This window comes from Theobroma cacao, chromosome 5 (genome assembly GCF_053813885.1).
Source record: "Theobroma cacao isolate CCN51 chromosome 5, ASM5381388v1, whole genome shotgun sequence".
Classification (NCBI taxonomy): Eukaryota; Viridiplantae; Streptophyta; class Magnoliopsida; order Malvales; family Malvaceae; genus Theobroma; species Theobroma cacao.
In genome coordinates this window covers 44,481,785-44,552,836 of record NC_142643.1, presented here as the reverse complement: position 1 = coordinate 44,552,836, position 71,052 = coordinate 44,481,785, and the positions used below count along the sequence as shown (strand labels likewise).

Sequence of the window (71,052 nt, the reverse complement as noted above, 5' to 3'; positions counted from 1 at the left end):
GGCAGGAGACTTGTTCCAGCAGATTACAATCTATCAGCATTTCCATCACTAATTGTGCTCGGTTCATCGAAATTTGAAAATAATCAAAATCCTTATTAAACTCCCAAGCTAAATTCCAAACAGTAAGCAACCCCCCCCCCCCCCCCCCCCCCCCCCCCCCCCCCCCCCTTTTTTTTTTTTTTTTGTCAATCGTGAGCACAAATAGCAAATAAAGCCCAATTTCCATGGAGGTAGAGTGAAGGACTAGGCACCAATAATCAACAATCAATTCCCAAAAAGTGTTCCTTAACACCAAACAAACCATAATAGAAAAGGCAGGCAGGAAAAGAATTCTAGTAGTTGATTGATCAGTTTGGAATAATTTTTGAGCTTTGGGCCTTCTCTATGGTTGGGGCAAGCTTGAAGCAAATAGAGTACAGTCAAAACAAAATCAACTCATTGAGAGATGCAGAACCAAAAGAAATCATCTGTATTTTCATCAGATACAGATAGAAAGAGAGAGAGAGACACTTTAATTACCCATAGATTACAGCTGACAAAGATTAATCACTTACTTGATCGATTGTTACAAGAAAAGATCGAGATCGACCATGAAGCACTATGATGAGAGCTAACCATTTCTGGTGCCGGTCCAAGGATAGCATATCTTTAAATTATTTTATCTTCTACTTAAACATACACTATAGCACTTCAGACATATAGGAAGCTCGCTCCTCTCCTAGCAAACAAACACATGTTTACCATATTTTATAGCATCAATTTAGAATAAGATACAGCAAGCTGAAGATGGAGATAACATGGGCGGTGGATGGCGGAGGAGCTGGAGCCTAGCTATTCGATCCCTTACATATCTTCGAGGAAAAAACCCTGACCCACTTGAGCTATAGGTTTACACATTTTCTGAAAAAGACCGCCTTCTTCTCCACAGGCATCAGAAGCAGCTGCGGCAGTGAGCAGTAGAAGGCCAAGCATCAAGATCAAAATTAGAAAAAAAAGCTTGGCAGACATTGCCGGTGAATACTAGAGTTATGCAATCTAGCTGTGAATTCTTTTTCGCAAAGTAAACAACCTAGCCACCTACTAGATATAGTCGTCTATATAAATTAAAGTCAAGGTCTTTTAAAAAGCCGACGAAAACCAATTAATAACCCTAAGCTTACACGAGGATGAGATTATATTTCCAGAGCCATAATCCACCACGAGGTCAATTTCAAGCTCTCATGTGGAGACTATTTAAGATATATAATTGGATTAGGTGATAAATTATGCTAAAAGTTTTTTTTTTTTATGAATTATGTTAAAAGTTTTAGTCAATGGTAAAAACTAGATTATTGTGGTAAAAGCACGAAAGCCCTCAGAGATTTTATTGAAAATGTACCTACCTAATGATCAAAGAGAAAGAAATACACCTACCCTTCCATGAATTATAAAGCTAACTTTCAATCAAAAGATAAAAGCATAAAATACCTAAAAAAGTTCTTAAATTATTTTTAAAAAAATTTAAATAAATTTTATTTTTTTAATATATTCAATCAAATCTTAATACTTTTTTTTAAATGTTGTATTTCAATAATTTCATTCATCAAGTATACAAAATATGAGGCTAACCAACCTCAAAAGAAATTGTAGAAATATGAAAAGGACAATCTTCAGAGATGATGTCCTAGATTTCCCAACTATACCCTCATATAAACCCTAGGTTTTTATTTTGAGCTAAATAAATTTTTATAACTAATGATTGTCCTTAATAATCATAACATCACTTGTCATTTTATACCACTTGGTATGATATGGTAACAGGTCATCATAATGATCATGTGGCATGCTAATGTGATATAATAATATGATCATGTGGTATTTTTTACCTTCCATGTCAATGTCACACCAACGCCACATGGATATAAAATGACGCATGGCATCGTGACTGTTGATAATTAATTAAACATTTGTCGTATGCTAATTGTTTTTTGAGCAGTACTGTATTTTGTAATTGTACAATTTTTTATGCTCGAACCAAACACTATGCCATAGAAAGTCTTTTAACAAATAAGCAAGAGACTTAGAATGGCATACAAGTAGCTGAGGCTAATAAAATCACTTTTCAAAAAAAAATTAAACATTAATCATAAGAATTTCTATAACTTAAAATAAAATTATAAAAACTTGATTAAAGGGCAATAGAAGAACAAAAGTGTATTTGAATTTTCTTAAAATAGTTTGAGAGCTTTTTCAAGTACTATGCCAAAGATAAAATATTTTTTATCATTTACTTTTTCACTTATTTTTTGTTTCTTTTTTGTTTTTTTTTATCTATTTTCTTATTTCTTTTGCCCAAAGGTTTGCTTAATTATAAAAAATATGAGATTTGGTTAGTTATAAATTAGGGTATGATACTTAATTAGTTTAAAAATCATCTTTATTGTCTACCAAATCAAATATTACTTAAGCTATGGTATAATTTAATTATGTATTATATTATCTTTAATTCAATTCTATATTATATTATTTTTAATTAAATAAATTATATCAAATTGAAAAAAAAAAGTGGATGATAAAGAAACTTATTAAGACAAAAAAAAGAATGAAATAGTGGAGAACAAAGGGGAAAAATAACAAAATAACGATGTTTATCAAACTAATGGAGCGTAAGTATATTTCTAATAAATCTCAAGGATGATAATTATTTTCCCCTAATGATTATATTGTTTAAACTAGTTTTGACCATGTATGCATAGGATAGTATTTATGAATAAATTTGTCAAATAAACCATAGTTAACTATTTTTTTATTTTTCTTCTCTAGTAAAAAATAGTAAATTAATTATAATAATAAGTTTTAACACTTATAACATATTTTTGTATTTCAAATATGTTTGCTTCTCCTTTTATCTTGGCTTTTTTTGTTTTTATTTCTACCTTGGATCTTAAACAATGCTTGCAAAGACAATCTATTGTGAGGATGAGGAATCCATCAAGTATAAACCTAAATGTATGCCTTACTTAGAAACATATTTGAATTCAAAATTTTAAGTTATCAAGTTATGGATCTATCACCATATATAAGTACATTTACTTTAGTGGTTTCATCTCAATATTGTGAGATTTGGAAACATAATAGGCTACTATGCTTCCAAGACCGACGTCCTTGACAGCTTCTATAGGTAACCATTTCCTATGACGATGGAGCTCTTACTATGGTGATAGGTAGCCCTCTTCACCTCTTCTCTATGACTCTCACTCTATTCCAAGTAGCCTTTTCCCACAACTAGAATTTATGGTATGAAACTTGTTCTGATATCAATTGTTACGAGTTTGATATGCAATGAGGAATATCCATCAAACAAACACCCAAATATATGACTTATAATCGTATTTGAACTTAAAATTTAAGCTATCAAGTCATGAAACCATGATTAAATATGATGTATGGTTACAAAAATACACTAAAAGAAAATCTCAAATTTAATTATCCCAAACTAAAACTCATGTGTCATTATCTTTTTCACAACATGATGTATAGCTACACACTAAAAAATAACTCTTTTTCGTTCCATAATTTCGTTGTCTATTTGTATAATCCGAATACAAATCTTTCAAATTAAAATTTCATATTCTTAATAACCCAACAAAAACAGTAATTAGATTATTGGGCAATTACCCAACGAAAAATTGGGATCCTACCCATGAAAGATAGTGGAGAACAAGTAGCAACTCAGTCATTTTCAAGAGGTTTAATTGATTAAAGACAAGTCATTAATTATGGACTTTTAAAGGCCCACCAGAAAAAAGGTACGGGCTGCGCATAAGCCCAAACTCAATTAATTAGAGCGGCCCCTCTCTAGTGGTCTGCCACGTCTTTTTCCTTCAAATTTCAAATTTGTACCCACTCTTCTCTCCTCTCCTTTTAGAGTTCAATTATTTTATGTATTTAGCAAAATCAATAAGCAAAGGTCAACTTTTGCAATTTTTTTTGTTTATTATATTTAAAGATGAATTAATTGCTTTACATACCCAAAAAAAAATCATTTAATTGCTTCTTTTTAAAGCATATGATTCTTCATTAATAAGTACAAGAGCAAAACAATTACAATAAATATTTATAGACGAAAATATTTTATGTAGTATTTTTAATGTGTACAAAAATTAATGTTAATGAAAATAAAATTAATATTTTTAATTAATTTGCTAAACGGTATAAGTATTAAAATAATTTCATGTGTGATTTTTAACAAAATAAAATGTTGATGGGCCAATAATTGATTTTTAATTTTGTTTAATAAGCATAATACCTAAAGAGGTTTTTGAACTATACATGAAAATCTAAATAATTTTTTTATTATGTTTAATTAAGTATTTTTATTTTTATTTTAAATTAAATAAATTCTTTTAATTCAGGATTGATTGACTGTCATTAGTAAACCATCACTTATTATTTTATGTTATATAGCATGTCAACATATCTTATTAAATAGTGACATAGTATAATGATATAAACATTTTCACCCTCCTTAGTAGTGTCATATAAAAGTAAAATGATAAGTGACATTTTACTAATTATAATTAATAAATCATTAATTATAAAACTCTTTTCGATTTAAAATAAAATTATGAAAGTTTGATTAAATGTAATGAAATAATAAATATTATTTAAATTTTCATAAATAGTTTAAAATCTTTTTAAATAAGAGATAATCTCTATTTATCATATTCTTTAAATTTGACCTAACGGTTATTTTAAAAAAAAACTATCATTAATAATTTGAATTTTTTTAAAAAAATTTAATATATAAAAGAAGTAAATAAATAAAAAGAAACAACTTTTTTTTAATTACTAAATAAGTATCATCTCATTTTTAACACATTAAAATTTTGGCTATATTAGATTTGTGGGAAATGTACCAAACCTCAAGCGTCACTTCTTTCTTTGTTCCTTTACCATGTCTAAAGTCAGCCCATAGCCATTAGCCATTAGCCATTGGCCATTAGCCATTAGCCAGGACTCTCAAAAGGAAATTTCCCCACTTCTTTTCGCCTTTACCTCTCCAACCAAAACCCTCCACAGATAAAGAAATGACTCTACTTCTCTGAAACGGCACCGCCTCTCCTTGTCGAAACGACACCGCCCACGTTTCGTCGTCACGGACGGCATGCGCCTCTTCTTCATCTTCCCTTTTCCTCCTTCACACCCCATAGAAAAGAAGAAAAAAGACCGTTGACTTTTCTTCTCCTTGGCCGAACTCCAAGACCCCAATTTGTCAAATTTAAAAGAAAAAAAAAGGTCTGAAAAATGGAGCAAGGGATTCTTGATGATATTATAAATCGACTTTTGGAAGTTCGGGGTCGACCGGGGAAACAAGTGCAGCTATCGGAATCGGAGATCCGACAACTTTGTGTGGTGTCTAAAGATATCTTCTTACAACAACCTAATCTGTTGGAACTTGAAGCACCCATCAAGATATGTGGTATTATTTTCTGTTTTCGTTTTTAAATACCATTTTTTTATTTTTTTGGTTTTTTTGATGACTTATATGATTATTTTTATTTTGTTTGATGATTTGAAGTTTAATTTGGTAACTTTAAGAATAATTTTTTGGGAACCGCACTTTTCACTTATAGCCTAGTTACAAACTTATTACGATTTTTACCTTCCTGGATTTGCAATTTATTTGACACTGATTGATTCATGTTTTAATTATTAGCTTGGCTTTAATTGCTTTAACTTGGAATGTAGTAGCATCTTGCATGAATTCCTTTACAACATCTCGCAGAGCTGTAAAAATTTCCAACCTTTAATGTTAAACCCCGTTAATGTATGCTGTAAGTGTGGTTTACTTGTGTACTTTTGGATGGTTATTGGGTTATTAGGTAAAGCCATTTTTGCTTCCGATGGACTTATCAGTTTATGTTTTAATTTGTTGGTTTGATGGTGGCTGCGTGCCTTCATCCCTTCAGTGGAGTGTATTGTGTTCATTTCGTAAGATTGACTTTTTATTCAGATGGATGACCTGGTTTGGTTTTTGTTGCTTAATTTGGAGAAGATTCTGTTCACTTTTTAGCAAGTTAGTGGGAAATTTTGTGGTGATTAGCAACGTCGCTCATGTTTATTTGTTGCATTGAACAGATATGCAAATGAGTTTGGATCATAGTGGTTAATTTGAAATAAGACTTGTTTATGCTTTGAATTTCACTGTTGTTTTCTGTTGAATTTGTGGTCTTGGATTGATTGTATTTGGGCATGTGACCCAGTGTTTTTTGTTGTGCACCTACACATGCATCTTCTTCAATAAATGACTCTATTTTAAGCATATGACTTGAATTGCTTAATTTTTCTGCTTTTGCTAATTTGACAATGTTGAAAGTTGGTCTAGTCAGTGTTCACATTTGTGGTGTAGTAATTTCTTGCAACTGCTCTATTTGTTATTTTTCTTTCAATTACTTGTGACATTGCACATGTAGCATGCTTAGTTATTCATATGGCTTCCATGTCTATCTGTTTGCCCTGTTTCCCCTTTTGTTTTGGTGGACCTGTGGAGAAATTGGGATTTTGAGTGTCTGCAGAATTGCATTGAACTGTCTAGTTTGAAACTGTTGAAAGGGATTAGTGCATACTATCTTTTCCTCCCCATTAAGTTGGCTTCTGGCATGGGTTTATCTGACTTACGGTTTTGTGTGTGTGAGAGAGAGAGCATGCGCATAGGAGCACACATGAAAGTGAATTAGGTGGAAAATTATGGAATTTCGAGTGTGTGATTCTTTTGTAAATTCTACTGAACAGTTTGTCCCATATTGAATTTTTTGAAGAATTTGCATGAATGTTCCTTGATGATCTAATATTTAATTTATCAAGCTTGTGTTTTACTAAAAATTCATGCTGTGGGTTGGCTGACCAATCTGGAAGGACTCTATGTTCTGGTTGTCTTTTGTCTCAGAGCTTTTTTATTATCAACTAAAAGTCTAGAACGTTTGCTCTATGTTTACTTGACGAATTTGATGCATAACCAACTTAGCCAACCATTGATGTTTGATTTTTTGATCTTCTGCACTAAAAATGCTACTCATTTGGTTCTGATATGTAGTAATTTTCACTTGGTGTAGCATGAACATTTTACATGGCCACTGATTAGTGATGATGCAATGGATTAGATATCTGCATTGCACATATTTCTCTCTCACACACACATTATAAATGGATATTTTAATCTCTTTTGATATTTTAAACATGTGGAGTGCTTATATCATTTTTGATACACAAACATACATGTTCATTATAGGCAATTTTTGAAATTTTAAAAAAGGACAACATCCAATATAGAGTATTACTACATATTCATGAAATAATGAACCTTTTTAAGAAAATTATTTTAAATTGACTTGTGTGCAGCACAGTCATGCTACAAGTGTTATTAATGTAAGAGGTAGCATTTTGGGTAAAACCTTTTCATCATATTAGTGGTAATATGAGACTTTTATTTTCCAAATAATTATTTTGCTAATAGTAGGGAAGACTTCTAAATTTCTTTCCTGTCTGAAATCTATTTATGACATTCAGGTGATATCCATGGTCAATATTCTGATCTTTTAAGGCTTTTTGAGTACGGTGGGTTGCCTCCGAATGCCAACTACTTATTTTTGGGGGATTATGTTGATCGAGGCAAGCAAAGTCTGGAGGCAATATGTCTTCTTCTTGCTTACAAGATAAAATACCCTGAAAATTTTTTCCTCCTGAGGGGTAACCATGAATGTGCTTCCATAAACCGCATATATGGTTTCTATGATGAGTGTAAGAGAAGATTTAATGTTAGGCTATGGAAGACATTCACAGAATGTTTTAACTGCCTACCAGTGGCAGCACTAATTGATGAGAAGATTCTGTGCATGCATGGAGGCCTTTCTCCTGATCTGAATAATTTGGACCAGATTAGAAGTTTACAGCGCCCAACTGATGTACCAGACACTGGTTTGCTTTGTGATCTTCTCTGGTCTGATCCCAGTAAAGATGTTCAAGGTTGGGGAGTGAACGACCGGGGAGTTTCATTTACTTTTGGTTCTGACAAGGTGTCAGAGTTTCTACAGAAACATGACCTAGATCTCATTTGCCGTGCCCACCAGGTTTTACTTGCTCTAGCAGCTCACTTTATATTCCACATATCCTCTGCTGTTAGTCAGGTTGAAGAAGAATGTATCAGCAGGAGCCAATGCATATATCATTTGGTGTTGTTTATCTTCTGGGAAGTATGCCTATTTTATGCCCATGCAGTTACTTTTATTCTCAGTTTTTGAACTTCTGACATTGCCTTCTTGCAATGTCATACCTTTTCACTCTGTTACAAACAACAGCTTCATCTGTTATTGGTTTTGGCCCCCGTTGATACATTCTGCTTTCTCCTTTTTGTTAACCACAGAGGATATGATTGCCAGCTTAACTACTTGTTCCCTTATTTAGGAATTTTTAAATATACTATTTGCAGGTTGTGGAGGATGGATATGAGTTTTTTGCCAACCGACAACTTGTAACTATATTTTCAGCACCTAACTATTGTGGGGAGTTTGATAATGCTGGAGCCATGATGAGTGTGGACGAGACTTTGATGTGCTCCTTTCAAATATTGAAGCCTGTAGATAAGAAGTCAAAGTTTAACTTCGGGAGCACAACTACAGCCAAGCCTGGGAACCCTTCAACAGGAGTCTTTGGGAGCACTACCACAGCAAAGCCTGGAAACTCTCCGGCAGGAATCAAGGTAAATGCTATGTGTAGATCTTCATCTATGTAGGTTAACTAACGGAATATAGGCACTGACTACATGATGTTTTGGTATCACTTGTTATGGTTCTCACTTCTCACATTGTACCCCCAACATGTTATTAGATTAAATACAGACAATTTATGTTAGGGACTATAAGTTATTGCTTTCTTAGTCTTTTATTAGAGTTGTTGGATACATGACAAAGTCAATAGTTGGTTAAATTGGATTTAACTTAATGTCATTTTAAGTTTCTGATTTTGGTTTTTCACTTCTTCTTTTTTTTTTCAATTTTTATAGTCATTGAAGTAATTTGTTATGTCTTTGTAAAAGGGACTGAAAATGATTCAATTTCCATGAACTTAGATTTTTCAGCTAGATTTTAAAAGGTAGACCATGGCTAGTGAGATGGCAAAGGAGACTTTGATTTAAGTACTAGATTTTTTGTTTAACTTTTCTTAATAGGAATGCACCATTTGTACTCCTGTCCTTTCCTGCTACAATTTGGTTTTCATTGAACAAGTTAGACTATAATCTATGGCAGGAACTGTGTAGCCCCAACTTTTGATGTTTTGTATAGACAATTGTTATGTTTGTACAAAATGATAAAGTACTCATTTGGAAGAATGGGATAGAGGACTTGCCCCTAGGCTTAGGATAGGCCTATCCTGTGGGAATCTGTTTGATTCAACTTCAGTTCCAGTTGGGTATGGGGATCAAATTCAGAGTTCCATGCCTAGACCCCATTATGCTTATGGTTTTAGCAAGGATTCCTGATTACTTATATTAACATTGAAGCATTTCTCATAATCTTTTTAAGTGCTTATCAAGTAACAGATTAACTCATTATGTCTCTCATTCAGTCTAAAAATTTTCCTTTGACTTCTGTGTATTTGACCTCCAAACATAAAATACTTTTGGTTAATGCTGAATATAGTTATAGTCAAAGATGGCGATTATATTCTTTGTAGGAAATGCATTTGTATGTCATGTTCTAGTACTGCTTCTGGCTAAGTATGGGAGATGTAAGATACAGAGACAATGAGTTCAAGAGGAAAAATTAGGTGAAAACATTGAATGTGCAACTTTTGGAATAGGTTGATGTGATAGCTTCCGCCAAAAGAGTTTTGGTTTGCTGTATCTCTTTCTTTCTTTTTTTCTTTCTCTTTTTTTTTTATCATCTTTTTTCTTCTTCTTTTGGAACTTTAAATAGGAAACTGGAGAGAAGTATTTGTGAAATATTCTAGTTTGAATCATCTGCTGGTTTGTGTTTTATACAAAGAGGTACTGAATTAGTTAGATTTCCCAGTATTTCTACCAGTGGCCTTTACCAAGTGCATTAAATTTTTTGTCAACTCCCCTAATTGTTTTCTATTTCATTGCAGTCATTTTTTGGTACAAAGGTATGAGAGCAGCACTTCGAGGGTAGAATTGAGAGCCCAGTTACATCATGAACACACCAGAATTGCAGTAAAGAAATCTGGAAGTCCTTTTGATTTCAATATGATATGCTCAAATTGTAAAAAAATTGGAAAAGAAAAATCATTAGAAACTCTGATGCAAAAGATTGTTTCTCTGATATAAATTTGGGTTTGAAGATAAGAAGGCTGGAATTTCCCTCTCTTCCGCCTTGTACACTAATAGCTGCTACAGTTGCTGCTATAAGTTATTAGCGTGTTGAGGTTAAGGTTTCACTCATTCTGCTCTGAGACCATGAAGTGTGTCAGAACAGTTATGGCGTACTCTTGGTGATTCAGGACAGCAAAATTGATTTGGTACAAATCTCATGCTTTATTCTCTGAAAACTTTTCTGTTTCATGCAATATGGGTAATTTATATATGATGCTGATAAACTTGTTATAGCCTGCTGCAGAACTTGCAAAACTGCTAAGTAGGATTACCCGGATAGCTTTTGTTAAGAGTGTTGAATGCTACAACAGTAAAAATAGTACTAACACAGATGTTCTTGTAGTTGTAGATGAATATGATTTAAGGTCAATGATCATCGCATTTCATAGCAGAAGCCATGGATATTTTGAATCCTTGTACTTCAAAATTTTATTCTCTCTTAGACAATAATATGATATTTGAACTTAAAAGGCCTGGCCTTTTTTGAGTTTTAGGGTATAGTAATGGAGTGTCTTATCTCATTCCATTTCTCTTTAAGATCTCTAATGTTTCAAGATTGAATCATGAGAAAAGTGTGAGAAATTTCACGTCAATAAGAGATGGGTTGAGTTTTGAATTTATAAAGAGAGGATTTTTTTTACCTCACAAATATTTTTGAGTTAAAAACCTGAGTTTTGGATTTATAAATAAAGATTTTTTTTCAATTAACAAATATATTTTTTGAGTAAAAAATACGAGTTCGTGAGAAGTGTTATTAGAGCAGATTCAACCCTTTACTGATGTGGGATCCTCGTGAGACATGTTAAAATTGAGATAAATTCGTACATATATAAGAAATGGACGAGTCTTGAATTTATAAATAAAAATTTTGTTTCATTTAATAAGTATATCTTTTAAAATAAAAATACATAATTGAGAACAAAGAGAATTGCTGGCGCATCACGCATCCATAGAAATTTGGATCCTTGGCAGTGCTTAGAACTGGAGCATTTGATTTAATAGTAAAGTATTATTTGATTCGTCACAAGAAAACCCAGCTTTGTACAAAAAAAGAAGTCAAACCCAATGGGTTTTTAGGCACCATCCATGACTTTTGGGGGCATCATCATCAATGACTTAAGCCTTGAGGTGAAGTCACAAGCTCAAGTTTGGCATGGAAAATGCAAATCTTTCACATGATCGTGTAATTAATTGATGGCTCTTTGGTTTTTATTCATTAGTTGGAAATCAAATTGAATTTTAATTCTTCATTGTAGGAAATGTGGTCCAAAACTTAAAAAGAAGAATGGGACAAATACTAACCAAAAACAATAACAACAACAAAATAATCAAATCTCTTAGTTATTTCTTTCCTATATGATAAAAATTGAAGTTAATTATTTGAAGACTTTTCTACTTTAAAGCTCACATTAAATCGCATGAGGCAGCTTGAAAATTGCTGCCTCATATTTATTCATTACTTATGAGATATAAAACATATCTTACTTTAATACTTTCTACGTGATATTATATCACTGTTTAATGACATCAGTTTTGTTTTTTTGTGTACAATAATTGATGTATCTCTCAATTATTATTATTATTATTATTATTATTATTATTATTATTATTATTATTATTATTGAGCCACCACAAGTTGTTTCAAACCCTGCCTATCTATAAAATGGATAAGTTATGGCCCATTCCTTCACATCAATTCAATGTATTTTCAAATATATTACAAGTTCTTTTAGCCTAAATATAATTTTCAATAAAAAAAATCTTATTTTGAATTATGGTTTAAAAAGAAAATTTGAAAAAAAAAAGTTACATTTTTTCTCTTTAGACGCTTAATTTCCTATTTTATGCATTTATGTTGTATATTTTGAATGTATATATTCTAATCATATTGCACATTCTCATGTTTGCTAAAATAGTGTTTAAGTGTGAGATAAGTCTGGATGAGTCTAGAAGATTATACTAATTAAACTATGTATCATATGGCTACTTGCACCCAACTTTCTTGTCCTGGAACCCTTTTTTTCAATCAATTTGCTTCTTAAAATCATTAAACAAATCATATTCTAAGTAAATTAAACAATAGAAAATTGAGGAAGTGCAACCAGAGAATATTCACATCCATTATTTTAGCTGCTCCCATCTGTTGAAAAACTTTAATGTTATATATATATATATATATTGAAGTTGTCATTAATTTGTTTTTGATTCGCTGAGAAAACAAATTGTTTTTGATTAATTCTCAAATGAGGTGAATGTGAGGGATTTTAATATTCTTTTTACACGATTCTTTTGTTGATTTTCTCCTAAGTTGAAGAGAAAAAATTGCATACCAATTTATACCAATTTATCGGATCGATTAAGTGATTTCATTTATAATTTTATGAGAAGAAAATATTTGAATTTGATTCTTTAAATAAAATTATCTGAAAAATAAAAATATCAATCAGACAAAAGTTTAAAAATTATAAGTCAAATAAGGAATATTGAAATTGCACTTTGATGGTCCATGCCCAACACATAAGTTATCTGAGAAAAAAAAAAAAAGGAAATTGGAATACCAAAGACAGTCCTTTGGAGTGACAACCCAAAAAGCATGGACCTTGACTTTAATAAGATCACAATTGGAATTCCTCTATTGAAAAACAGTCCGAGTTCAATGTTACTTATAAAGTTTCCAAATATCTTAGACCAAATAATTTACTTATTAAATGAAATAGTCTATTGTTTCAACACATTTACACATAATTGTTGACTTACACCCTTTTTTTTACCGGTTCGAAATTAATATTTTTATCCAAATTCCGTTCTACACACTTGTCACACGAGTTAAACTTAATTTACTTATTTTAGTTTTCTTTTTTACATTTAATTTCATTAATAATTTCACAAGAAAACAAAATAGATTCATAGTGGTCCTAAGGCTAAAAAATGTACTTGTTTTTCTCTTCTAGAAGCTTTATGTGATGAAGCTCCTCGTCATTTAAAACATGAACCTGAATTGAGCCACATTCACAGCTACTTCGGGCAGCAATTTTCAAGCTGCCTCATGCAACACGAAGTCAAAGATGCTTCATGGCACAAAAGCATATTCCAAATGGGACCCCAAATTATTAAATGGAACAAATGACTTGACTTATACAACAGGTTTAGGTATAAGCACGATTACTTCTCTCAATTCTTTATCTTTAATGTAAAGAAAAGTTATGCACAAGTTTACGCCTAAACCCAAGGCAACTTTGTCTTTTTCTATTCTGTTTAACTTTTCTCCAGAATTGTCCCAAGAAAATTGGGTTGTAGAATCATTATATTTCTAACCCATAATCTGGGGTTGAAATCTCTACCAGATTAGAAAATTTTCTTGCTGCTTTTCTTTGGGGATACAAATCAACAGTCAAAGCTCTGAAAGAGGTTGAGCTTCGTAGTCAATAAGTTACTAGGAAAATCATGGGTGACCATCTTATCTGGCAAGGAAAAATATGCTATCTCACCAAATTTGAACCCATTAAGCTTTAACTACGATGACTTTCCTTGATCTGCAATCCCACTGATCTAAAACTCTCATCCCAACTAACCTTAATCACCCCAAAGCATGTGAGCCCCGTTGGATTTGCATATCCAGCCAAATAAAAAAAACCAATACCACGTATATGAATATTTGTGATTTTAAGGTAAAGGATATGACATTGGCATTTTAAATTCCATATATATCCTCCCAAGTTAGGTCCTCTGTCCTGTCTAATGCCCACATTGTCTCTCGTGATGGTACATCCATTATTGACATTGAAACCGGTTAAGGAAAAACATTATGAAAGGCTAAATAAAGTTGAATGGACCCTCTTGCCTAAAGGTATGGAAATATAAGGTGATACAAGCAATTCATAAACAAAATACATTTACGATTCTTAATTGTTTTAATTTAAACTTTAAAAATCTAAATTTATTACAAATCAAAACGGAAGCAAATTAAAAATTAGTAAAAACCATGATTATAATTCATTCGACAATTCACAATAAAATAATAATCTCTTAGGTATTTCTTTCCTATATGATAAAAGTTGAAGTTAATTATTTGAAGACTTTTCTTCTTTAAGCTCACATTAAATTGCATGAGGCAGCTTGAAAATTGCTGCCTCATATTTATTAATTACTTGCGAGATATAAAACATATCTTACTTTAATACTTTCTACGTAATATTATATCACTGTTTAATGACATCAGTTTTGTTTTTTTGTGTACAATAATTGATGTATCTCTCAATTATTATTATTATTATTATTGAGCCGCCACAAGTTGTTTCAAACCCTGCCTATCTATAAAATGGATTAAGTTATGGCCCATTCCTTCACATCAATTCAATATATTTTCAAATATATTACAAGTTCTTTTAGCCTAAATATAATTTTCAATAAAAAAAATCTTATTTTGAATTATGGTTTAAAAAGAAAATTTTAAAAAAAAAAGTTACATTTTTTCTCCTTAGAAGCTTAATTTCCTATTTTATGCATTTATGTTGTATATTTTGAATGTATATATTCTAATCATATTGCACATTCTCATGTTTGCTAAAATAGTGTTTAAGTGTGAGATAAGTCTGGATGAGTCCAGAAGATTATACTAATTAAACTACATATCATATGGCTACTTGCACCTAACTTTCTTGTCCTTGTGTTAAAACATAATGGAACCCTTTTTTTTTAATCAATTTGCTTCTTAAAATCATTATACAAATCAAATTCTAAGTAAATTAAACAATAGAAAATTGAGGAAGTGCAATCAGAGAATATTCACCCCCATTATTTTAGCTGCTCCCATCTGTTGAAAAACTTTAATGTTCTATATATATATATATATATTTATACACACACACATTGAAGTTGTCATTAATTTGTTTTTGATTAATTCTCAAATGAGGTGAATGTGAGGGATTTTGATATTCTTTTTACACAATTCTTTTGTTGATTTTCTCCTAAGTTGAAGAGAAACAATTGCATCTCAATTTATCGGATCAATTAAGTGATTTCATTGATAATTTTATGAGAAGAAAATATTTGAATTTGATTCTTTAAATAAAATTATCTGAAAAATAAAAATATCAATTGGACAAAACTTTAAAAATTATAAGTCAATAAGGAATATCGAAATTTCACTTTGATGGTCCATGCCCAACACATAAGTTATCTGAGAAAAAAAAAAGAAATTGGAATACCAAAGACAGTCCTTAGGAGTGACAACCCAAAAGGCATGGACCTTGACTTTAATAAGATCACAATTGGAATTCCTCTATTGAAAAACAGTCCGAGTTCAATGTTACTTATAAAGTTTCCAAATATCTTAGACCAAATAATTTACTTATTAAATGAAATAGTCTATTGTTTCAACACATTTACACATAATTGTTGACTTACACCCTTTTTTTTACTGGTTCGAAATTATTATTTTTATCCAAATTCCGTCCTACACGCTTATCACCCGAGTTAAACTTAATTTACTTATTTTAATTTTCCTTTTTACATTTAATTTCATTAATAATTTGACAAGAAAACAAAATAGAGTCATAGTGGTCCTAAGACTATGCACACTATACATTGGCTAAAAATTGTACTTAGTTTTTCCTCTTCTAGAAGCTTTATGTGATGAAGCTCCCCGTCATTTAAAACATGAACCTGAAATTGAGCCACATTCACAGCTACTTTGGGCAGCAATTTTCAAGCTGCCTCATGCGACACGAAGTCAAAGATGCTTCATGGCACAAAAGCATATTCCAAATGGGACCCCAAATTATTAAATGGAAAAAATGACCGGACTTATACAACAGGTTTAGGTATAAGCACAATTGCTTCTCTCAATTCCGTATCTCTAATGTAAAGAAAAGCTATGCACAAGTTTACGCCGAAACCCCAGGCAACTTTGTCTTTTTCTATTCTGTTTAATTTTTCTCCAGAATTTTCCCAAGAAAATTGGGTTGTAGAATCATTATATTTCTAACCCATAATCTAGGGTTGAAATCTCTACCAGATTAGAAAAATTTCTTGTTGCTTTTCTTTTGGGATACAAATCAACAGTCAAAGCTGTGAAAGAGGTTGAGCTTCGTAGTCAATAAGTTACTAGGAAAATCATGGGTTACCATCTTATCTGGCAAGGAAAAATATGGTATCTCACCAAATTTGAACCCATTAAGGTTTAATTATGATGACTTCCCTTGATCTGCTATCCCATCTAACCTTAATCACCCCAAAGCATGTGAGCCCTGTTGGATTTGCATATCCAACCAAATAAAAAACCAATACCACGTATATGAATATTTGTCTTTTTAAGGTAAAGGATATGACATTGGCATTTTAAATTCCATATATATCCTCCCAAGTTAGGTCCTCTGTCCTGTCTAATGCCCACATTGTCTCTCGTGATGGTACATCCATTATTGACATTGAAACCGGTTAAGGAAAAACATTATGAAATGCTAAATAAAGTTGAATGAACCCTCTTGCCTAAAGGTATGGAAAAATAAGGTGATGCAATCAATTCATAAACAAAATACATTTACGATTCTTAATTGTTTTAATTTAAACTTTAAAATCTAAATTTATTACAAATCAAAACGGAAGCAAATTAAAAATTATTAAAAACCATGATTATAATTCATTCGACAATTCACAATAACTTATTTTTAGTTTTTATTGTTTGGAAAAGAAATGAAATTTATACCCTACATTTATAAATTTCGATCTGTTCATTTTAATATATTTATTATTTTAAATCACAATATTTTAAAAGATAACGATAGACTCAAAAATTTATTGACATACAAGGAAAAATATGTTGATATGACCTTCAAAAATGATTCACGAAATTCACAAAGAGGATTCTAATTAAAAATTATTCACATTTCTCTTTGCATTTTTCATGCACTCCAAATTTAAAAGGAATATTGTGAATAGCATATAAATCTCCCCTTGAAAGTTTATTCTCTTAAGTTGTAGGTGGAAACATCTGACTTTATTTACTTTATTTGTTTTTTCAATCTATTCCTTCTTTTGTTCCACATTCATCTCTAACCCCACTTCGTACCAAAGGTCGGCTAACTTTAGACTAACCTATCTCTTCCGTGATCCAATCGTACAGAATTCTTTTCCATATATTCCTTCACACGTATAGCTAATTGATAACTTTGAAACTACCTTTCAAATTTACTTTATCAGAATGAAACATTATTCTAACAAGTTAGCATTCATTCATAGATTTGGGAAAGTCTTTTCGTCTCACTAATGTTAATTTTGATCATATAATGTTTGTTATGTCATATTGTGAAAAATCAAAAATTCAATCGTCACCAATTTCATTTTTAAAAGTGATTATCATCTTGAAATACTCATCAATTTATATGTTTCTTATCTTTTTCATACGAAGTTATGAATGTAAGTACTGAATTAACAGTACTATTTTTAAGCAAATATTCTAGAGCTTTAGGGTCGATGGTGTGCACTCTACCTATAAACTTTATGTTGAAATATAGAAAAAAAAAAAAATGTAAATATGTACAAAAGACAGCATCCAATGTAAAATTCTAGGGGGGACCGAATGACTGAGGATAGCTTATCGATGGTCAAAGAAAATGGCATTTTTTTATTATTTTCTGAGTTGTTGCAGAAAGAAAAGACGAGTCCAATTTCACTGTCAGATTACTTATCTGCAGCCCACAGCTATGTCCACATCTGTGAGCAAGGATCCGGCACGTAATCTCCTCCAAAACAGTGTTAGATTGACAGATCTTTACCAAATATGGCATTGGATATTTTACAATGTAATGAAATTTATAAATAATTTAATTATAAGTAATAAGATTTTTTTTTAAAAAAATTATAATATTTAATATATAAATTAAATAATATTATAATGTTTAATTTATAAATATTTTACTGAAAATGTAATATTAATTTTTAAAATTATTCTTATTTATTAAAATATAAATTTAATATATTTATATTTTTATTATTAATTTTTATATAATATCATCTCTTAAATATATTTTTAATATCATATATTTTATTTTCATTTTTTACCTATATTATATAAATTTTAATTTTTTATATTTTATTTTATTTTAATTTTTAAGTCTTATATTATATATTTTATTTTAATATTTCTTATTTTAATTATAATATTATAAAATATTTTTAACAAAGTGATAAAGTTGAAGGGTAAAAATATCTTTAATAACATTGAATAGTGCAATGTAATGTGATTGCATTGATTTTGAACTGTAATCACATTACATCACTTGATTGTAATGTGATTGTATTGCAATCTTACATTACAGCGGTCTATTGTAAAATAAATACTGTAATATAATTAAATTAGACACATTACAGGGAATGTACTCTCATTTTCCTTATACCAAATGCTACCTTAATATAGGCAGATCTTGTTTCCTATGGAGTAGAGACCTAAACCTCTTGTAACACACCACTGGCTTCATGTCTTTTTGTTGATCTTTATTTTAATTGTTTTTTGATTGATTATACCTTTATGAAAGATAATTAAATCTAACATCAAATGTATGTAGAAAGCAAGTTCACCAAAATTTTGCAGTCCTTTACATAGACAAAAATGGCACGAATTTAAGCACATGGGACTTGATTTTTTTGAGAATAGATTCCAAAGCATTGCTTAAGCATGCCAAATGCATGCCATGATTCATGAAAGACTTGCAACTCAATTTGTACAAGTAAGAGGTTGCTTCTCTAATGATCTATATATACCCATTCATTATTATTGATTATATTTACTAATTAAATTCAAAGTTCAAAGTTTTTTCTTGCTTTCTTTTTGAGATTTAATTTGAATTAAAGTATGCAGTGATTTAAGAGATTTTACTACTTCACCATAAGTCAATTAAATCCAAAAAATGTGCATAATAACACCATTTATTCAGTGAAATGTCAAAAATTTTTACTTGTTATTATATTAGAGATTTATTCTAGAGATTTATAGCATGTTTGGTAGTCATTCCTCCTTTATTCCTAAGAAACTTTTGTTTTTTTATTTAGTTGTGATATAGGTCAAAGAATAGCCATTCTTGTGGAATGGTTATTCTCCAAAATTCTCTAAAATTAAGGGATAGCTAATACCATTCACTTTCTTGATATTAGTTATTCCATAATTGAGAAATAAATCCAAAAAATAATAAAGAGCAAAATACCTCTTACAAATTTGAAAAGTTACAACTCTATTTGTATAAAATATTATTTTTCTCTCTAATCATTTTTTACCTTGGTTCCAATTTTTAATATAATATTAATATTTAAAAATATTATTATTAAATTATAAAAATATTAATATTAATATTTTAAAAATATTACTATTTAAATTATCCATTATTAATATTTAAAAAATAAAATAAAAAATTAATCATAATAATATTTAGATTAAATAAAATATTAATGATTAAATTATGAATAAAACATTAATATTTTAAATAAATAATCAATTATTAATATTTGAAAATAAAATAAAATAAAATAATTGATCATAATAATATTTACATTAAACAATATATTAATATTTTAAATAAATTTTCAATTACTAATATTTTAAAAAATAAAATAATTAATCATAATAATATTTAAATTAAATAAAATATTAATATATTAAAATAGTAATGATTAATTATAAAGAAAATATTAATATTTAATTTATTAATTATTAATATTTTAAATAAATTTTCAATTACTAATATTTTAAAAAATAAAATAATTAATCATAATAATATTTAAATTAAATTAAATATTAATATATTAAAATAGTAATGATTAATTATAAAGAAAATATTAATATTTAATTTATTAATTATTAATATTTTAAATAAATTTTCAATTACTAATATTTTAAAAAATAAAATAATTAATCATAATAATATTTAAATTAAATTAAATATTAATATATTAAAATAGTAATGATTAATTATAAAGAAAATATTAATATTTAATTTATTAATTATTAATATTTTAAATAAATGATCAAATATTAATATTTAAAAATAAAATAAAATAAAATAATTGATCATAATAATATTTACATTAAACAATATATTAATATTTTAAATAAATTTTCAATTACTAGTATTTTAAAAAATAAAATAATTAATCATAATAATATTTAAAAAAATAAAATAATTAATCATAATAATATTTAAATTAAATAAAATATTAATATATTAAAATAGTAATGATTAATTATAAAGAAAATATTAATATTTAAATTATTATTTATTAATATTTTAAATAAATGATCAAATATTAATATTTAAAAATAAAATAAAATTTAATCATAATAATATTAAAATTTAATAAAATATTAATATTTTAAAAATCAAATAAAAATAAATAATCATATATATCATGAAAAGTATTTTTTTATTTTTTATTTTTTACTTATTTTAAAATTATTGTTATTAACTAAATATTATAATAAATTATAATAATTATTCTTATTATATTTTATTTGATATATTAAATTAAATAATAATTGTTTTATTTTTATTTTATTTTATTTGTCAATCAAATGTAACCTTAGGAGTTAAGGATTGATGGTGTGCCCTCCACCTGTAAACTTTACGTTGAAATATAGAAAAAAAAAGAGATGTAAATACGTACAAAAGATAGCATCCAATGTAAAAATTCTAGGGGGACCGAATGACTGAGGATAGCTTATCGACGGTCAAAGAAAATGACATTTTTTTATTATTTTATGAGTTGTGCAGAAAGAAAAAAGCAGTCCAATTTCACTGTCAGATTACTGATCTACAGCCCCACACATATGTCCACGTCTGTAAGCAAGTTTCAGGCACGAAAGCTCCTCAAAAACAGCGCCAGATTGACAGATCCTTACCAAATATTATTAATGTAGACAGATCATGCTTCCTAAGGAATAGAAACCTAAACCCCTTGTAGCTCACCACCGGCTACATGTCTATCTGCTGATCCTTATTTTAACTGTTTTTTCAGTACATAATTTTTTGAGACTTTGTATGAAAGATAATTAAATCTAACATCAAATGTATACTGAAACCAAGTTCACCGAAAGTTTGCTGTCCTTTGAATAGACAAAAATGGCATGAATATAATAAGCACATGGGAATGGGTTTTTTTTAGTATAGATTCCAAAGCATTGCTGAAGCATGCCCAATGCATGGCATGATTCATGAAAGACTTGCAACTCAATTTGTAAAAGTAAGAGCTTGCTTTTCTCTAATGATTTATACCCATTCATTATTGTTGATTAAATTTACTAATTAAATTCAAAAGTCAAAGTTTTATCTTTCTTTCTTTTTGATATTTAATTTGAATTAAAGTATGCTATGATTTAAGGGATTTTGGTGCTTCACTTTAAGTCAATTAAACCCAAAAAATGTGTATAAGAAAATCAGCTGTCAAAGACAAAAGAAGTTTGAGATGGACTTACATTAACACAAGTGGTGTCATATGACATTAGTTATTTATTGAAGTGTTAAAAATTTTTACTTATTATATTACTTTTTTTTAATTATTTATTATATTACTTGTATTAGAGTTTTATGTAATTAATGATATTAACGAATTTATTAATTTTTTGGACAATTTTATAAGAAGTGAGGTTAAAGACTTCAAGTTGAAGTATATTCATAAAAAAGTAATTTATATATTAATATTTAAATACTACATAAGAAATAAAAAAACATTTTTTATAATTTAAATACTAATTTATTTAATTATTACTTTTTTAATTATGATACTATTCAAAAAAAATTTATAATTCGACCTTGAAAGAAGTCATGAATATTGAGGATGACCATGGTTGAACCTTTTAGCCACAAATATTTTAGTATTGATTTAATATCCATAAGGGAAAAAAAAAAAAAAAAAAAACCTTTGATAACCAAAAACTATAGCATCACATGGGTAGGACCAAAATTTTGCAGCAGGCACATGGAGTAGGTGTAAGGTTTGATGGCGTTGCTGTCTTTAAACAATAATGGGGTACTCCTCTTTTATTGAGGAAGGCATATGGATTAGATATTGAAAAGTAGGACAGACAGTTTGTTTGGTTGCCAAGAAAGTTGTTCCCCAAGAATCCTTAATTCTTATACTACACGCTTGTTAAAGTATAAGCAGACCCAAAATGTTTACAATTGAGTAGGTCTTAGCAATTATTGGACCAAAATTATTTTATAACAATCAATTAGATCTTCCATGTGAAAGCCTTATGTATGTACACAAAGCATATAGTATAACCCCAATGTTAATTGCTCTAATCAAAAAGAAGAAAACTTCCCTATTACAATAAGAGTGAGGATTGAGTTTTATGAGTCCGTAAATAGTTATTTTATACGTACGAAAGTTTGTTATATTTTAATTATATAACAAAAAATCATTTTTTTATCTTATAAAATCTCATCTATTATCTATCGTATTAGAATCTGAAATTTTTAAATAAAAATTTTTAATTTTGCTGATTTTGCAAATTAAATAAAAATTTCTCAATTATTTCAAATAGGATGAATCAAATGCTGTCTATTCCTCAAATAAAAATACCCAAAAACTTCTTGACTAAGAAAAAGAATGATAACTTATCAAAGATATTTCACATGTGAGCCTTTAAGTAAATATCAACGACCAAGTGATATGGTGCTGTACTGATCTACATACACTTTTCCTTTTGTTTTACTATAGGAAACCAGCACTGTTGCAGACCTAGAAGAACACGTAAGGTCTCGTGGGTATCGATACGACTGAATGAAACGGGTTATTGGGGACCCATGCAACAGTAAATTGAATGACAACTTTGTCGTCTATGGACAAGTTTGTAATGGATAGAATTTAACACCGCATGTTGTTGCCTTCAGATCTCACCACGTTGGCAACCTCTCCCCCTGCTTCACATGCCAGATGGTAAAGATTCCAGTGTTTGGTATCTGCTCTGGAATTTCATTTGGGACCCTGCAGAAAATAAACACACAGAGCGTTCTTAATTGGTTTTATGGTGATTGTTGACATACATGATTTAAGAGGGTTAAGTAATAAGCCACAATGAGTATTCCACTCTTTTCTTTCATTAATTTCTTGTACCTGCCATCTTAATTACACTTTAAACTTAGTGTAAAATTTACTGTTTTTTTATGCATTAATGTAGGGGACAGATGGAGTTTCAAGCTGAAAGTTTGACCATTTCTCTCATTAGTGTCACTGCAGACCTCAGTGTTAAGAATTCCTTCGAATTACAAGGTTGAAAGTAGGTGTTCCAATGTTGAAATTTGAGCATTTCTAGTTAGTGCTAAGTGCAAACCTCAATGTAAAGAATTCCTTGCAATTATCATGTGGAAATATTAGAGTTCCAACTATGTCACTGCAAACCTCACTGCAAAAGATTCTTCCTTGACTAGAAGGTAACATGCTTTGTTGATTTTGAATACAATGGCACTAAGAAGTTTTAAACTGAGTAGAAAGAAAAGGGCATAAACCAAGCATATGCCAACATGCAAAGCTTTTCCCCCAAAAAATTTTTTTGATTCTTTAGTAGGCAAAACTCCTTATGACTTTGGTGGGTGATAAAAGATATGCAATCAAAGCTTTCATTTCATAGTACTTTGACAAATGTCAATATGGAAAGAATAGCCAGCTGCTAGTTCACAATTACATGCCTGATTAGAATTCTGCAGATTCCCTTGCCAACACCCCCCCCCCCCCCCCCCCCCCCCCCAAACCCAAACCCAATTTTCTATAGCATATGCCCAAATACATGCTATTGTTATGCCTCTATCAAAAGAAGGATGAACATTTAGATTCCACCAGAGAAACTGATAAATGGGAATGGACCATCAAAAGATGCAAAATCAGATTCCACAATGAACATAAAATCCATTTTTGGGGATTGCATTTCTCTATTCAAGGATTCATATTCTCAGGAAAAAAAAAAAAGGCAGACTAGATTCCCATATATAAAAAGCAGAAAAGAAGAACAATTTGTTTGTCAGGCTTTCTCACTTCCTTTATACTCTCATTAACAAAAAAAAAGTACAGGAGGAGGATTCTCAACCTACTATTTAATATATATACACTCTCTTGCTTCTCTCTTGAACATTAACAGAAAATAAAATAAGAAAAACATATTACAAGGGGAAAAAAAAAACCAAAAAAAGGACTAGACAAGACCGGCAAGTTCTTGGTGGTTGAGCCCCATGTTAAGAAACTCTGTTCTCTACGTTACCTCCATGGCATTGGAAAACTGGATTCTGTGGGAAGCATCCATCATGGAGTTTTTGTTTGACTTTTGATGCTTTGTAGAGAAGAAAGTCTGGGGACCTCCCTTATGGGATTTGATAGGCAGGGCTACTATTTACATACTGATAAGCTATTATGCATTGCTTTTGACTGATCATTTCGAGCTCTTTTCAAAAGAAAATCAGTCCATGGAAGTTGTTTCCCCTCCATTCAAGATCCAGGGGTGCCCTGCATTTCAGAACAAAAAAGGATTAACAATTTGTTCCTTGTTTGGATGCTGATAGAATTTATTAGATGAGGAAAACTTGATCAAATCTGACCAAGAAACAAACTCCATTAAAAAGACAAAATCCTGTGAAGAGTCAACCTAGAGAACTTCCTTTCCTTTCTCCTCTGACAATCAGGAAGAGAAAGGGAAAGCTTCAAATCATTCCAATTTTTCATATCACATCAAAACCAAAACCCCAAAAAAGTGAGGAAAAAAAGGAACTTACTCAGAACTTGTTCTGCGGACAATCTCTTAGAAACATCTCTGCAGATCATCTTCCTCAACAAGTCCTTCGCCTCAGCCGAAACTGATCTGAAAATCCTTGTAGGAAACCTCAAATTCCCTCTCAAAACAGCCTCGAAAATCTCCTCGGCTGTCTCACCATAAAACGGTGGAACACCAGCTAACATAACATACAAAACGACACCAGCACTCCAAACATCGGCCTTCTCATTGTAAGCTCTGCCCATCACAACCTCCGGTGCAACATAATAAGGAGTTCCCACCAACCCATCGACCGTGCCAAGTTCCCCTAACCACGTAGCAGAACCAAAATCTCCAATCTTTAACTTACCTCTAAAGTCAAAGAAAATGTTATCAGGTTTAATATCTCTATGAACAATCCCAAACCTGTGACAATGAGCTAAGCCAGACGTAATCTGTTGCACGTAAGAAGCGGCTTTGGATTCAGACAAGCCCGGTTGCAGAATCTGGTCGTAGAGAGTGTAAGGTTGGCAAAGCTCGAGGATGAGTTGAAGGGTGTCTTCGGATTCGAACATATCGTGGATTTGTACGATGTTGGAGTGAGGAGACAAAAGGGTCATGATTTTAGGCTCGTTTTCGAGACATTCTCGGTCAGTGGGGTCTGTGAGAAGGCGTTTGTCAATGGATTTACAGGCGAATGAGGCTTGGGTGATAGGACAAAACACTCGAGATATTGTTCCAAACCGACCTCTTCCGATCTCTTCACATACTTGGTACTTGTTCTTCAATGTTTCACTCATTGTTTTTCCTTTTGGGGTTCTTGGGTTTTCTTTCTTTCCTTCTTTCTTTCTGTTTTCAATTCTTTCTGAGGGTTTTTGGGGTTTGTTTTTGGTTGGAAGAGTTTATTGTTAGGTGTGGGGTTTATAGAGAAGGAAGAAAGGCATTGTTGAGAGGAATATTCGGTGAGAGGGGAGGGATTCAGAAGAAAGCCAGTTAAGATTCAACACGTTTGTTTGTTTGTTTGTTTGTTTGTTTGGGAGAGTGGAAAAACGGAAACCCAATATGAAAGGGGAGAGTCCTTTTAGCTTTCTGGAATGTTTCTTTCTTTTGGTTTCGAATTTATTTTTCTTTTTGTTGGGAGTAATTGCCATTGACTGCCACGTCCTTTATTGCTGCTTATTTTTAGCTCTTTTGGTGTTTTCTCAATAATATATATATATATATATATATAAATAAAAGTGGGTAAATACAATTTGACTTTTGGGGAAAGAAATACAATTTTTTTTACAATAATTTCTCAAAAAAATTTTAAAAAAATGGTTTTAGCATATCATTAGCAAAAGAAAAAATAAAGGAATAATGCATAAAAGAATATATATATATATATATATATATATATTTGTTGATTAATACAAGCAATGCAAACATGGATGTTTAACTTGTAAAGCCAAATTCACGTTACTGTCAAAGACATGCAAGTAAGGAATCTTATTTTTCACTTTCCTTTTATTTTTTAAATGTAAATTCCATACTCTCCCCTTTCATATTGTCAAATTTTTCCATGGAAATCATAGTCAAAATACTTTATAAACATTGTAAATAAAAAGAATCATCAGTCATATAATGTTTAGGGTTCCAAGCATTTTCCTTCCTCATTTCATTTTATTCCTTTTTAACTTAGGACCCCATTAGGGGTGAATGGTCATATTGCATTGCTTTTTTGGCTTTTATTATTCAACCAAGCATAACTTTGATGGAGGCATAGGATCAAACCAAGTAACTGTGGGGAATTATTTATAACAAACTAGAACTTGATATCTCTAACCTCTTATTGGTTACCATGAGTGAGAGTTTGGTTATAATTAATGCACAAAACCTGCTTGCCTATATCCCCCTCCCTTGGCTAAGCTCCACAGCTATGGCACCTTTACTCTTTGCCCATCTTTGTTTAATTAAATATATTACTCCTAACACATAGTTTGGCATAGCCTTTCTTGCGCTTCAACCATATATATAGTCCTCATATAATTCAATTTCAATAGGCTTTCACATCAGAATGAATTATAAAAAAAACGTTATAATAGTATGTTTTGTTTTGTATTTACTTGGTAGGGTTTTCATGAAAAGATGAGAGAAAAGTTGAACCAAGAGTAAATATAAATATATAAATATATATATATATATAAACCGTATGGAAACTTTAATTTGCTTGATGATACTGATTTTCAGTGTCAATTTCACTCCTTCAATCAGTATTTATAAGAGAAGGAAAGAACTGATAACCAAATCCTGAAATCCATCAGTTCTTTTCCTCCATTATTGTCCCCTCCCACCATAATAAAGTGGGGCATAACTTAGTTGTTTAAATGAGATTAATCAAGTATTGATTATCCTCCTTTGTCTTCAACAAATGTTAAGAAAAATGATTTGGTATAAATCCCTGATTTGTGCTTCAGATATGATGTGATGGTGATGATTCTTATTGCATATTTAGGTGCAGTGGGAAACCTCTTGACAAATTAAACTGAGTATATTTAGAGTACTCTTTTCATCCTATATTGTTTTTATTTGATTTTCATGAAATTTTAAAAAAAATTTAAATTTTATATTAATTTTTTATAAAATTAATTTTTCATGGTTTTTTATGTCAAAATATTTTGAAAGATCATGAAAAATAGTTTTGAAATATACAAAATAAAAATATTCAATGTTAAAAAAAAGAAAGATAATATATTTTCTAGACATAAAAAAATCATGAATAAAAAAATAAAATGGAGAGAATATCTAAAAAGGAAATAGAAAAAAATAAGATTATTATTAAATAAAATTTATATTCTTCACAAGTGAGTTTAGAGAGTTGTCAAAAACTCCATTAAGGTATATTTAAATTAATTAATAAATTAATATAATAAATGAAAATCATACGATAATATTTTAATCTCACGTTTAAAATTTTAAAACTCCACTAATAACATATAGAATAATAATAATGAATATTCAATCATATAATTTATTACTAAACTTTATCATTACTTATCTTTTGTCCATAAACTCTAGCTGATCTAATTATCTAACATTGGTGCTTTTATAGCATGTCCCCATGTGTCATGTCTCCATGAAGGTGGTCCATTCATTGTTTCCAAATCATCATTGCTTATATATATATTCTAATTCACAAAACGAAGATAAAAACAAAGTCCTTTCACATCTTCATATTCAATTTATGTAGACATCCGATGGATAGAATTATCTTTTCCTCATTGCTTCACTCTTACAATAAACCTTGTGGCATTTTAATTCCTTTGATAGAGAAAGTTGGTGACACTTAAGACTAAGGAGCAGTGTGAAATTTCATCTTTATGGAACAATTGGCAAGCAAAAATTTGATTGCCCTCTTGAAGAAGGCAAAAACGAAAGAATTCTTAATTTAGATGTTGATCCTTCATGAAAGATGTAATAAGCATTAAGTCCAATCTATTCATCAAAATAGAAATGCTGAATAATCCCAAAAGTAATTGTAACTAGGTGACGAAGATATGTAAATTAATACATTTAAAGTTGATGTGAATTATCCGTGACATCATTGCATATGTTTTTTTTATCGACTTGTAATTTTTTAGATCAAAAAGCAATCTCTCAATAGAATTTTATTCAAATTTCGAAAGTGATATAATCATTTAAATAAATAAAATGATAATTATGTTATATCTTTTATTCAAATAATCGAGTTAGAATTTTTCTTCCTATAAAAAAGATATACAGTAATTATCGATAGCTTAATTAGATAGCAAGGTAGGTATATCTCCACTATCACAACTTTTCAATAAATCAGGGACTCATTTATAGTCTCTTCATTAGCTTATGGAACTAGATACCATGAAAAAAAGGGGAGGGGAAAGAAAGGATATGGACTATGGAACCAAGCTTTGCGGGATACATTAGGGAGCCTAAAGAAATTAAAAATAAGTCAGGTGGAGTTGAAAAGATTGAGATCATTTACCTTTGTGGAGGAGTGGTACTTATCAGTGCCCTGGCGGCCAGTGCAAAAAGGTCCAAAGCAAGGGCATTTGACAATCAAAGCTGAGGGCATCGAATTGAATTAAATATGGGGTATAGCATCTGGATAAGTTATTTCCTTTTATATATTTATTCACCAAGCACTTCTGCTTCTCTGTTGCTCTGATGCTCTCCGTAGTTCATCTTGCAAAAAGTTATTTTAGCAATATATTTTGGGAAATATATGAAAGTGCAAAAGCCTTGTTACACTTCTTTGGGGCCAAGCAATTAAGATTTAGACCCTCCTTATCCATCTACTACTAGGAACTAAGTAAATAAATAAATTTATATATAGAAGCCCTTTGGTATGGATAAGATCCTAGTTTTGATCTAAAAACTTTGCAGAGTAAATCAAAGTAAACCCTTTTTCTTTACAATTCCATCTTTTTAATTTTTTTTTTGATAAGTAATTTCCATTAGAGTTAAGAAATAAGTTCGAAGAAAGGGTTACACATATTATCTTACGAAGTGTTATGAAGAAGCCTAAAACCCTTGTCATCTCAATAGAAAACTCTGGAATGGGAGGAAGACTTGGATTTCAGTCTCATGTTGTTGTACGTCGGGAATCACCATGTTCAAATTCCAGACAAACTTTGCTTACAACTCAATTCTTGTCCTTTTCAAACAGTTTACAAACGCCTGTGTATATTCCAAGAATTCTCAAAAGGAAAAACCGACCAACAAAAATCACATGAACCAACTGAAAGCAAAAATGCTATGGAAACCTATTGGCTGCAATAAAGAAGCAAGAATTCCAGCAGCAGACACCCAAATTCTGTGTGCTTATTAATTTCTCCTCTTTCATGTGCAAATCATCCCCCACCACCACTCACCAGCTATTGTATGACTTTTTGAGATTCTTGCAGAAGTGGTGAAGAACAATTGGGGTAGTGATACTAATACAACATTTTCTACTGCTCTAATGAAGATCATATGCATTTGCTTTAACTCATGGCAATAAATTAAGCTTTGCCAGTGGAATGACACCAAATGTGCCATGCCACCACCACTAATCTACTTGTCATTTTCATGAGGTTCATGTGTTAAACCTAATACCACTAAACTTCCATGTATGCAGTCAGTTAGAAAGTGATTAAATACTTGCTGCTTGTCCTGGATCTAATCAAATCAAAGTATTGCCTTTGATTGATTGAAAAAGAGTTGGAGAAAATTAGAATAATGAATTGATGAATGGCTTTGCCTCTCATTGTGAGATGAAAGGGAAACGAGAAAAACAACTGAATTTTTGATTGTATAAAACAAATTGCACCCAAAAAAATTCTTATAATTGTCTCTCTCACTAATTCGAACTTCCAACATCTTAGGTTTAGAAAATTTGTCGATATTATAGTCCAATATTATTTTTATACCATCCTCGACTATGTCAGACCTTACGTTATAGCTGGCAGCATTTGTCACGGGTTATAATAAATACAAAATGTTAATAATGAATTATTTGATATTATATTATTTATATTTTAATTTATAAATAAATAATGTATGTGTATGATCAACGCAAACGCCACTTCAAAAGGTGCTCTAAACTTAGGTTTGTACCGACCTAATCATGATGTTGCCACCTTGCTTGCCAAGTGCAATCTTTCTATTAAACTAATTAAATTGTGAATAGAATCAATTTAGCTAATATGCTAGTGCATCTCTTTTGTTTGTTGTAGAGTATATACTATTGGACAATTATAATATAATATGGGAGAGAGCATGCTTAAGTTGGGTTTAGCACGTCGAAGATAATATTTTATTATCGATAATCCGAGGTTTAAAGTTAAATGAATTGTCATGCTAGATTCAATTGATTAACAGTGTGATGTCGACTACATTTCTGTTATATTGATTTCCCATTTCGTTTGATTGCAACCCAATAATGTGGTTTGGTGGCAAAAAGATCTGATTTTGATATTGAATTTCTGTTTTCTTGCAATAATAGATTTCACTCTATTGGCAATGCTTAGCTCTTTAAAAAACTATGATATATTACTATGGAATCTCATTTAATTTTAAATTATACAATAGTATTAACTTTCTCTTATTTAAAATTAAATCTCATGTTGTATTTAGTATATGACTCAATAATTAATATATGTATATTTATGTTCAAAAATTAAATTTAAATTTTTCTTTTTTTAAAAAATAATAAATGATGGTCTGGTATCACTTGAAAGTTGAAAATTTTAAACTGACTGGTTGGGTTAGACCGATTCAACCAATCTAGTTCGATTTAATTTTGCCAAACCAAAAGTTAAAAAAGTTAAAATATTTAGGTTCGAGTTATAATATTTTCTATTTTTATAAAAAAAGGTCAAAATACCCGCTAAATTCTTGTACCAATACATTTTGTTCAATTGATTCACTGTATTTAAAATCGAAGCAATTTAATCCCTTAATTTTGAAAAATACTTCAATTTAATCCCTCTCCCTAACGTTATCCAATTTTGCCATTAAAAGAAATTACGTTAGTACTGACATGGCGGTGACATGGCACATTTTGATGACATGATACCAACATGATGACGTAATAGTACCACGTAGTACTAATGGCACTGATGTAATGACATGGCAATGTCACTTTGCACTAATATGATGACATGGCAATACTGACATGACACCAACATGTTGACATGTGGATCTCATGTGGCAATTCTAATGTGGCAAATCAAGAAAAAAATTTTCAAAAAAAAATTTGTGTTACGTTATAGAGACTAAATTGAAAAAAGAATCTATAGTACAATAACTAAATTGAACAAAATTGAAGTGTTTAAAGACTAAATTGAAAAAATATTTAAAAAATATAAATCTTTAAGTAGGTGATACATATACTTATTAATAAGTCCAATGTTTAAGTGTAAAAGATTTATAGTGTTAAGAAATATATATAATATTTTCTTACTTTATCATTTGATTTCATAATAAGTATATTAATTTATTTATTTTACAAAAATCAAGTTTGAATTCCCTTTTTATAAAAAAAATAATATTTTATCTTGGATATATACTTATAGAAAGACAACATCGTCATTTACACAAATCCTAAAAACGCTTAGAATTGAAGTTTCATTTTCACAGTTATAAAAGGCAATAGTTACTCTTCTCCTTGGCCACCCTTCACTCTTCTTCTCTGTTCTTTGTGTTTTTCATTAAAAGTTTAATTTACCGATTAATTGTTACGAAATTAGGACAATGATAACAGATTTACGAAATTAGCGTCATGTCAGTGCTGACGTTATCTCTTTTAATGGCAAAATTGAATGTCATTAGGGAGAAGGATTAAATTAAAGTAATTCTCAAAATTAAGAGACTAAATTGTTTCAATTTTAAGTACCTGACTAAATTAAACAAAATGTATAAATACATGAACTTGATGGATATTTTGACAAAAAAAAATGTAGGATGATAACATATTAATTTAAGAAGTCTTTTAAAATGTTTATAATTTAATGATTTTAGTAGTACCATCAAGGAAAATTTATAAATGCACCACCGGCATGCAAATAATTCATTTTTTGTACTCTTCTAACTAACCCAACTCCATGACATATCTAAATTTGATGTTGTTTTTGTCTTTGACATCATCCATTTTCTATCCCTTTGTCCATGCAATGAACTCCCAGTCGTGATTTTGTGTTGCCATTCTAGTCTCTTTCAATTTCTCCCCAAGATTTTTTTAAAAAAAAAAAAAACCCAACATAAAAAATCACATATAAATTAGCTGAAATCAAATATGGTAGAATCAAACAGCTAGTTGCAATAAATAAGCAAGAATACCACCTTCCCCTATCAATTCTATGGGGCTATATCACTAGCATGTGCAAATGAAACTAATTATGATGAGATTCTTGCAGAATTGGTGGAAAAATATTCAGAAGGATAGTACAATAATAGCTCAATTTTTTCTAAGAAGTGGGCAAGCATCTACTTAAATTGGATGCAATAATTGAAGCTATATGTCAATGAAATGACACCAAATGTGCCATACCATGGCCACTACCTGTCAATTTCAATTCATGAATTTAATGATGACTTAGGTTATAATGTAGTTAGCGTTATCAATTACAACTGGGCATTAGCCAAGTGCTAGATTGATAGGTCAAGGACATGTGTGTAAGGGTTAAACCCTCTCATCTATCTATGAAATTAATAGGCATTAAATAAAAATATTGATGTAAGTGGTATTTAGCATAAGAATTCCTAATAAGAAACCTTTAAAATAAAAAGGTTGATATAATCTTGTTGGGCTAAGCTAAGCTTTATTCGACCCTGTAATGCCCGAACCTAGCTTAGATTGGAACCTTCAACTTCATGCCTTGTGTTTGGATTTGTGGGCTAGAGTTGTTGCTACTGTCCAAGCGTCAGTCCTAGTCATTGGGCCTATTGGGCTTTAAAAGCCCATCTTCCAAGAACAATGAGGCCTTTTTAACCCATAATTAGAAACTTGACTCAAGCTTAATTCAATTTCATTTTTGATAATTCAAGTTTGGTTCAATTAAATTGGATTATCATCAAATTAAAATTAAAGCTCAAGTTTGAGTTCGAACTCGAGTTTTTACGTATTATTAATTGTTATATTATTATTTTTTCGAAATTCTGAGTAAGATGGTACAAAGAATTAAGAAGGATTGTTATAGTATAACATTATAACAAAAATCAATTAGAAAAAGTAAATAGTAGTTGACTTTGAAGTACAATTGATTAGTGGAACTTTCAGCTACAATAAAACAGGCTTATTATTGGAGTTTGTCATGCACTTTTGCTTTACTTTTTCCGGCCAAATCCAATGTCGGTGAAAGTCAGGATTTTAGTTTGAAATGCTTCAACAAACTACAAAAAGGAGTGGTACTTTAGCTAATTTTCAAGGAACTGACATAGTTTTTCTTTGAAAGATTTCATAGGAAAAGACAATGCAAGATGAAGTTATTGCCTTGCAAGTGCAAAATCCAAATAAAAAATTCCATGTTGTGCTCATGATGGATTGACCTTTTGTTTAGGCTGACAAAATGATTCACTAGTTGAGAAATTAGAGTAATTGTGTGTCACTATTTCACATTGGAATATATAACCTTCCTATGATAGAAAGTTGTCGGGCTAATTGGACCTAATTTGTCACGTAGTTTAGTGATTGAATTTAGATCAATTATATATTTTAAATATATAAAAAATTATTTAATTTTTTATTTATTTCATAAAATATTAAACGTTAAATTAAATTTTAATAGAAGATGACCAATTTTAGATAAATTCATGATCACTTTTATCACCATCAAACAAACCGTAATCATTTAGTAAACTCGTTATCAATATTTCAAAAACATTTGAATCTATCAAGAATTTATGCTAATATTAATATCAAAGGATAAGTTAATGTGTGGCTAATGAACACAATCCATGATGGAAAGTATAGCTAATCTGTCACGTTTCTTTTGTTTTATGTTTCTTAATTGAATATCACTTGGTGGTTTTCAGTATCAAAAAAGAGATATTGGGATAGGCGGCGAAAGAGAGAGTGGTGGTGACCATTATTGCCCCATGGCGCATGTTAATTTTGACTATCGGAAGGATTTTTACATCTTAATGACAAAAGCAACCAAAGGAGAAACAGTGTTAGACCAATGACACCACAGATAAAAAAAGAAGAGGTGACAACGGCAATTGGCTTCAAAATCAAATGGAAGAAGTGATAAGCCTGAAGGGTTCTTCAATGACTATTCATATAGTGATCAACGATATCTCTCTATAGGGGAAACAAAATTATTATGTGGGCTTGTTCTCTTTTGGAAAAACCATGCAATTCTTTGACCATTGTTAATATTTTAAGAGCCAAAGAGCAGCAAAAAGGGTACTTGTGAGAAAAAGTAGGGAAAAGAGGGAAAGGCAAAGCATGGCGAGGGCTCCTTGTTGTGAGAAGATGGGGATGAAGAAAGGACCCTGGACTCCTGAGGAAGATCGGATTTTGATATCTTACATTCAAAGACATGGCCATGGAAATTGGAGGGCACTTCCAAAACAAGCTGGTTTATTTTATACCTATTTAATTATCTTCATCTCGGGTTTCTTGGAAAGGGAAAGAACCTGAAATGGGATTCATGTTTTTGGTGTTGTTTCTTCAGGTTTACCAAGATGTGGAAAGAGTTGCAGGCTTCGGTGGATAAATTACTTGAGGCCAGACATTAAACGAGGAAACTTCACCAGTGAGGAACAAGAGACTATCTTTAAGCTGCATCAAGTTCTTGGAAATAGGAGCGTACAGATTGGTTTTGCCATTTCCTTTTTCTAGTAATTAGATTTGCATCCAACATGAAATATTGAATCATTTTCTCAATCGTAATTGTGATTGAAGACTACAATTTTGGCAAAGTTTTACTGCTATTATTATATTTGATCTTAATTAAATTTACATATGATAAGGCATGATCCAACTTCAGCTAGCATGCTTGAGCACAAAATTTAATGTAACTTTCTTTGATCTTCAGATGGTCGGCCATTGCAGCAAGATTACCAGGGCGAACAGATAATGAGATCAAGAACTATTGGCATGGTCATTTGAAGAAGAAACTTAAACAAGCAGCGGCTGGATCGATGGACTGCAAAGCAATCATGGAAGCAAGAATAGCGTTACACCATCAGAGAGATCAAAGTCCTGGCCTGATGAAGCCATCGATTTCCTCACAACACTCTCCGGAACCAACTTGCTCAACATCAACACCTAAGCCGGAGACTGAAGAATTAGCCTTGACAGGGGAGCAACATGGAGCTGTGCAGGAGTCTGCAGGAGTTCAGTTTCCATTCTCTCATGTTTCAATGGTGGAAACCATGAAGAACAATGGCCCCAATGTTGATGGTAACAGGGATTTTTGGTACAAACTTTTCATGGAAAACTCGAATGAAGCCCATGGAAATTTGGGATAAGTTTGAGTAGTTTTCCAAATTACCCATGTTTTTTTAAACGTCATTTTCTCCTTCATTTGTATGTTTCTTTGTGTTTATACAGCCATGCCAGTAAAATTTGGCCAATACACAATTCAGCAACTCCATAATTCTCCTTTATCGCATGTTCTAAAAAATAATTCAAATCATCAGAATTTATTTTTGATCAAATTACACAATTAGTCCATATACTCTATCAAAGCGGTAGATTTAATTTCTGTATAATAATTTACAAAAATTAATTCATTATACTTCTCAAAATTAATAATATTAACTCAATCATTACCAACGTTAAAATATTTCCGTTATAAATACTAACATGACAATCGAGTGTACTATTGTGACATATTTATACTAATCTGACATTCAATATAATAACGTGGTATTCGACAATAATGTTATGATTATGCCAACGTAACATTGATTAATATAAATATGAATTTTAAGTGATAATATGGTGATGATGTGGCACTACGATGCTACTGATGTTGTATTTTTGCAGTTTACACATAATGAATGTTGGTTTTTAAATTTTTATAATGATTAAAAGTTCAAAGATGGGAAACTTTACTCCCTTTTATATAAATAAAAGTATAGTAATTATTATCCAACTATGCAGAAAATTGCGAAATTAATGTTACATCATTACAATCAAGTGCTATGCATGTCAATATAAATAACGAAAATATTTTAACATCATTAGCAATTCGACTAATATTGTTAATTTTAAAATGTATAGAGATTTAATTTTGACAAATTATTATATAGAAATTATATGTACCACTTTAAGGGGACCAATTTTTACCATAACAAGTTTTCTCAATTTCATTATAAAATTAAGGTGAAATATTTGTTGTATTTGATTTTAACTTATGGTTTCAGGCTAGGAGGTTAGAAAAATATTATAGTATAATCAAAACAACAAAAATTAAATTATGACCAAAAGAAGAAATGATTCATGAATTATGAAGAAGGTACTCAAAAGCTTAAAAAATGCTTAGGTGGCAAGCTCTTATTGGTTTTGATAAAAAATGCCAGGCGTTCACGGTGGGACTCGAACCCACAATCTCCCGCTCCGGAGGCGAGCGCCTTATCCATTAGGCCACGCGAACAAAGATGATGTGGCACAGTCCATCATTTATCCAGAGACTGAATTACTAATTTAGGATTAGAATGACAATCGTCTATTATTGCTAAAATCTAATTAAAATAAAAATTTTAATTGAATGTAACCAGAAATTGATTAGTTATATTTGTTAATTATCCAAAACCATTTCTTTGGGTGGTGCTTGATTAAAAACCCAAATTCAATCTAACCCAACTCAACAATTCAATTTGATAAAGTAGAATATAATATTATATAAATGCATTTAAAAAATAAGTAAATTCATTAATTTTATAAAATAAACCCAACATTACAGCTTAGTTCTCTTTTTTTTAGAAAAAGTTTTTTTAGAAAAAAATACTTTATTTATCTAATCATATGAAAAAAACATATATTTCACATATCATTCGTAAGTAAAGTAGTAATCTATTAATTGATAATTATAAAACTGAACATTACACTCTATCTCAAAATCTCTATTTGCCATGAAATCAGCAATTCTATTACCTTCTCGATAAACATGATTTACTTTGACTTCCCATTGCTGATGTAGGATTTCCCTAATTGCTCGAATAAGGTCTAAGCTAGCACAAGGATGTGTAAATGAAGTGACTGCTCAACTTGCAATACGATCTTACGAAATCCTCTCCCCCAAGCTTGAGAAGACCATGATACACGCCTCATAATTTTGCTCAGTATGCATTACGCTTTCCCAAGTTGTAGGCATAGCCCACAATCCATACACCCTTTGAGTCTCTAAGCACTCTTTCAGCAGCAACATTTTGGACAGAGTCTCGGCAGGCACCATCTATATTAACTGCAACAGAATCCAATGGTGGTGCTGACTACCCCACTAAAATCTCGTTTTTTAAGTAGATTCCCACCAAGCACATTTGGTATATTCATGGCAAGATTTATTGCAGTAACCATACTCTTTACCATGTTGATACAACTTTCAATAGGAATTAAGCTGTTCCCAAATACTTCTATATTCCTCTACTTCTATAAATACCAATAGCTTACTCCAAACACAGGCTTTCAAAGAGCACCACAAGCATGCATCTTATAATTTTTGAGATTAAAGGAAAACCACTCACCCATAGTTGCAAAAAAGAAGTTATCAACTTCATTTTGAGGTAATAACCAAAGTCAAAGGGAACTTGCAGTTAGGCAACCCCGAAGCAAATGTAGAATTGTTTCCTCATCCCATCTGCATCGAGAACAAGTTGCAACAGTCAACATTCTTCGACGTACACTTTCATGATTTGTGAGAATTTTGTTATGAAGACATTGAAATAAAAACACACATATACATTGAAGGCCTGCCCAACCCCAAGCTAAAATTCCACTCACCTTCTTCAGCTACACTACTCAGATTAGAAGCCTTCCGTAGTTGATCATACGCCGAGCTCACTGTAAATTAACCAGACGAGGAGTGTGCCCAATACGGCACATCTGGACAATAAGAATCCTAGGGTGGAACAAGATTGAAACAATTAAACAAAATTGAAATATTTTTATTTATATATTCGCACCAAAATTGATTTATTATAAAGGTTTTTTTTAGTAACAAAAATTACAATAAAATTTTTATAAATTAAAATTATTGGGACGATGAAAATTTATTTATTAATTAATATATTATTTAATCGATAAATTAATAATTTATTAATTTATATATTAATTAATAAAAATAAATTTATCAAGGTATTTTTTTATTTTTTAAAATATTGAACTTAATATATGTAGTATGTATTGTGATTACTGAAGCTTGTCTCGCGTAAAGATGCATTTAGAGCAATAATTACATTGCATAATTTTTTATACAATACAAGAAAACTATATCAAAGTTTCTTAATGCATTAAGAAAAGTTAAAGATGAAATGCAATGAAACATCAATTTCAAGAAAAAACAAGTAGTACTGAAGTCATTTTACAAAAACTTCAAAATTGAATTATATATATATATATATATATATATATAAACTTTTGATGTATAAAGAGATTATTAATTTATATATCAAATGGGACTTATATGTTTTTTTAAAATGTATTATCTTATAAATTTAACGAATTATTAATTTACTACATTGATCTTAAGTACGGATCATTCAAAAATATTATTTAATAAAAATTATTAATTTATTGAGCATTAATTTGTAGAAATTTTACTATATAACTTTCATGTCAAAATTTACTCAAAACTTTATTGAATGTTAATTTTACCATCTAAAATCTATCTATATTGTTTTATAACTATCCACGACCACATAAATCAAGTTTAATATGATCGAGTACCTGATTAAAATCTATCCATTGCCATCCTTAAATACATTTGGATTTTACAATATTACAAGAGATAATGGTGAGAAATGACCATCTTGGTAACTTAATTTAAAAAATAGCACACAAAATAAAATTAGCTATTTTTAGTCATATTTAATCTTGATTTGATAAAAATACCCTTGAAACTATTTCAAATAAATTAAACCATTTATCATAATTTCTCCATATCCATATGTGCTTCCGATTTCTCTTTCTCACTATCCAGCTCTCTCTAATTTTATCGATTTTTCTCTTCGACATCCACCCGTTGTGCTCTTGATTTCTCTCTTTAGCATTTTTAAAATGCCAAGCGATGATTTTAATATGCTTGGGGTGAGTGGTCATTTGAGGAATTTGATTTAGGTGTTTTAAATAAAACTAAAATGGTAGAAATAATCACAAATATTTGAAATAGTTTTTAATTGGATTAATTCATGGCATAGATAATAATAAATTCAAAATTTTGAAATTTATAAACTTAGGATTTTAAAGAGAATTTTTTTCAATTTTTAGCATAAACATATGTTTTAGATAAAGAAAGTTGTGTTTTGATTTATAAAAACATGTTAAAAATACTTTATTTAGTGTCAAATTGTTAAAAAAATAAAAAAAATAAAAAAATTGAAAGGATTTGAAGTTTTGATTCGTAAGTAACAATAACATTTTAAGCATTAAAATGTAACAAAATTTTTTTAAATATTATGTGTAACAACATTTTTTTTCAACATAATTTATACCATATTTTTGTACATGACGTGTAATAATAATATTATTTTTAATATAAAATATAACAAAATTTTTTAATCATGATATGCAACATGTTTTTTATAAATATAATAATATTTTTTTAATATAATGTGTAATATCATGTGCACGACTTGTAATATCATGTGCACTTAAATATAAAAAATTTCATTAAAAATAATTTTATTTAATTTAATTTAAAAATAATTAAAATTATAAAAAAATTATTTTTAAAAACACCTTATGTTTAGGTTATTTTTTAAAATTCCGTTGTTATTATTATTAGGAGAGAAAAGATAATGGTTGACATGGCTCTATTCCGGACCAGACTGAGATTGGAAAAGCACGGGACAAGACAGGGAGCTTTGAAACTGTAGTCCGTAACACAAAAAACCCTACAAAACCCTCTGCAAAACTTTGAATAAACAAAAGTAAAAACTCGTTCGTTTGAACTGAAAATCGAATCCAATGGCATTGTCAATGTCCAATGTTTTTCACTGCCCAAAACCCAAAGTTTCGCCAAAAAATTCTATCCCAAACTCTTCAATCTCCAAGTCCTCATCTTCCTTTCTCAGGTGAGAGTAATGATTCTGTTTGTTCAGTTTGTCTTCACTCTCTTTTATTTTTGTCCAATTATTGGTGGTGGCTTTTGAGAAAACAGAGGAAAAGGGAAGGAAAAGAAAGGAAAAAAGAAGAAGAAAGTTTTGATTTTAGTGTTGTGAAATAGATAGTGTTCTGTTGGTATTGGGTAGTGAGTTGAATTTAGCTGAATTTAGCCAAAATGATAGTGGTACTCTTCATTTGAAGTTTTTGAAATTTTTATGAAGCTAAAAATGTCTAAGAGAAATTGAATTTTTCAAATTGTAATTCACTTGTTTTAATTATTTGTTTACTTGGTTTTGATGGAAACTGAATATCATTTGAAAGAAAAACAAATTAACTTTTTTTTCCCCTTTTTGCCACTGAAACTCCATAAAGCAATGGTTTTCTTTCTTTTCTTTTCTTTTTCATTTTTCATTGGAGTTGTATTTTGGTTAGCTGGCTTATGAATTTTAGAATTATAAACAATAAGCATGTAGAGCATCAGGTAAGAACTTTATTACCATCATGTGATAATTATATTTTAAGCTTATTTGGTTCTTCAATGCTGTGAATTTTTAACATTAGCGCCAAGCCCTTGAATTTATCAGGTTTCCCGGGAGATTTGCTTTTCCGAAGACTAAGATTGTGATTTGTGCTGCTTCATCTGCAGCTGGGAGTTCTAGTCCAGACAGTGACTTAAACCCATATGAGGTGTGTCAAACTCTTGCCAGTTTGATCATTTGGAGATCAGAAATTCAAGTTATTAGTGACTGGATTGTTGGGTGTTTCAAATGTTTGTATGTTTCAGGTTCTCGGCGTGAGCCCTATTGAGGGGTTTGAAAAGGTCAAGCAAGTGTATACAAGAAAACGTAAGGAGGCTGACAAGAGAGGTGATGAGGCTACTGCTGCGCTAGTAGGTTACAACTCCCTTAAAATCAAAATATTGCTAAGAAAGAATGCCCACATCCTAGCATATTAAATTTCCAAAAAATGAATCTAGATATAGAAATTTTGCTTACTGTTTTTGCCATTTACTGTTTTCGAATGTATTATTTCCAGCTTGAGAAGGCATATGACAAACTCATGATGGCACAATTAATGAATCGGAAGAAGGGTGTGACTTACGGTTCGTTTAAGGTATCTATTTGTTGATGCTTAATATAATACCTTTGTCTGATTTTTGAAATCCACATCATGTATTCAGTCCTTCAATCATTTGTATCTTTGACGATTTTGGCAATCAAATCGTTAGATACCACCTTTTCTAAAATGGTTCAGTAACTGTGTATATGTGGTTGTTTATGGGAGAGAAGATTTGCATGACTGAACACTAAATCTGTTTCTTTCCCATGGCTTTAAAGGTTTTTGTTGTAGGACAAGTGGTGTTCTTTAGCTGTTGTGATACTATATAGATGAAGTAAGACCAAAAAAATTTGATGAAAGATTGGAGGCTTTAGACATTAAGGGGCAGTGGCTTTTCTTGTGGGATGACTGTATTGGGTTGATTTTTATGCAAACCATTCAATGTTCTATACCAGTAGGTTGTGTACATATCAGTGCTTTCTTTATGGGTTCATCCATGTGTATATTTGTGCATCATCTGAATATTTATGCATAATCTGAGAGGGAGATTTTAAAATGCTTCAAGTAAATAAATGAAGCCAGGAGTAGGCTTCGTGGCATGCATGTTTAATCTTTAATTACTAAGATCTTTTTTTGTATGACATTTGCAGTTAGTCAGAATATCAAGTTGGTTTTATTCTGTTCACGTGTGTGAGAAATAACATCTATAAGTATTCCATTTTGTTCCTTGTATTTGCTCTTAAGCTGATCATCTGTTTATCTTTTTTTTTTTTTTTAAATTTCAGGTTTCAAAGGATGTCAAATATGCTGATAAGCAGCCAATTGTACCTTGGGGGCCAAGGTTTTTCACTACCTACACATAGCATACTAAGTTATTTCTGATTTGCTGCCATAATGGTCTATTCATTTTTAAGTCTTTACCACCCATGGCTGCATTCATGACAGCTGATAATTTTGAAAGCAAGAGAGGGCTACTCTTGTGTTAGGGCATAAGAAATGATAGCCATCCTGCACTAATCTATAAGTAGAAGATTCAGTTAGAAAATTTTGTGAAGTTTGGTCCATTACTTTGTTTTGATAAATTGTGGTGGCTGTTGAGAAAACTTAAATTTATTTTATGGTGAGATCTTTCTCCCATACTTGTCATTATGATGCCTTTAGTGGTATTCTGTAATCTTAGTCATTGGAGATGCTCTTGACATGGAATTATGGTGTGCTTTCAGGTTCAGCAAGTCTAGCGTACAAGATAGGCGCATCAACTTGGCAATTTCTGCTGTATTTGTAAGTAGAATAGATTGATGGATCCTTGGCAGCCTTATTACAGTTTTGTAGCAAATCCTTAGAGAACATTTTATATACTAAAGAAAGGAGTCATATGAAATCTGTGTATTAAACCATCAATTTTATATTTGTTATGAACATGTAATTCAGGCACATGAACAATCAGATTTAGACATTGTAATAATTGTGACACTTTTACTCTTTCATTTTCTTTTCTACCTCATCTTTCACTTGTTTCTACGCAGACAGCTTGGATTGTAATCAAGCGCAATGCTGAATATAAACCTTTGCAGTTTTTGGCTTTTGCATTTGTTTATCGACTTTTTGAGAAATTGAAGGCCTTTGAACCACCAGTATCACCAACATTTACAGTAAGCCATATTTAAAGAGCTTAACTGCATCTTCTTTTTTCTAAATTGTGGTACCCTATAAAGACTACCTTCTGCCTAGCAGCAGTGTCATTTCTTCAATTTGTTGATTATTGACGTTGATGTTAACTGCAGGAAGAAGGTGAAGATGATGGGCGGGGACTGCGAATGGGAAAAAGACTTCTTCGTTCTCTTGCACTAGTTTTTGGTTGTGTTGCTCTGTCCTCTCTGGTATGAGATATTGCTCAACTTCTAATTCCATCTTCACTACCAGTTAGAACCTTGCTCCTCTTGGTCTTAAAAATTAGATGTCTCCTTTTTTATTATATGAGTTTCTTTCACATTTTCATACTTGTCAGTTGAACCATCTTGCTCCTAGCTTCATTTTATCCTCTTTGTAGCCTCATCAATGACATTTTGATTGAATTTCTGGCAGGCATACACCGGTCTTTTGAATTTGATCGAGTATGTTGGCAGTTACATACCTGCTGTTCTTTACAATAACCAGGTAAGAATATTGAGCTGTGTCATAAATAATAGATTTATTTTATGAACTGACGTCCAACCTTAGACTTCATAGGCCTCATATTGCATTATGAATATGCTTTAAGTGGCGTTATCCTACATCGGTTAATTATGGCATTACTTGTAGCCTTATGTTCAAGTTGTGCCCTTTCACATTTTTGCTTAGATTGTATGTTTATCAAATGTATAAATATGTTCTTTGCAAACTTTGGAAAGTACAATTTTGACGTTTAATTTATTGGTTGCAAGTCCAAGCTCAATCTTACATAAGAGATATACAAAATTAGCTTCTTTCTGTCTGGTGGCCAGTCTTCTGCTTCAGCCTAGTGATGAGTTTTCGTGTGCAGGAACTCATAATCACGACAGCATCAGCAGTCGCTCTGTACATTATGGGATCATACTATAGGTGATGAGTTTAGTTGGAGATTGAGGCACCCTTCAGCGGTTCATAGTTGAGGAGCTTGTTTCATTTCTGATAATTGTAGCTCTCCAATTTTGTCAAACAAGATACAAATCTTACAAGGTTGAAAATTAAGCGGGAAACATAGGTTTTGCTTCTAACATTAATGTCACTTATCTGCTGCTAGTTGTTGTTCTGTTTGGTCTTAAAGCCTCCATATCAGTGCCCGGAAAAAATCAATTGCAAACTCTCTTCCCTTTGCTATTTTTTCCCTTACTGTCTAATTATTCTTATACCTTTTCCAGTTTAATTATATTGGCATTTACTTATGCTTAGGATGGATTTTTCTATTTTTGTCCCAAGAAAAATAAAGATTTGGGGCTCGAATTAGATTTAACTTAAAAAAAAATCTTATAAAAATGACAAAATGTTAACATAATAATATTATAGATGTTAATATAGGACAAAATATTTTAGGTATCATATGATATGTTCTAAAATTTACAAAGAGTGATACGAAACAATATTTTATATTGTACTTTTTGATAAGTATCAAAAATATATTATTGGATATGTGATATGTATAGTACAATACAATATGACATGTTTTTTATAAGTTTTATTTTACTTAATAATTAAAATTTTATTTATTTATTTATTGGATTCAAATATGAAAAATTACTCTTGAATTTCAACTTTCAAGTAAGAAAAAAAAATCAAATTTCTTACGAGATTTTAATCATATGTGAATATGATTGTTAAAACTTATATAAAGATTCAAGTCAATTACTATTAACAACTTTAGCTTATAATTTGAGGGTGACATGATTTAGACATAAAAAGTTATAAAATTACTGAATTAGTAGTGTTTGGATTAGAGTCATTATTTTATATATATATATATATATATATATATATATATAATAATTAAAAATAATTATTTAAGGATGGGCCGGACTAAAAAATGTCAAGCTAACTTGGACCAAAAATCGTTTCTAGCTTGTCAAGTTTACAATTTCAGTAGGCGGATGGCCCGTCCTAAATTACCCACACTTAAATAATTTTTTTTATTAAAGTTAAATTTTAATTAATATATTAATGTTTGTGTACTCATTGAATCCATATTTAATCCCAAACGCCATCGTCAATTTTGCTACCAAATAACCTTACGATTAAACTCATATTGAAAACAACTAGACATTGATAATTTGCTCTATTAAATCATTAGGAGATGAGTTTGCTACTCACTTTAACTATTGAGTGCATTGAGATCTAAGAGACTTCAAGTTGCACCAATTTTTGAAATCATTACGGATCCCGCATCTAAACTTGCTTATGATAATTGGGGTCAATTTTTTTTATTTAAACATTCATGATAATTTTCTTTTTTTTCTATCTATTCCATCAATTTTTTATTCTAATTTAAACTTTGTACATCTCAACTAAAACAAATATGAAACAATTATCTATATAAATAAATTTGAAAAAAAAGTTTATGTTGAGTATAATTTTTAAAACAAAAAATTATTTAAACAAAGAAAATAAGAGCCAGCACCCGAGTATTTGGTTCATTAGTTGGTACATTATCCCTTTATTTAAAGAGTAGGATTCGAATCTTCCTTCTCCAATTTATAAAAAAAAAAAGAAAAAAACAAAGAAAATAAGAGCCTATAAGAAGAAAGCATGCCAAGATAAGAATTTAACTCTAATTCCAAGCTAATTTCACCATTAGGGCAAGAGATTTCGTTGAAGTTCATATTTTCATCATCAATTTGTTGTTGCTCATTGTTAGATTCATCTAAAATTAATGAATTAAACGTTAGTGAAAAAGAAAGAAAACAATGAAGAGTCACAAAGAATAAAGAAAGCTATGCAGAGTTTAAAAGTGCGTAAACAAAAAGTAAGAGTAATTAAGATTAACTAGTAATGTGAATAGATAAATAATAATATAATTAATTAAAATTTGATTTAAATAAAAAACTATTTAAGTGAAGGTAATTTAGGAAATTATAATTATAAATTGTTAGTAGAGAATGTTAATAGATAATTAAGAGTGCCAATAGCCCTATCCTAAACTTGGTAATTTTTTATACAATATGACAACATGATACGAACACGACACTCGTTTAAGTGGATTTGAATTTAAACTAATCGTGTTTCGTATATTAATCGTATCAACACAATTTCAAACCTATTTAACATATTTAAAATACAATTAGTTAATCGTGTTATCGTATATTCAAATAATCTATGACTCATTTATTAGTTAATCGTTTTCACGTGTCATGTAAACACGTTCATACACAATTAAGAATCATTTATTAATATATATAAATATTAATACTTTTATGATAATTAAGATTTATTGATATTAAATTTTATTATATTTGGTATATATTATGATATTTATAATTTTTTGTAATAAATTTGAATAATAAAATCATATTTTACTTTTATATATTTCAATTTAATTGTTTTAATCGTGTTAATCGTATATTAATCATATCAATTATGTAAACAGATCATAAAATCGTATAAATTTTAATCATAGTGGTATCATATAAAATTTAACTCAATATATTTAAATATATATACATATATAACATCCGATGAACTAATCATATTGTATTCATATTTATCTGTATAATTGTCATTGCTAATGACCGATGTTTAAACTGACTTTTATACCATAGAGTTAATACACGAATTGCCCGATCTATCATATGTTTGTCATGGATTGAGGGTCCTACATTAATTATACAATCTTCAAGGGGTCAAATCAAAATTTTATACAAATAAGATTAAGATCCCCTTCCTCTTGTCTGGGCTCCCAGTTATAACCAAATTGCAATCAAGCAAAGGAAGAGAAAAGAAAATAAAACAAAAAGAAGAAGCAGCAGCAGCTAGGGTTTAAAGAGCTTAAAGCCCAGAGCTTTGCAATCGAAAAGTTTTTAATCTAATTTTTTTGTTTCTTTTCGATTAAATCCTTTAAGGCAGGGCAGGTAAAAGAAAAGGTGAGCGAAGATGAGGATTATGATAAAAGGAGGAGTATGGAAGAACACGGAGGATGAGATATTGAAAGCGGCGGTTATGAAATATGGGAAGAATCAATGGGCTCGAATTTCTTCTTTACTTGTTCGTAAATCTGCTAAGCAATGTAAGGCTCGGTGGTATGAGTGGCTCGACCCTTCTATCAAAAAGGTAAATTTCTTTCTTTTTTTCCTTTTAGTTATTTTTAGCTTTATTAATATGGGATTCTTTCAAAATTGAGTGTTGTTTTGGATTTTCTTTGCATAATATTGGTTAGATTAGTTGGGTTAAGGTTTGGGTTTCTTCTTAAAAGATTCAATCAGTTTTGGATATTGAAGGTTTTCAGTGTTTAGATTTTGAAAGTTGGGTTCTTGCTTAAATTAGTATTTTCTTTGTTAGAGTAGTTAAGCTTAATTAGCGTTTAAGTAGTTAAGCGTAATTAACAATGTTTATTACTGGATTTCTTTTTGGTGGAGAGAACCAGCAGTAAAAGATACAAAGCAAAAATTGAATGGTGAAAGCCAAAAGAATTTTTGACTAAAGATAAGCAACTAGTTATAAAATGTAACACACAATCGAATATAAATAAAAACCATGCATTTGGTTATTTAAATAAAATTTTAAATCTTAATTATTTAGAAATTTTACTATTTGTAGCTTTATGCTTCTGATTTCTGAAAGCATAAAAACATGGCAAATATAACAAGAGTTGAAGTTTTGGGAATTGAATCTTTTGGTCTTCAAATTGCAAGTTGGATTCTTGCTTAAACATATAATAGGTATTATCATTTTTCTTTGTGGCTGATCATTATAGTTAATTTAAGTGTTATTACTTGATTCCTTGTGGTGAAAAAAACTATTAGTGGAAGAAGAAGCAATCAAATTGTCTCAGTTTTTCTTTCCATTCATTCTGAAAGAAATAAGAATTTGGAAATTGATAATTTTTGTTTTTGTGATATATGCAGACTGAGTGGACAAGAGAGGAGGATGAGAAACTGCTTCATCTTGCAAAGCTCATGCCAACACAATGGAGAACGATTGCACCAATTGTTGGTCGGACTCCATCTCAGTGTCTTGAGCGGTATGAGAAACTCCTTGATGCAGCCTGTGCTAGAGATGAAAATTATGAGCCAGGTGATGACCCAAGGAAATTGCGTCCTGGAGAGATTGACCCGAACCCTGAATCAAAGCCTGCGCGCCCAGATCCTGTTGATATGGATGAGGATGAGAAGGAAATGCTTTCTGAAGCTCGAGCTCGGTTAGCTAATACTCGGGGCAAGAAGGCGAAGAGGAAAGCGAGGGAGAAACAGCTTGAAGAAGCGAGGAGGCTTGCTTCTTTGCAGAAAAGGAGGGAGCTGAAGGCTGCTGGAATTGATACAAGGCAACGGAAGAGGAAAAGGAAGGGAATAGATTATAATTCGGAGATTCCTTTTGAGAAGAGGCCTCCTCCAGGCTTTTATGATGTTGCTGATGAAGATAGACTTGTGGAACAGCCTAAGTTTCCAACCACCATCGAAGAACTTGAGGGAAAAAGAAGAGTTGATATAGAATCACAGTTAAGAAAGCAGGATATTGCAAAAAATAAAATTGCACAGAGGCAGGATGCTCCATCAGCTATATTGCAGGCCAACAAGCTGAATGACCCAGAAACTGTGAGGAAGAGATCAAAACTTATGCTTCCAGCACCTCAGATTTCTGACCATGAATTGGAGGAGATTGCAAAGATGGGATATGCCAGTGATCTTCTTGCAGGGAATGACGAACTGGCTGAAGGGAGTGGTGCAACTCGTGCTCTTCTCGCAAATTATTCCCAGACACCACGGCAAGGAATGACGCCTTTACGGACCCCACAAAGAACACCTGCTGGAAAAGGTGATGCTATCATGATGGAAGCTGAAAATCTGGCTAGGTTGAGGGAGTCACAGACACCCTTACTTGGTGGAGAAAATCCAGAGTTGCACCCTTCAGATTTCTCAGGGGTCACTCCTAAAAAACGGGAGAACCAAACACCAAATCCAATGTCGACTCCTTCAATGACTCCTGGAGGTGCAGGACTTACTCCCAGAATTGGAATGACACCATCAAGGGATGGCTATTCTTTTGGTGTGACCCCTAAAGGAACTCCCATCAGGGATGAGCTTCACATAAACGAAGATATGGATCTGAATGACAGTGCCAAACTTGAGCAACGGAGACAACCTGATCTAAGAAGGAACTTGAGATCTGGACTTGGTAGTCTTCCACAGCCAAAGAATGAGTACCAAATAGTCATCCAACCACTGCCAGAAGAAAATGAAGAACCAGAAGAGAAGATTGAAGAAGACATGTCTGATAGGATAGCTAGAGAAAGGGCTGAGGAAGAAGCACGGCTGCAGGCTTTACTTAAGAAGAGATCAAAAGTGTTGCAGAGGGAGCTTCCGAGACCTCCTAGTGCTTCCCTTGAACTAATTAGAGATTCTTTATTGAGGACTGATGGAGACAAAAGTTCCTTTGTTCCTCCAACCTCAATCGAGCAGGCTGATGAAATGATAAGAAAGGAGCTTCTGTCCTTGCTGGAGCATGACAATGCTAAGTATCCACTTGATGAAAAGGCAAATAAGGGGAAGAAGAAGGGTACCAAGCGTCCTGCAAATGGATCTATTCCCAGTATAGAAGATTTCGAAGAAGATGAAATGAAAGAGGTGTGTCTTGCTTTTCACTGGTTATGTTGCCTTTATTTCCTTTTTTCATATGCAATTAATGTTTTAGAACCTTGGTGAATTCATGGGCATTATCATCATACTCTGCTGTTGCTTATTAATGTAAAAATTATTGATTTTGGTTCTTGCTATAGAATTGAGTTGAGATGTGTGATGAACAATGAACATTGCCTATCACAGATTTTATTTAATTAATGTTTGATTGAACTTAGGGAACACATCAAACCACCTAAAATCTCATATGAGCAGTTGAAAAGCAATTTTCATTTGCTTCCACCTTATAAATGTTTTGGTGTCGATAAATTTTGCTGAATATCGCAATCTACATATGTCTTACTTGTTCCAGAGCACGTAAGGTCTTGTATTCTATATTCAAACTGCTGAACACCAACAACTACTCAATTTTCAGATTCAGGTCTCTGTCAGCTAGAACCTGAGATTATTGTTATTGTTATCACTATTGGTCTTTATGCTTGACTTTTGTAATATTAGAGATGAACCTTTTTGCAAACTGAGAAATGACTGGATTTTTCTTGGCAGGCTGATTCTTTGATAAAGGAAGAGGCTGAATTTCTTTGTGTGGCAATGGGGCACGAAAATGAATCCCTTGATGATTTTGTGGAAGCACATAATACTTGCCTAAATGATCTCATGTACTTCCCTACTCGTAATGCTTATGGTCTATCGAGTGTTGCTGGAAACATGGAGAAACTTGCTGCCCTGCAGACTGAATTTGACAATGTGAAAAAGAAGCTGGATAATGATAAGTCGAAGGCCGAAAGCATGGAGAAGAAGTTCAATGTTCTCACACAGGGTTATGAGGTACATCACTGAATATATTCTAATCATTGTTGTAAATAATTTGTTTCTACTACAATTATTTTAATTTTAATTGCAACTTGTCACAAGCAAGTTATAATCTCTATCCTGCAGTTTCTGTTATTAGATTTCTTTGAGAATTTTGGTAGTGCTTAATAACATTTATTGAAGACATTATGCTGCATGTCTTCTTTAAATGTGTTTGAATCAAGTAAACGTTGATGCCTTGAGATCCTTTTTGGAAGTAGGGCTGTGGAACCATATATTTGTTGGATTGAAGTAGTATGGGATTAGGATTGAACAATTAGCATGTGAAAAAGTACTGGTATAAAGAAAAGGATTTAATGTGTCTGAGCAAAAGGTTGTTTTAAAACTTCTTTCCTATTATTAATTGTTTCAGGCTGATTTTATGATTTTCTGGAGAGGCTTATACTGTATCTTCTTTTAGTGTGTTATTTTTATTTCATAGTTTCTACAATCTAGTGACTTTTGATGTGGTACAGAAAACCTCTAAAAGTCTCAGGTGGATTTCTGATATTTAACCTTATTATGATTGAAGCGTTTTTAGTAGTGTATGCGGTCAGAATGTAGGTGATCTTTCTTGTTAGCTTTAATGCAGAACTGAGAAACAAATTGTTTTCTTTTTTTTGAACTTTCATTGGTATTGATAGAAGGGGAGAACCTGAGTTAACAAACCGTTTAGTAGTGATTTCTCACTATATATATGTTAAATGGAAATGGGAGTTGCTTCTATCAAGCTTCTAGAAAATGAATTAATGAACTAACTATTTTTTTTTCTAAATGTAACATGTAGTTAAAGAATAATTTGTTAAATTATGATATTCTTTGAGATGTGTAATCTATGTTGGAAATATTCATGCTTTTCATTATGGAACTTTTTTTTTTTTTGAAAGGTATCATTGTGGAACTTGTTTGAAATTTCAATTCGTTTTGTACTAAATAATTGACAATTTCAATGATCAGAGACGGGCTGCAACTCTTTGGCGTCAGATTGAGTCAACCTTTAAGCAGATGGATACTGCAGGAACAGAACTTGAGTGTTTTCAAGCATTACAAAAGCAGGAGCAGTTTGCAGCATCACACAGAATAAATGGTCTCTGGGAGGAAGTTCAGAAGCAGAAGGAGCTCGAACAAACCTTGCAAAGACGCTACGGGAATCTCATAGCTGAGTTAGAAAGGATACAAATCCTCATGAATATATACAGAGTACAAGCACAAAAACAAGAAGAGGCAGCTGGAAAGGATCATGCTCTTGAGTTGTCTGAGGCTGCTGTTGCTGCAAATCCAGCTGTTGTGCCAAGCACAGTACTTTCAGAGCCTGTACCTTCCTCAGAGCATGTTGACTCGTCTCTTGATGAGCAGTCAAGCCTGAAAGCTGATATGAATGTTGATTCAAGAAAAGAGCATGCTATTATGGATGTAGAGACAGATGGAATCATGTCTGGTAATGTGCCTTTGGTTGTGGAAGACAAAGAAGATAATATCAGTAAGACACTTGATGGGATGACTGGGAATATTGTAACAAGTTCTGAGGTTGCTGCAGAATCTATAAATCCTGATGCAGTCTCTACCAAACAGGATAGCATCCAAGAAACGCTTGAAGGTGAAGGTGTTGCTGACCACACCAAGGTTGACAATTCTTCTGTCTTGGGTGGAGATACTGCTGAAAAACAAACTGGAATGGAAGAATAGCAGTTATAGCTCTGAACAAGTGATGAGTTTTATTTTACTATGAGAGACTAAATCATGAAATTCTTCCTCATTCAACAAGTAGCTCTGAACAAGTATGAGTTTTATTTGACTATGAGAGACTAAATCATGAAATTCTTCCTCATTCAACAAGTAGTATTCAGGGATTGATGGATCCATAACTGCTTCTGTACTTTCATGAGTGATAAAAATTCCATGGATGCTAGCTATGTTGGAGCAGAGCTTTTTTGTTGTAATGTTTGCATCCCTGTATTTTCAAGTGCCAGAGATTTTTTATTGTTTCTCTTAGAAGAGACCTAGAAAAATACCGGTAATGTTCAACATGTGATTATTATTAGATTAAGGAACTGTTCTAGTATTTCTTTTTGACCTAATGATTTCACCCTTTTTTTATTTTTGATCTTCTGTTCATTGGAGGTCCAGGGCTTAAACATTAAGGACCTCTCCGTGGTAGCTTTGACACAAATCTCTTTTCTTGAGGGACTTGCCTCACCTGCATGTTACGAAAACCAGTTATCTGTTTTCACAAGAGGCAATGAAGTTGTGGCTAGGATGGTTATTTGTATCCCCAATAATTTGTGAGGATTCCTCTTCTTTCACCAATATAGAGGTTGTAAGAAAAGCTGAAGCATTTTCCTCTTGCCCAGATTATACCCCTGAGGGTTTGAACCACCTTTCTGGGTGACAAGGGTCATCCCAAAGGTAAAAGAAAGTGTTGTATCTGATTTAGCAATCTACATTATACTTTATTATTGTAGTTAGCAAATTGTTTTATTATTTTCCGATAGCAGATTAGAAAGCAGTCAAAGCCAGTTCTATCCAATTGAGTCATTATCTGGTTATGGCCACATGAAGGAGGAGTCAGATTTCACTACTTCATAAAAAAGAAAGTATTATTGTTTTGATTCACTATTGCCAAACTTTGTCAGGATCCACCCATATTCCAATTTCCAAGCAGCCTTATTCAAGTTACAATCCCACCCAAAAAACAACAAGCCAAAAGGAACACTTCTTGTTGGATAAGCTTTGACTGCTTGAGCCATCATTTTTAGCCCCACAAATAACCATCCCTTTCCCCCCTTATCCATCCCAGTATCTCTTCCCTATCTGCATGAATATTTTCTCCTCCTCATAGTCTCAAGCAGGTATGATGTCAACTATAATCTGCACAAGAACCTCGTTACTTTTCTCAAGACTGTTATTTCCATGCTGTAAATGCTTGAAGTTATCATGCATGTTCTTTACCATTCAAACATTGAAAATGGTTATGGTTGACTTAGTTAACTGAATTACTTGGCATAATGTCCTACCTTCATTAAGTTTTCAAGTTGATGACAACCATTTGAATTTATTCCTATTAGCCGCCTTTGGGGGTTTATTTTTTTAATAGGTACATGATGTCACACTTTAATGTGATACATGCAAAACATAGCAAATCATAAAAGAGATAAAATATTGACAAATTAATTAATTCCGTCCTAACAACAATACACACTTTTTACTGCCATATTGCTCTGTCTTCTCATTTTAGTTGGAGTGGTAAAAGTATGGAGTATGATTGTCATCCTTTGATATTTTTATTCTTGTTTTAGTTTGTATGGAGATTCTCTGATGTATGTTTACAAACTGATTGAAGCAGGCCTATCTTTGTCCCCCGTGTAGGGTTGTTTTCCCAACGTGATGTTGATTTTTCATTGGTTACAATCAAACAGAAACTCGCGGATGCGTAATATTAATAGATTCTTCAAAATTCTATTCAAAGAATCTAGCCCCTAATCAAAAGTTTCGTGAAGTAACCATCAAGAAAAGAAGAAGAAGCTGTCAACTAGAGGTCGTCAAGGCCGTGCGAAATCCCAGCAAAATGGGAAAAGCCAAAAGGAAATTTTCTTCTTGATGATAGTGATAAGAGAGCTTTTCCTTTTCCAATTGCCAGCACAGTCCCAACGCAAAGGTTCTATCATTAAAACTAAAAGATAAAGACAATTGGCCCACTCATTCATAGTTGTGGATTCTTTCAGGACAACCAAACGTCAAAAGAAAGAAACAAATATCATAACCTCCCATGTTTTTCCTTTTTCTTTTTCAACAAATATAGAAATCATTAAAAGAAAAAAAAATGGGATTTGAATGCTAATTCAATTGGTTTAGTTTCTTGGGGTGCTGGCCACTTATACAAGTTCATGTTTCTCTTGTGAATCTCTTCAACTCCTTTTCTAAGGTTTTGCATGACAAGTGTAGTTCAATCAGTCCAATACCAAAGTAGGTAAGTTTTGGCGTGCTCATACTCTTAAATACATGCACGCATACAGATAAAGGTCTTGAAATTTAATGAGAATAAACAAATCTAGGAACTTCCAAAGTTGGGTTTGGTTGGATTCATGCGTACAGATAAAAGTCTTGAAATTTAATGAGAATAAACAAATCTAGGAACTTCCAAAGTTGGGTTTGGTTGGATTCATGCATACAGATAAAAGTCTTGAAATTTAATGAGAATAAACAAATCTAGGAACTTCCAAAGTTGGGTTTGTTTGGATTTTTTAAATTGTTGTTCAGCCCGTTTTCAGTCATCTTATTTTATTGATAACTTTAAAGTATAAAACTGTCTGAACTTTGTGCAGATTAAGGTATTAAAATTATTATATTAATATTTCATGGAAAGTTGGTTTATTGAATTTAATTGTGTCGTTTAAATCAATTTGTTTGAGTTTTGCTATAAAAGGTGAGTGTTTGTGGGGTTATAATCCCAAGTTCTTGAAATTGTTTTCATTGGTAATTTTTTTCTCTCCTTTGGATGTAGTATATTTATTCTATTTCTTTGTTGTTTGTTAAATGTTCTAATGATATTTGCATTTTTGCAGAGAATAAGGAACTAGTCGATTGTTTCTGCAAAGGAAGTTTGCTGAAATCTAGTTGGAGAATTTTCAGTTTTCTGGGAAAGCAAGAGAGAAAAATTTGGATTGCTTTGTTCTGGGTTCTAAGGCAAAGAAGAAAAAGAGCTTGAACAGGTAAAATAAGGACATATCTCATCTCTCTCTGTCTATCTCTATGTGCGTGAGGATAGGAAAGTGAGCGCACGTGCATGTTCTTTATTGGGTTTTAAGATTTCCTGAATTTTTTTTAATGGGTGGGTTTCTGGAGATTCCTTGAGACTAGTTCAAGATGTTGTTGGCATGGTTCAAAGCTCCCTGTTTATTGGTTATGGCAGGGAAGTCACTTATCCTGAACCCTTGCTGCTTTCTTTGACCAGAACAAATGAACAACTCTAGAAAAACAACCACTAGGACAAATTTACTCTTCAATTGAGGGTCATCTTGGATCCTCCATGAGAAAAAAGAAGTATTTTGGCTGTATTCTTGTGAAATCTAATTGGTCTCGCATGTTATTTGAAAATAGTTGCATAAAATAAATATTGCAAGGATCAATTTGCTTTGTGTTATTGATTTGGGGTAATGAGTATTAGATTGTTTCGAACTGCCTTATTTCTTTTGGATGGTATGGACTAATTTTCTTCTGGATTAATTTCAGCAAAAATGGTGACCAGAATGGTGGATCTTCGATCTGATACAGTCACAAAACCAACTGAAGCAATGAGGGCTGCTATGGTAACTGCTGAAGTTGATGATGATGTTTTGGGTGCTGACCCGACTGCCTTTCAGTTAGAATCAGAGGTGGCAAAGATCATGGGCAAGGAAGCTGGTCTATTTGTCCCATCAGGCACTATGGGTAACCTCATCAGTGTTCTTGTTCATTGTGATATAAGGGGAAGTGAAGTCATTCTTGGAGACAATTCGCATATCCATATTTATGAGAATGGTGGGATTTCAACAATCGGAGGTGTACATCCAAGGCCAGTGAAGAATAATGAAGATGGAACAATGGACATCAATTTGATTGAAGCCGCCATTAGAGACCCAAGAGGAGAGCTAGTGTACCCAACTACAAGGCTGATTTGCTTGGAAAATTCGCATGCGAAGTGAGAGTTTCTCTATCTTATGATACTCTTTTGACTTCTGTTGGACAAATATCACATGCACTTAAATAATTTGATTTTTCTATGTTTTCTATAGCTATACCTTCACCATGTGTTTCTCAATTTTATATTGAATGGGGCAGAACTGGGTCTAGTTTTTAATTATGTGCTTCATGCCTTCTCTTAGAATTTTGCTCATGGCTGCTCCCACTTGCATTCTGGGGCTGAAATATCCTTATTTGGATATGAGTATTTAAGGGAACTCATCAGTGCTATAAATTTCTTGAAACCCCTACCCTCTGATTGGAGGGACCGCAACCAACATTTTGCTTATGTAAGGGAAGTTGCTTCCATTATGTTTCTTAACTTTTCTCCTTATCCATGTTTTGTCTGGGTAGACTGAGCTTTGACAAAGGAGTATCCTGGGCGCAATTTGGGGCTGTTTCTACAGATATTATATTATTATATTCCTCCCTCAGTTTAAGTCCATGTTAGTTGTTCTGCAAAATTGACAATTTCATAACATTTATAAAAAGACTTTTACTGAAGGTGAAGACTTGGCCTCCATTTTGATTTTGAAAGGATAAAAGAAAGTTGGTATGACCACTAAGTAGAAGGCAACATTATTGTATTCCTTCTGTTAATCAACATCATTGTATATCAACTGCTTTTGCATTGGCACTATATTGAAGAATGGGTCATATATATATATATAATATGTGCGATAAATTTTGTAAGTGATAATAACAATATGATTTATGGTTTACTTTTTTCTCAATGCTCTGGATTTTGCCTAATTAGTTGTATCTTAAGAAACTGATGTCAGTTGAAGTTCTTAAATGATTTGTTTCTCCCTTTTCAATTACTTCACTTTCACTTTATCCCTTGTTGGCTGTAATGTCTTATAATAGTTTCGTTTACTCGATGCAGCTCTGGTGGTAGATGCTTGTCTGTGGCATACACAGACAGAGTTGGTGAGCTAGCCACAAAGCATGGTCTGAAGCTTCACATTGATGGGGCTCGCATTTTCAATGCATCCGTAGTGAGTAAAACATTTGTAAATTTCTTCAGATTACTGCTTGCATTTGTATGGTTTGAAGGTCTATCATCAATATGAAGCTTCATAGAAGGAAATTTATTCCTCTTGCACTGAATTTTGTGTTTAAGTTCAAATTTTGAGGAAAACTTCTAATCAAGCAATTAAAACAGCTTATATGCATAAACTGTATTCTTCTTTACCAATATGTCAAAGAATACTAGCCTTCTGTCTGTGTGTCTGTGTAATAAATCTATATGTAGCAACTATCCTCTGTCTAAGCATCTAACTAAAGTGTTGGTCTACCAGGCACTTGGAGTTCCTGTTCACAGGCTTGTACAAGCTGCTGATTCAATCTCGGTATGCTCTTTGTGTCAACATTATTGGTTATTTCAGCTCCTGCATCTTTTCATGTTTCTTATTAGCTTACTTATTAGTTATTTCAACTTTCGAGTGCTAACCCATACTTCATGTTAATTTATAGCTTTTTGTTTTGCCAAATTTACAACTTTATTCTGAAAAGTTTTTTAATCTACAGATGATGGATTTAGACATTTTATCGCATCTTGTATCCAGTGTGTTATAGTAAGAGAACTTTTTCTTTTTCCATTGATTTTGTGGTAGGTATGTCTATCAAAAGGTCTGGGTGCTCCAGTTGGATCAGTCATTGTTGGTTCCAAAAGCTTTATTACCAAGGTAAAAACGAAAGTTTTTTCAGCTAAAAATCTCTGCAATCTACAAAATCCATACTCATAACTCCTTTTTCTGATTTTTTAGGCTAGAAGACTTCGGAAAACCTTAGGTGGTGGGATGAGGCAGGTTGGTTTTATTTGTGCTGCTGCTTTTGTTGCTTTGCAAGAGAATGTTGGAAAGCTTGAGGGTGATCATAAGAAGGCAAAGGTGTTAGCAGGTAAACTATTGGTTTACTTAATTGAATTTGCCGAGCTTTTTGGTTTGGAAGAACAGTCATTACTTTCCTCTGGTGCTTTCCGTCCTTGATCTTACCTGCAAAATTTATGGACTTTTATTCTGGTTTTCTATGGTTTCAGAGGGGCTAAATCAAATTAAAGGTCTAAGAGTGGATGTTGCTGCTGTGCAAACCAATATCGTGAGTATGCTAGTTACTAAACTTACATGGATGACAATCTATTCTTTTGCTATGCACTCTGGATTGGAAGGTTTGTGGTTGGAGTTGTGATTCAATCTATTGAAGAGTAATAAAAGTGACCAGCCAATGTTTGCCAAGAAAAAACGAATATCAAATGTAAAATAATAATAATAAAAATTCCTCAAATAAAAGTTGCATCAGATTACTGCAGAGGATTACTTGCCAACTGGTAAAAACAAAAATGCTTTTCAATGCTTACCATGCTTAGATTCTTATTACTTTGTGTCACCAGATATATTTTGACATAGTGGAGGGATCAAAACTCACAGCAGAGAAACTATACAAGAACTTGGAGGAACATGGTGTCCTTGTGATGCCAGAGGGCCCAGCCAGGTCAGTATGCTCCCTCAAAGATCTCCCAGGATTCTGGAAAACTTATCTGTATATGTTCTGGTTGCTTTTGATTCCAGAGATATTAATTAAACTTGGATGTATTACTTGAAACCAAGTAACATATCTGAGATTCCCCCCCATCAAAATGAACCAAATGTACTTATTTCTTGTAACAGACAGCTGAAAGTCCAGGGAGCACATTAGAATTACAGGATGTACATATATTCATATCGCAAACAATTAATTCAATTCAACTAGCTAAAACAGAGAGTATCAAATCTAGATATTAGCTGCATACGTTTTACCTGATTGAAATTCGGAGCAAGTATTTAATCTTAAGAGTAAAACACGGCTTCCGAAACTAGCCTTTACTTTTCCTGTGAGTTTTACAGTTAGATAATAGGTTAATGCTGGTCTTTTTGTTCATTTCAGGATGAGAATTGTCCTTCACCACCAAATTTCATCAAGTGATGTGCAATACACTTTGTCATGCTTTCAGGTTCTCAAACATCATTCTCGCCTCCTGCCCCATTGATGATTTTTCCATGATCTTATTGTTTATGTATTCTTCCTTCTTTAACTATTGCAGCAAGCTTTAACTGGAGTGCAAGAAGAAAATGGAAACTAAGTGGGAAATTGCTATACCCTCTTACTCGAAGATCATTTCCAGATGTTTCATCGGAACCTCTTGAACTCAGGAACATGATCAGAGATTATCACAACATCTTTGTAATCTGCCAGATGCCATAATTATGTACATGCATTTGTATTAAGGTTTAGATTCCATCTCTTCACCAAGGACAATGCCATAACAATAAAGCATAGTGTTCTTATATGTGGTGAACTTTTCTTCAAACTTTACACGAAAGATTTGGCAAATGAACCGAGTACAGATGGAATGATTTAGGGACCATGGGGCAGGTTGGCCCCCTATCGGGCTCTCACCAAGAATATCTCTTGGGCATGGCCTTTGACATAAAAGCCCCATGAAACCTGACGTGCATTGGGCCTGCCTTACATGTGAATATCATTCATTGATTTGCTTTACTTCATTAATAGATTGTACTTTGTCTACAGTGATTGGAGTTCAGGTGTGTGATTGAAGATAGTGAGACGTGCATGTAAGATGAACAAGCATGTAAATGTAATGGAGTGACAATGACTTAGGAATGCCATAAGGCTATGAATTTGTGCTTTACCTTAGTGCACAACTAAGCAAGACAAACTTACCCTACAAGCTTTTAAATTTTTGACCATATATACCAAGATAAAAAAAAAAAAAAAAAAAAAAAAGAGAAAGAATATTTGTGTTTATTCTAAGTAGTTTGTAATCTCACAAACTTAAACTTGAAGATTTCAACCATGAAAAGGTTTTTTTTTTTTTTTTTTTATTTACAGGTGGAGTCGCTGCCCCATGAAAGCCTACGGATTGCTATGAAGGTTCCTAATTTTTGTTGCTTTTCATTGTTTACCAATCAAAATGCTTACTTATTTGCCAATGATAGCAAAATTTAATCACTTTCTGAGTGTTTGTAGCTTTCAAAATTGACTATCTTTCATGACTTTTAATGACCAAAAAGAAAAAAAAAATATCGAGTTTTAAGTTTAATTCTCATCGTACGTGATTATGATTTAACTTTATTTTCACTTATTAATTTATTTATTTACTAGATGTAATTATAAGAATCAAATTCATAAGAAAAATGAGAAGTAAAGGGAGCCTCCTCTGGTTGATACCACTAATTTGTTTTAAATAGGACTTTGATTTTAAAAATAAAAGTAAAATTTAAAGTTTTCTAACAATTAAAGATAATATTTCAAATTTCTTCATGTACCAAAAAGACTTTCTCACAATCAAAATCATAAAGTGATTATACAAATGGGCCATATACCATAAAGCTCATTCTATTCATTTTTTCCATTTAAGAATAAAAGGAAATTAAGTCGTGTCCGATGAACATTGCCTCGACGACAAGGAGGAGATTTCAAAACTTTTCGAATTTTGGATTCCAAATCTCATCATATGTAAGTTTTCATATAATTTTATATATTTTTTAAATGCAATAATTATGTCGTATATATTTAATAACATTTAATACTAATCGGTCTTGCCAACTAAAATACTTTAAAAGCTTATTGGAATTAAATAAATCAATAGAAGAGTATTAGCTAACGCATAAAAACTTATGAATTCTAATGAATAATTCATCAATAATAGAGTAGGATCATTACTCAAAAATATAAATTTAAAATGTAATACCCATTGTGGACTGACATATGTCATTCAGCTTTGTTGAAAAACAAAAAGCTATTTAAAAAAAAAAAGAAAGAAAGGGAAATGAAGGACATGTCATTCAGCCATTGTAGCCTAAAATGTCAAGTCATTCATATGATCAAAACACAAAACGACAATCATCTAAGGATAAAATAGAAAGGGCGAGATGCCTTCTGCTTTCTCATAAATCAAACCAAGTGATGGGTATTTTTCTTTATTATATATATATATATATATGAATGTATTAATGATTAAAATAAAATAAAATTTTATATATTGAAATTAAACAAAAATATCATGTTTGTTTTATTATTAGTGATGAAATATCTCCATCTGTTGAGATGCTGTTTTCATTTTTTTTTTCCTGATTGGTTCAATTACAGACTTTTTTCTATTATGTCATGCTGGATCATGTAAATTAACAAAATCATACAGTTAAATAAAGAATATATGAAAGCAAACATACTAAAATCAATGTAATTGACAGAAAAAACTAGAGAAAACAAAGATGATATATTCAAATTTCAACCTGAACGTAGGGCAAAGTTTAGTTATTTCCTTTTGTCAACAAAGAAAATCACAAAAGTAAGTGTGAAACCTACTTTAGATCCTTTCTTCACCCATCTGTAACAAGTTGTTTATTAGATTAATGAGGAGAAAAAGAAAAGACTGTCACATCAAATGAGATAAGCAGACAAGATGTTTTAAGGCTGGATTAGTAGCATTTCTTCTGTGTGCATGAAAGTGTACCCTAAAAATGGAACAACAAAGCCCCAAAGAAACAGTGGGAGTTTGCATGTGTGAGGGTAAAATTTGGGTTTGCTTCCTTTCCTGGTACAAGCTAATTGGAAAGCAACCTGCCCTACCTCTGCTGCCTATTTACCCCCTACCCTCCTTGGTTCCAACAGCTATGGAGAGTCCATCCTTTCTTTCTTTTTTTAAGTGTCCATTGACAGTCATCAGCATACATGTGCTGCCCTCTTTGTACGTTTGAGATTCCAAATGCAGGAGCTGTGTTCCTTACTCTAAGTGGGAAGAACTCTGTTTTCTATTTCTAAACAATCCTGGCTTATGGCAATCATGGCTCCTTTGGCGTACTCCAAATAAGATATTCTAGTTTAGAAAATCCCAATATCTCTAACCAATATCCATTATCAAAATTTTAGGAGCAAGGGGAAAGAGGGTAAAGCAGTAAAGAGAGTGTGGAAAGATTGTTTCTCCCTCTCTGTTTCCTAGATGCTCTCTTACCGAAGGATATGGTGAAATGGTCTTTTCCTTCTTTCTTTTTTTTCTTTTTTTACATTTTTGTTATTTTTAGCAACTTTTAAAAATAAAAAGTATCACATGTTTATTTAATAGTTAAAATATATTTTAAATAGACCCGTATTAACTTTTTAGACTAATTTGTGAAATTAATAACTTTCACCGTCACTATATTAATAAATAATTTTAAAAATAATTCTAGTAACATTCATCGTATAATACCTCTTTCATAATCTACTTAAATTGTATTTTTAATTTTTAGTTTAAACTAAAATTATCATGGTAATGCATTTTTCTCAAATTGGTCAAAAAGAGTTCATTTGAATGGAATAAATATAGCTTGTTGTATATAGATTCACAGTATTTATAATTGATGTGTCGTACAACCTAGTATTAATAAAGAACCCACGTTAGATCTGAAAAAAATTTATAATATGTAAAATTGTTTTATCAATAACTTAAAGCAATATATATATATATACTGTTGATATTATTATTGTTATCAATTTCATCTAGAAATTTGACTTTTGGTTAAATACATGGGTATATCTTACTGTTTATTTCATTTAAGAATTTGACTTAGTGGTTGGTTGATGTTTATCCACATTCATCCCATCGTCTCTCTTTCTCTTCTCAATTTTATATATATATATATATATATATATATATATATGAGCTGTTTTCAAAGTAGTTTCTATTTCTGTATTGATTTGATGGATTTGAGCATAAAGTTTAGGTGATTTTACATATAATTCAGCTTCAACATTGATATGAGCCTTGGGTTTGATTGGTTATTTTGTTTAATTTATAGGTAATTTTAGGTAGCTTTTTTGGGTGGTTTTTCTTTTTTAATAAATTTTGGTGGTGGTTATGAGCTGTGGGTTTGGCTTGATTTTTGTTAGTGACAAAGAAGATCATGTGGACTACAATTGTATGGTACCAAACCCATCGGTTTTGATGATAAATTTTATGTGTGGAAAATTGCAAGGATTGATCTTGTATTTACGTTGGAAAAATGGGTAATTTATAGAACATACGTATAGTATTAGATAGTATAAGTTAATTACAAAGGGAAAAACCCTAAAAGTAGCGCAACTTTGGGAAGTGGCAGAAGGCATCTCTAGAGATGTAGAGTAGTGATAATGATCCTCTTTAACACCAGAAAGTGGTTCTTATATAGCTGAATCAATGGCTACTAGGCTACTGCACATCGTATAGTTGAATCAAATTGGCTTTTCCTGAGCAATGTTGGTCATGTTCTTGGCTGATCCTCGACTCATTTTTACGTCTTTGCCTGGTAAAAGTGAAAAGTCCCTAAACTTTTTCTTCTAGTAAACATTGTTTCAACATAGTAATTAAAGAGTGTAAAACTGCACATTTTGCTTTGCTTCCCCTTCCGCCTCCCGCCCCTTTTCCTCCCTCATGTTTACTGTATCTTCCTATTCAAAATTTTAATTCCTCTATTATTAAAATACCTCTGGAATGCAATAAATTTTATTTGTATATTCGATTATTTTACCCTTTTAAATGTTACGCGTTATTTGATTTTTTTATCTTATTAAATATCACGTGTTACTATTTTATGAAATTCAATTGATAAGGAACGAAAATAATAAAGAAAAAAAATTGATCCAATTTAAAAATTTTCAATAATGAAATGACTTTATGATTTGTACTACATTGTTGGCAATTATCAAGTTTTTTCTTTATGAGATGTAAATGGGGGAAATAGTCATATGTTAAATACTGTTGAAATTTTGTCATTTTGTCCATTACCATGAAGAACCCACACAATTGCCGGTTTCTGACAAATTACCTCTTATTGTACATAAAAACAACCAATTACAACGACTCATAAAGAAGTGTGAGATTCACCATGGACATATACAATCAAAATGGGTGAAAATATAGGTTTAGAAACTTACCTATGAAAGATCAAAGTCATTCCCCCAACAAAGATACAAGATCTAAAGATTATAATGCCTTTGACAACAACATGAGATTGTACTTTGGGTTTGGGTCATAAGATATAGTGTGTGGAGGGCATTGCTTTTGCTCCCCCCTTTTCCACCATGAAAACTTGCCCTTATGAAAAATGGAGAGAGACCCCTCAAACCCCTTTTTTTTTTTTTTATCGTAAGGACTTATCCTACAAGCCTTTTGGGGGGGAAATGAGAGGTATTTGGGCAATTGCTGTGAAGGTTCCTAGGCTATGTGAATGTAGCTATCAATCTTTCTTTCCCTTCCCTTTAGCCTTTAGATGGAAAGGAAAATGAGGGGCTTTGTGTGCGTGTGTGTGTACTGTTGCGTACACGCGCTTGGCAAAGGTGAGTCAAGTGAAAGCAGAAATTGGCGTACAGCCCTTGGGTCACTATCAAGTCTGCCTTCACTGCCAACCTTGTCCTATTTTGGCAAAACAGGTTCTTGCTTCTTTTCTATTTTTTTTTATTTTGTTGAGAATTTACACTAACTTATTAACCAGCAGAGGCCATTCACTGACTGAACCCCCCCCTCTATATCTCTCTCTCTCTATATCCCATTACAATCATCGCTTGACCCATTGGACTATGAGAGTTTTTCTCTTTCCTTTCTCTTTCTTTCTCTATTTCAAAAACCCACTCTCTCTTACTTTATCAACAGTATTTAACTTCAGTTTGCTTGCCCTTTTGCTGGAAAGAAATCTGATGATCTGATCTGATCTTTTCTCTTGAAAGCATATTTTCATATACCCAGTAACTGCAGTCTTTCAGGATTTGTTGCAGACTCTGCTGGGTGTTGTTCAAGGAACTCCAAAACAAAGAGAAGAAGAAGAGCAAGGGAGACTACATCTTCCTCTTGTATATCTTTTCTTTGCTTCAATTGAATTTTACCTCTCAAAGAGCAAAAACCTTGTTTGCCTCCTCTACTTGTTTATTTCTTTCTCTCTCTCTTCTCTCTCATCAATTCTCATGGAAGCCATGCAAAATCTTGCATTTCATCATTTCTTGAGCTATCATAGTCACCAATACACCTGAAGTGAAAAGCCCTTCACTTTTTGTCAATTCCTCAGCAAAGAGAAAAGAAACTGTTTTTTACTCTCCTTAATTAGCTTCATATCTCTATTCTTTTTTCCTCAAAAAGGAAGACAATATATATAATCTGATCTCTTTGTCTCTGGTCATCTCAGTCTTTCAAGAAGGATAGAAGAAGGAACTGAAAAACCCTAAAAAGAAAGAACATCAAAACCAGAAGCAAAGATAACATCATCAGCAACAGCAAAAGCAGCAGCTGCCAAGATCCTTCGACACCCAAGAAAAAGAAAATTACAAAGATCATATATCTCTCCCATGGACTTGATTTCCCCACAAAACAACCCAAATAACTATCCATGCCCGATAGTAGGCTCAAATACCATAGCCACCTTAGTTACCAACAACAACAACATCATCAGCAGCAGCACTGTAACGCCCACTTCTGGCACTACAACAACAACTCCACCTGCATCGACCACTCCAAGCCGCTATGAGAACCAAAAGCGCAGAGATTGGAACACTTTTTGCCAATACCTGAGAAACCACAGGCCTCCACTGTCACTTTCAATGTGTAGTGGTGCTCATGTCCTGGAGTTTCTTAGGTACCTTGATCAATTTGGCAAGACAAAAGTCCATAACCAGACTTGTCCTTTCTTCGGCCTCCCTAACCCTCCTGCTCCATGTCCTTGTCCACTTAGACAAGCCTGGGGTAGCCTTGATGCACTCATTGGCCGCCTCCGAGCTGCTTATGAGGAGCATGGAGGTAGGCCGGAAGGGAACCCTTTCGGAGCTAGAGCTGTCAGGATTTACTTAAGGGAAGTCAGGGATTTCCAGGCCAAAGCTAGAGGTGTTAGCTATGAGAAGAAAAGAAAGAGGCCTAAGCAGAAGGTGGCTCCATCGGCACAACCACCAGCTCCGCCATCAGCAACACTTGCTGATGCCACTGCCGCTAGTGAGTAACCAAAAAACAATTACTACTATCTTGATTAAAATGAACCAAATATATGGTTTCTCCTTCTATGCTTTTTGCCTTTTTTTTTTCTTTTCTATGTTGGTGACTTGGTATGTATAGGGTTGCTTATTAATTTATGTTGTTTTTCCCAGTTTGAGGTAACCCTCTCTGTATTTTTGCTTTGGTTTGAAAATAAGCTAGTGTGCTTTGATAAGTGGGTACCCTTCAAATTGCTCTTTAGGGGACAATTCGGAATGGTTGTGACAGGGATGAGCAGCTCCTAGGAAGCAGAGGTAATTGGAGAGGAATAGTACCAAAAGAAAAAAAATGATGGTAGCAAAGTGATGCTATTATATGTAGTATATATCCAACCATTCATCAAATTGTAATGTGCATTGAATATTCTATACCTAGGTTAATACTTCTGGATATCTGATTTATATTGCTGGACAATTCTTCTTTCAGATTAACATAAATATACTTTCTTCATTCTATTTTTGCTAGCTGCTTTCCTTGGGTCATTTTCAATCACAGTTAATTATAATGTTCTAAATATGGCTTGATGCTAATGGAGCTTTGTTTTTTGTTTTTTCACAGAAAGTACCATATAAATGGGAGAAGGATAGGTCCTTCCGCAATCATCAATTGTCTGGATGATATGGTTTTAATGGGTTTTTGTTTTTATAAGGTATTTCTCTATTCAACTTGAGTTGATCATATTTCAATGGCTTGGTAAAAGAATACAATGTTCTATATATAATGATGGTATAAGCCAATGCCAATGGTAGATGCTGTAATCTTTTATGTTGTTTTCATATATAAATATGGAACCTATTTCGAAACCTCTCTCTCTCTTTCCTTCTTTCTCTCTCTCATGAAGAAAGCATTTCCCTATGCTTAAATAATATTTAGAGAATTTACTCAAATAAAAAAATGTTTCTATTCAAAGACAAGGCATTGGGGAGGAGGAAACTCACGAGCCCGTGAATAGTGTCGTTTAGGTATTTTAGTTAAAATATAACCAAAAACAGATCGATTATAAGGCAAAAAGACAAAACCTAGATTCATCTTTTCTAATATTGGTGACAGCTAAAAGAAAAACACACACATGTCATAAAGTATTAGATTAGTGTACAATCTAAGCCAATAAGTGAGATGGAATATTGAGGGCTGAAGGGCTATTTCCTAATCCACTTGGGCAGACAAACTTTTGAACATTATCAAGGATAATTCTTGTTTAATATACACTTGGCTGATGTTTGATTGCCCTTTAGGGGTATCTGATTTTGTGTGTCATCCTTTGAAAGATTATTAAATTACTATTTTAAAGCTTGGCGAAAGGAAGCTCCCTGGAATCTTAATTATATATCCATAGTGTGTATTTCTGGACTGCTGACACAAGCTAGAGTGCTATATTTCTTGCTTCTCTAGAGTGTATCTTCTGGAGTATATGTGGATGATGACACTCTGCAAAGAAAATTTAGCAAATGATTCAAGCTAATGCTAAGCGTGAAATGATTGAAATTGGATGGATAGCACATTTTGTGATCCAATGATTGTGGTGCTTAATAATCAGGTTAATCTTATTGCTGGCATCTTTTACCTTTTTTCTTTATCATTTCTTAAGGAGGGTAGCTGTTACCATAATCATCATCAGCAATCTTTACTGGCAAGTCTTCCATCATGACTTCCCAACTTTCTTTCACAATTCTTCCCTTATAACCTCTGGCTTAGTAGTAGTATATTAATCTCTTTTTCATGCTTACCCCTTCTTCTCAACTTCATTAACTTCAAGTCTTTCTGTAAATTGTTTTCCAAATAAGGCTTGATATAAACGCTTTCCGGTACTAGGGCATAGCTCAAAATATACCCTTTTTCCCCTTCTTGATTGATAATTATTAAATACATTTTACATATTGAGCTTTGGAACTGTGACTTGAGAGAAACTATATATATTTAAGTTCCAATGAACCACTTCATGTTCTACTATGTCTCAAGAAATCTGATCCTCGAAATGAACATAGAATCAATCCGTAGTGCACCGACCAAGGAACTAGTTTCCTAGCTCTGAACCTCTTTCATTGCCAATCAAGAAATGCTGGCACATATCCCAGAATATTAAACTACATGCATGCACCAACAATACCAGTAGTCATACGTATTATTTAGTAGCAGTCTAGCACAGAACTCAACAAAAGCCTTTGCAAATTGCAATACGGTCTAGGGTCATAAAAAAAAGAGTGCTTCAAAATTTCCATTGATCTTTGTTTTATGAAGCTAGTTCAGATTTCTGACTTTTTGACCACCCAAAGTATAAAATAGCAAGACATAATGTACAAGTTGCTTTTAGAATAGAACATCCATGAAATGGTGGGAGGGCAGGAATAAGAAGTTCATTATTAGTTGGTTTCACTTGGAATAGATTTTCTTGAACTTGAAAGTCATTTGCATCACATAGACATGTACTCAGATGTATAGATCAATGTTAATGAAAATTGGGAATAATGTATTTTGGTTTGCTTACAGTTGGCATTTTGGTTCAACCTTGCCTGTCATGGCAATGATTTTAAATGTTCTGATAAAACATTTGGTCAAATTAAGCTGCTAGACATGCAAGTCTTTGAAAAAAGTGTACCATAATAATACACTTCTTGATATTGAAGGAGACACATCGAGCATAATTAAAAGGATAAGTGTGCTTCCCTCTAGATGGGGTATGCACGGTTGTGTCATTCTGATTGTTGCTGTGAGATTGGCTTCATCTTGAGCCTCTCATGTAAACCACAAGATGTATGATTTCGTATTCAATATATGTCTGGTATGCTTTTCACAAAAAAGAAAAAGGTAAAACAGAAGCATGTATCACTAGTAATAAAGTTGAGCTGAGAGTCAGTTTAAGTAGTATAATAGCATGAATCAGATGATGAATTCAATCTTTTTCTTCCTTAAACACTAGCATTCTGAAAGATTGAATCTATTCATTCTGAGTTTGAGACAGAATTTGTACAAAGTTTTTTTTTTAATTATTGGTAGATATATATCACGTGCATGGGTTACAAGTCTCTACATTTTTAGGATTCTGAGTATTTGGTTCATTAGTTGGTGCATGATCAAAGAACAAAGTTTGAATCCTTTTTTTTCAAATCCAAAAAAAAAAAAAAATCTCTGCATTATTAGAAGTTACAGTAGAAATATTTCTTCAGAAATTAGCAGCATATCTGTGTCACCTTATCCCTCTCCTCTAGACAGTTTCATTCCCATGCATCTTAATCCCATCTGTTTAAAATTTTAAGTTCAAGAGCATTATACTAAGTATAGTATCGTGATTGGTGTGTGAGTATATTATTGAAATATTCTTTAAGTAGACGTGAAGGGTTATTATAGCCAAAAGACCAAGGAGTAATTCATGAAAATTTTTGAAGAATAATTTATACAAGTCTTCAATGTAGAGAGTAAATGTTACCAAGTCTTCAATTTCATACACTCTGAACCCTATCCGCACCTCTATAGCAAGGTCTACTTTGCTCAGCTGAAAGGGTTGGAAAGCTGCTATAAAGCCTTAAGAAGAAAAGAAAGAAAATGAATGCACCTGCTTAAATGCCAACGATTCTTCTACTTGCATGGATTTCACGGTACGTATTGCTCTATTTTTGGAAGTTTTCGGCATTGGAAGCAAAGATCAAATTGACTACTTGTACGTGGATTCAAACTTTTTACCAGCCAAATGCTTGAAAGACTTTCAGTTGAAGCATAATTTTGTTGAAAGTAAGAAACTTATAATATCCACGTGAAGATCATTGCTTGGATTAACCTAATTATTATTTTCCTTAAGACTTATTGAAGCTTGACCTAATTCCCCAAGTATCTTTATGCTTGCTCTATAAGCTCATTTTCTTTATGTTTCATTTTATCTTAATTTTAGGGGCATTAAATTCGCCATATTCTCTGTTAACAGGAAATCAAGCCACTTTTACACGTAGAAGCTTATTATTAGATTTTAGTTACGCAAACAAGTCATCATTTTTTAATGTAAAAAAGCGTAATTGCATGAAATGTGTCGTTCGATTTAGTGATGTATACATGATTTATCTTGTCACAAAGAAACTTAGATTTCATTTTTTTTTTGTCATTTTCAAAGTTCTAATTGATAGAGCTACATATATATATATATATAAAATCAAACAGAAAAACACATTGAAAAGTTTGAAAAAATAATTGTAAAATAAAAAAAAAGAGAGAGGAAATCAAGGGTTAAAAGAGGAT

At 31.8% G+C, this 71,052-nt stretch overlaps 7 protein-coding genes and 1 non-coding gene across 13 annotated transcripts; 6 read left to right on the top strand and 2 right to left on the bottom strand.

The window, feature by feature from the left end:
• The first annotated feature begins 4,958 nt into the window (after positions 1-4,958).
• LOC18600080 (serine/threonine-protein phosphatase PP1-like) lies at positions 4,959-10,717 on the top strand. Its single transcript, XM_007030371.3, has 4 exons — positions 4,959-5,461; positions 7,549-8,108; positions 8,468-8,737; positions 10,126-10,717. Exons 1-4 carry the CDS (start codon positions 5,287-5,289, stop codon positions 10,147-10,149), a joined length of 1,029 nt encoding a protein of 342 aa, XP_007030433.3. The 5' UTR covers positions 4,959-5,286; the 3' UTR covers positions 10,150-10,717.
• A 13,649-nt stretch (positions 10,718-24,366) lies between these two features.
• Positions 24,367-26,035, bottom strand: PPCK1 (phosphoenolpyruvate carboxylase kinase 1). The gene is made up of 2 exons (XM_007030370.3): positions 25,120-26,035; positions 24,367-24,853 (listed from the first exon to the last, which is right to left on the bottom strand). The coding sequence occupies exons 1-2, from the start codon at positions 25,895-25,897 to the stop codon at positions 24,807-24,809; spliced, it is 825 nt and encodes a 274-aa protein (XP_007030432.3). The 5' UTR covers positions 25,898-26,035; the 3' UTR covers positions 24,367-24,806.
• Positions 26,036-34,830: 8,795 nt separating this feature from the next.
• Positions 34,831-36,209, top strand: LOC18600078 (transcription factor MYB4-like). The gene is made up of 3 exons (XM_088806525.1): positions 34,831-35,176; positions 35,273-35,399; positions 35,633-36,209. Exons 1-3 carry the CDS (start codon positions 35,044-35,046, stop codon positions 36,069-36,071), a joined length of 699 nt encoding a protein of 232 aa, XP_088662651.1. The 5' UTR covers positions 34,831-35,043; the 3' UTR covers positions 36,072-36,209.
• A 919-nt stretch (positions 36,210-37,128) lies between these two features.
• TRNAR-CCG (transfer RNA arginine (anticodon CCG)) lies at positions 37,129-37,201 on the bottom strand. Its single transcript has one exon. It is a non-coding gene; the product is annotated as a tRNA-Arg (tRNA).
• Positions 37,202-40,555: 3,354 nt separating this feature from the next.
• On the top strand, positions 40,556-44,773 carry CJD1 (Chloroplast J-like domain 1). 2 transcript variants are annotated; one of them, XM_088806125.1, is made up of 10 exons: positions 40,556-40,838; positions 41,454-41,556; positions 41,654-41,758; positions 41,905-41,982; positions 42,714-42,769; positions 43,152-43,209; positions 43,455-43,580; positions 43,713-43,808; positions 44,014-44,067; positions 44,437-44,773. In XM_088806125.1, the coding sequence occupies exons 1-10, from the start codon at positions 40,732-40,734 to the stop codon at positions 44,506-44,508; spliced, it is 855 nt and encodes a 284-aa protein (XP_088662251.1). In that variant the 5' UTR covers positions 40,556-40,731; the 3' UTR covers positions 44,509-44,773. The 2 variants fall into 2 exon arrangements, with proteins under 2 accessions (XP_088662251.1, XP_017976029.1); XM_018120540.2 differs by having other exon boundaries at positions 40,559-40,838; positions 44,014-44,085; positions 44,450-44,773.
• Positions 44,774-47,318: 2,545 nt separating this feature from the next.
• CDC5 (cell division cycle 5) lies at positions 47,319-55,774 on the top strand. Of its 2 annotated transcripts, XR_016026202.1 has the most exons (7): positions 47,319-47,703; positions 48,498-50,213; positions 50,772-51,053; positions 52,035-53,091; positions 53,205-53,926; positions 54,421-55,044; positions 55,640-55,774. XR_016026202.1 is itself a non-coding variant. In XM_018121424.2 (4 exons), exons 1-4 carry the CDS (start codon positions 47,527-47,529, stop codon positions 52,761-52,763), a joined length of 2,904 nt encoding a protein of 967 aa, XP_017976913.2. In that variant the 5' UTR covers positions 47,319-47,526; the 3' UTR covers positions 52,764-53,150. The 2 variants fall into 2 exon arrangements, 1 of the variants encoding a protein (XP_017976913.2); XM_018121424.2 differs by lacking the exons at positions 53,205-53,926; positions 54,421-55,044; positions 55,640-55,774 and having other exon boundaries at positions 52,035-53,150.
• Positions 55,646-60,364, top strand: LOC18600075 (low-specificity L-threonine aldolase 1-like). The gene is made up of 10 exons (XM_007030359.3): positions 55,646-55,786; positions 56,307-56,754; positions 57,682-57,793; positions 58,097-58,147; positions 58,412-58,483; positions 58,565-58,697; positions 58,837-58,895; positions 59,188-59,288; positions 59,721-59,787; positions 59,878-60,364. The coding sequence occupies exons 2-10, from the start codon at positions 56,312-56,314 to the stop codon at positions 59,914-59,916; spliced, it is 1,077 nt and encodes a 358-aa protein (XP_007030421.3). The 5' UTR covers positions 55,646-55,786; positions 56,307-56,311; the 3' UTR covers positions 59,917-60,364.
• A 4,947-nt stretch (positions 60,365-65,311) lies between these two features.
• On the top strand, positions 65,312-67,631 carry LSH2 (LIGHT-DEPENDENT SHORT HYPOCOTYLS-like protein (DUF640)). 4 transcript variants are annotated; one of them, XM_007030354.3, is made up of 4 exons: positions 65,312-65,663; positions 65,993-66,789; positions 66,991-67,082; positions 67,387-67,631. In XM_007030354.3, exons 2-3 carry the CDS (start codon positions 66,153-66,155, stop codon positions 67,071-67,073), a joined length of 720 nt encoding a protein of 239 aa, XP_007030416.2. In that variant the 5' UTR covers positions 65,312-65,663; positions 65,993-66,152; the 3' UTR covers positions 67,074-67,082; positions 67,387-67,631. The 4 variants fall into 4 exon arrangements, 3 of the variants coding, with proteins under 3 accessions (XP_007030416.2, XP_088662630.1, XP_017977872.1); XM_088806504.1 differs by having other exon boundaries at positions 65,312-66,789; XR_001928265.2 differs by having other exon boundaries at positions 65,313-66,789; positions 66,987-67,082.
• Positions 67,632-71,052: the final 3,421 nt, after the last annotated feature.

Coding starts and splice junctions, on each gene's coding strand:
- LOC18600080 (XM_007030371.3), top strand. CDS start 5,287: ATGGAGCAAGGGATTCTTGATGATATTATAAATCGACTTTTGGAAGTT. Junction 5,462..7,548: donor AGCACCCATCAAGATATGTG/GTATTATTTTCT, acceptor TATGACATTCAG/GTGATATCCATGGTCAATAT. Junction 8,738..10,125: donor ACTCTCCGGCAGGAATCAAG/GTAAATGCTATG, acceptor ATTTCATTGCAG/TCATTTTTTGGTACAAAGGT.
- PPCK1 (XM_007030370.3), bottom strand. CDS start 25,897: ATGAGTGAAACATTGAAGAACAAGTACCAAGTATGTGAAGAGATCGGA. Junction 24,854..25,119: donor GTCCGCAGAACAAGTTCTGA/GTAAGTTCCTTT, acceptor TCTGAAATGCAG/GGCACCCCTGGATCTTGAAT.
- LOC18600078 (XM_088806525.1), top strand. CDS start 35,044: ATGGCGAGGGCTCCTTGTTGTGAGAAGATGGGGATGAAGAAAGGACCC. Junction 35,177..35,272: donor GGCACTTCCAAAACAAGCTG/GTTTATTTTATA, acceptor TTGTTTCTTCAG/GTTTACCAAGATGTGGAAAG. Junction 35,400..35,632: donor CTGCATCAAGTTCTTGGAAA/TAGGAGCGTACA, acceptor TTCTTTGATCTT/CAGATGGTCGGCCATTGCAG.
- CJD1 (XM_018120540.2), top strand. CDS start 40,732: ATGGCATTGTCAATGTCCAATGTTTTTCACTGCCCAAAACCCAAAGTT. Junction 41,759..41,904: donor ATGAGGCTACTGCTGCGCTA/GTAGGTTACAAC, acceptor TATTATTTCCAG/CTTGAGAAGGCATATGACAA. Junction 43,809..44,013: donor GTGTTGCTCTGTCCTCTCTG/GTATGAGATATT, acceptor AATTTCTGGCAG/GCATACACCGGTCTTTTGAA.
- CDC5 (XM_018121424.2), top strand. CDS start 47,527: ATGAGGATTATGATAAAAGGAGGAGTATGGAAGAACACGGAGGATGAG. Junction 47,704..48,497: donor TCGACCCTTCTATCAAAAAG/GTAAATTTCTTT, acceptor TGATATATGCAG/ACTGAGTGGACAAGAGAGGA. Junction 50,214..50,771: donor AAGAAGATGAAATGAAAGAG/GTGTGTCTTGCT, acceptor TTTTCTTGGCAG/GCTGATTCTTTGATAAAGGA.
- LOC18600075 (XM_007030359.3), top strand. CDS start 56,312: ATGGTGACCAGAATGGTGGATCTTCGATCTGATACAGTCACAAAACCA. Junction 58,148..58,411: donor AAGCTGCTGATTCAATCTCG/GTATGCTCTTTG, acceptor ATTTTGTGGTAG/GTATGTCTATCAAAAGGTCT. Junction 58,896..59,187: donor CTGCTGTGCAAACCAATATC/GTGAGTATGCTA, acceptor TTGTGTCACCAG/ATATATTTTGACATAGTGGA.
- LSH2 (XM_007030354.3), top strand. CDS start 66,153: ATGGACTTGATTTCCCCACAAAACAACCCAAATAACTATCCATGCCCG. Junction 66,790..66,990: donor TGCTGATGCCACTGCCGCTA/GTGAGTAACCAA, acceptor AAAATAAGCTAG/TGTGCTTTGATAAGTGGGTA.